Source organism: Lygodium microphyllum, chromosome 24 (genome assembly GCF_053477565.2).
Source record: "Lygodium microphyllum isolate KBCC chromosome 24, Lygodium_microphyllum_v1.1.10, whole genome shotgun sequence".
Taxonomy (NCBI): domain Eukaryota; kingdom Viridiplantae; phylum Streptophyta; class Polypodiopsida; order Schizaeales; family Lygodiaceae; genus Lygodium; species Lygodium microphyllum.
Genome location: NC_141158.1, coordinates 117,982,494 through 118,054,582, shown reverse-complemented (window position 1 = coordinate 118,054,582; position 72,089 = coordinate 117,982,494). Strand labels below are relative to the sequence as shown.

Sequence of the window (72,089 nt, the reverse complement as noted above, 5' to 3'; positions counted from 1 at the left end):
CTCCTAGTCCAAACTTCATCTCTCCTTTGCACTATCTTTGTCTCTTCTATAGTCTTCTCTCTCGTCTCCATCCCCTTCATTACAAGTAGAGTTGCCTCAATCTAAAAGCACATACAAAATGGAAAGTGCTAATGTACATAGAAATTCAATGCCTATGGATAATTTGTGGAGGAGGGACATATAAGAGCTTAGATTTGATCTTGATGATTTAATCAATGTTGTAATGAATATGCTAGCCTATGCTTATGTAGCCTCTTTTGACAAAACTTTGGCTACTGCTACTAAAGGAAAATACCTCACTAGTGATGACAAAAGGGAAATGCATGCTTAAGGATTATCTTCTAAATGTGCCAAACCAATGTCCTCCAATCACAAACACAAATGAAAGGAAAAGAATGCAAAAATATTATTGATAATAGAATATTTTGATGAAGAGGATGAATAAGACCGTGCTTGAAAAAATTTTGATGCGGATCAAGAGGAGGATTAAGGGTCTAAAGTAGCAGGCTATGAAGATTTGGAAGATCATGTCAAGGAGTTCCTTGAAGACTAGCATGAGGAAGATCATGAAGATCCTAACCAACATGAGGAGGAGCATGAGCTTTTATTTGATTCAATTGTTTATGATTTTGTGGATCTACGAGTATATGTATATGACACTTATGGCTTGGTGGACAATGCTTCAATGCATAGACAGGACGACAACTTTTCTTTTGATCTAGGAGGATGAGGATTGCCTTTAACCTCTCCTTAGGCCAACACTAATCATGGAATGATGTCTCTAACTTCCAGTACTTTGTGACAAAGAGTATCCCAACTGGTGGGCTATGTTTCACTATTGGATAGATCTCTAAATTAGAATAGATTCAATTATGGTTTCATTATAGAGATCCAAGAAAAATATGACCTAAAAGTGCTCAAAGAGAGCTTTGTATGGAGCTAAAGGATGTCTAATTTGGATTAGCCAATCAAATGTTATTGTAGATTTAGTGCCACAGGATTTGTAGTGTACATCATTATGTCTGCAGCAAGAGCCACCAAGAGGAGCTCTAAAGTACATAAATTTGACCCAAGTTTGTATTTTTATGATTAGAATGGATATATATACCTTCTTGTAGTTGGTTTCTAGCCCTATAGTTGTAATTCTTTTCGCAAATTCTTGAAGATTAATCCAATTTTTATTAGGTCTATCCAATGTAATTCACCCCCTTTCCTCCAATTTGAAAAACATTGTAATAATCACATCTTTGTTTCTTAAGACGAAGACATCAAAGTGGGGATGGAATATTAAAAAAATAAGTTAGGGGCATATGCTTAGTGCAACATTGACCTAAGTATAAAAGGTGTAAAAGACAATTGTACATGCACCATTTTGAATAGTATAACTATATCCTTTCACCTTCTCAAGCTTCTCTCCTACCCTTTCATGGTTACCAGCCATTTATCTCTTCTTCCTATCTTTCTCTCTCCATTTCTAGTGTCTCTCTCCTCATCAAGCCTTTGCACTCTCTTTTACAATTTTCTCTCTCCTCTTTATCTCTCCTTTGTCCCCTTCATTACAACGAAAGTTCTACATAAAGTGTTAATGTTAGGTATATAGATCTTTGGCATGCCCAAACTTATCCTTTTAACCACCCACAATTCATGCTTTTTTACTTCTTAGATAAATGATTTTTATTATAATGGGTTGTGTGGATATACAAATTGTATTTTACTATATTTTGGCCCTCAACGCATCAGCTTCTCCAATGATGTAGTGATAGTTGATCTTTTGCAATGTATGATTGGGATGCTAGTTATTGCATATAGCTTAATCACACGTGAATTGTAGTGAAGCAATTAAATGTGTTGCTGTCAAATGGATATTAGAGCTCATCCCAAACATTGAAGTCGCAACTACCCGTCAACTAGCAAATTTGTGTTCGGGATTGCAACCCCATTGTTCACATGCATCACATCCAAGCTACCAATGTCTCCTCCCCCATACATTTTGTGAAGCATGATGGAGATACAAATGATAACATATGCTAAAATCACACATAAATTGTGATGATGCAACTAATCTTGAAGTTGCAAAATGGCTATTTGCAATGTAACTCAAATGTTGCATATGTAGCTTGTGTCCAGGGTTTAATGTTTACGAAAAATGTTTTTTAAAGACAATACAAAAACCTTTAGAAGTGTTAGCATAATTTTTTTCAATATTTAAAGTTCAAAAATTTATTGAGTGAAATTTGAAGGTATCTTATGTCCAAGTTTATAATTTAATTATCATAATCCTTGCATCAACTAATCTTTCATTTGGTACTTAAAGGTAGCCAACAATAGTGGGGGCCAAATGGGCACCTAAGATGAGAAAAAGAGAGAGCATATGTGTTGTATAATGTAGCTCTATTCATATTACAAAACTAGAGGCAAGTGCCTTGAAGCTATACCAAGAAGCTTAACTATTGTCTTGACATTGGATGAGATACACAATCCCCATGGAAATTCTCTCATACAAAGTAGAACATGCAAGTGTTCCCAATTTTCCGCTTTAGGAGCCATCTTCGTGTTAGAAAAACTTCACATGCATATCAAAGAGAGAGGTTATGTTACCTTCAAAACAACTCTCTTTAAATATCTCAAACATGGATACAAAGATAGTGTTAAAACTCAACATCTTTGGAGAAGCCAATTGGTAAACAAATCCACACCTACAGAGCACGTATTACAAGAGCCCAAATAAGAAATAGTTGTATAAGTTAACTTTAAGATAACATGAAATTAAATCTAAGCAAAAGATAAAGCATAACAAATTTACAAATTAAAGTTGGATTGCACCACAGGTATGACTTGATGTTTTGCAATTTTTCCATGCTTCAATTGCTTTAGTAAAGTCCAATTGTTGTAGACTGCCTCCCTCAATAGAAATTATCATCAAGGCTTCCATATGTGTTGTATTAACTGAGTTCTATTGCATGTTTCATTAGATTTTGAATGGAAAAGCTTCTTTGACAAAGAGCATTGCTAGAGCATTGTAGCAATGCAATTTAACTAAGCTTTAGCAAGTTTTGATACTTCTTGCATATCATTGGATTGAAGCTTATTCAATTTCAAGTGTCATTTAAAGCCAAGTTCTTTCGATCCAAAGAACCTCGCACTTGAAAAATCTAAAATTCTCTCCTCAAGCCCATACCACGAACCATACCTTCATATACATGGCTATCAATTATTTTAGAAGATGCATAGAGTTCAATCAAGGCATTGGCCTCTTTAATACCATACATCTAAAAAATTTGTTCAATAGGGAAGGAAGAGGGACATTATATGTTTAAGTTCTTCAAGATAGAATTGTCCTCAAACCTCTCTCTCAAAGCACCTAACAATAAATAATAATATTTCTTTTGAAAAGTAAGTGCAATATGCAAATATGTTCCTCTTGCATGTATCTACAACTTCACCACCCCACAAAAATAGTCGCCTTTTATAGATGACCTCAAGGATGCTAAATGACTAATTTTAGAGCCATAATCAAGAATAATATGATATCCTTTGCATTCATGATTCCATGCATGAACATCCACAATCGAATCAATAATATACTCCAACTCAATGGCCCCAATAGTGACATTAACAATACTAGGATTTGTGCCATCACAAAATTACTCTAAAATGTATATCTCAAATGTAATACATGCTCCAATAAATCTGCAAGAAAATGCACACTATAAACAAAATCAAAGCATGATACCTATTCATGAAGTGATGGATTTTCAACCCACAAAAATTCCCAAAGTGGCTCAAAAACCTCACAAATAGTTTGAAGAACTTTACGCCAACTTAGCCATCTAATCTTTTGAATATTCTTCACATGAAGTGTAGATCAATCAAACTCCTATTCTAGTTGTTTCAAAATTTTAAGGATTGTATCTACCTTGCATGCATAATCACTTCCTTCATTGCATCACCTCCACATAGATGCACTCGATGTGCAACGCAATGGATTGCCATAAAAAATGGACTACCTTTGTTTAGCATAGTAGCAAGGCCATTTTCTTTCCCCGCAATTACTAATGCACCATTGACACAAAACTGACATTCTTGGATACATCCACCACATGTTTTGTAAAAAATTCCGAGAGCAATGCATATAGTCCTTTTGATGACTTGTCATTTACCTCCAACAAACCAAGAAAGGAAACATGTGGCTCATGTGACGACACTCCCCTGGTGCCATCCTAGGGTAGGCAACGCCCACCCTATGGAGCCTGCCTCATGAGGGATCACCCTCTAATCGGTAGCCCCACAATAGTGCGGAAGCGTTTTTGGAGGTAACACGGAACGCAACACGGAACGCGTCACAGAAAGCCGAAGGTAACACGTAACGGGCAAGGTAACACGACACGGAAATGAGATAACTCGATATGTATATTATGAAGTGCAACGGAGGCACGAAAATAATTACAAGAAGCCAAAAAGGCTTGAGGGACGAGAAATCACAGATAGAGGGTGGACGCTATCAACTTGCATACCACGACGCCATCATGTGCGTGAGGGAGGAGTACTACCCTCATACACACCTCTCCTTGAAAACATTCGACGTCCTCGTCGAAGTGTGCAAATGATGAGTTTTGCACACAGAGCGGTGTGCTGAGACTCAAAACTTCGGGGGTCTAAACATGTCTCATTATCAAGACAGCCAGTGTCTGCCCGCTAGACCTAACCTATGACCACAAACTTGGGGGTCTTTGTCAACTTTATATCAAGCCGACCAAGGTCTTCCCACTAGCTGCCATGCCCACTGACTCAATTACAGATGTGGAAACATGGTCTTGTTGACTCAAAGATGATCATCCACTGACTCAATTTACACTTGTGGAATGATCCCATTCTGACTGACTAGGAAGAGAAATAATATTGGAAACACTTCAATTCAACCATCTGCTGACTAGATTTACAATCACAGAATGGAGAATAACCAAGTTAAGACAAGTTATGTTCACTTGAAATAACTGAAGGTCCTGACAGTATGAGTGTGCAGAAACTGTCAGTGGACTAAAGAAGCGAGGCGCGTAACTCAGCTGGGAGTGTGCCACGCCATGAATGCGAGGGCCATGAAGAGGCGCCCTTAGTTTGATGGCCCCAAGTGGCCCAATCTGTCAATCCAGTATGAATGTGGTTGCGCGAGGTGCACTGTGATGGCGCACCTCCCCTTAAAAGAATTTGGGCCAGGTAAGCCCAAACTTTCTGATTATGGCCCCAATTGGCCTGATCTGTCAATGCTTGGATCATCTGGAAAAGAAGGCCCCAATTGGCCTAATCTGTCAATCCTTTCTTAAGATAGTAGGTGCGTTGTGATGACGCACCTCCCCTTAAAAATAATTGGGCCAGGTAAGCCCAATATATTCGGTATGCCGCCGTCTTGCGAAGGTAGCATTTTTGGTGGCGCATAAAGCACCCAATAAAGGGGGGATAGCCGTTCCTTTATACTCGTGGCGACGCGAGTATCCAGCACTCGTCCTAGCAGCTACAGCGCCAAGTAAACGAGAAGTAGTCGTTCTTTTATACTCGTGGCGACGCGAGTTTGCAGCTCTTGTGATGACGCCTCCAGCGCCAAGTGAAATAGGACTAGCCGTTCGTTTATACTCGTGGCGACGCGAGTTTCCAATCCTTATAATGACGCATAAAGCACCAAGTGAAGAGGAACTAGCCGTTCGTTTATACTCGTGGCACCGCGAGTGTTGGACTGCTCTCCTGGGAGCTTGTAAATAAGCCATTCTTTTATACTCCTGGCGACGGGAGATCTTTATCCTTCGAAGTTGTACTCTATTCAAGTACCAAATAGTAACTGGATAAACGGCCTTTCGTTTAGGCTCCTGGCGCAGGCAGCTTGGTATCTCTTCAGGATAAACCTGAGTGGTGCCCGTTTCTTTATTCTCCCGCGGCAAGGAGTCTTCAAGAGAACAAGTGCCCGTTTCTTTATTCTCCCGCGGCAAGGAGTCTTCAAGATAACAAGTGCCCGTTTCTTTATTCTCCCGCGGCAAGGAGTCTTCAATGTAAAGTGTACAAAGGTTGTCCATTCGTTTATCCTCCTGGAACAGGGAGTCTTCAACATAATGTGAAGAAAGGTTGTCCGTTTCTTTATCCTCCTAGCACAGGAAGTCTTCATCCATCATACTATTCTTTCTGGCCATTCCTTTATTCTCCTGGCTCAAGGAGTGTTTGAAAAGATCATCAATAAGCATAGCCATTCGTTTACCCTCCTGGCTCAAGGAGCCTTCGAAAAGATAATCAATATGCATAGCCATTTCTTTATCCTCCTGGCAAAAGGAGTCTTCATTTTGACGTGTGGCCATTCGTTTACCCTCCTGGCGCAAGGAGCGTTCGAAAATATCATCAATCTGCATAGCCATTTCTTTATCCTCCTAGCGCAAGGAGTCTTCAACAAACTCTTTGGCCATTCGTTTATCCTCCCGGCAAAAGGAGTCTTCGACACAAACTGTTACCGTTCGTTTATCCTCCCGGTATAAGGAGTCTTCCACATAACCTATGGCCGTTCGTTTATCCTCCCGGCTGAAGGAGTCTTGCACATAAACTCTGGCCATTCGTTTATCCTCGCGGCATAAGGAGTCTTCGACATGCAGTATGGCCGTTTCTTTATTCTCCCGGCTAAAGGAGTCTTCACAATAAGATGTCGCCGTTTGTTTATTCTCCCGGCCAAAGGAGTCTTTAAATTTCTGCTCATGTTGAATGGCCCTATCTTTATCCTCCTGGGTCAAGGAGTCAAGGAATGTGTTCACAATCTCTTGTATGGCCCTTTCTTTATCCTCCTGGGTCAGGGAGTCTTCAATTCTGCCATTATCTGAATATAACATTTCGGTTTTTGGCTAATACTCTTGACACACGACCATGACCTCCAGCAGCCCGACGATACCATAGGGAGGGTCACCAATCCGCGAACTCGCATCCGGCTCCATTTGGTCCCTTTTTCCCTTGAGGGCTTCACCCCATCGCGGCATAAACTGGTCCATGTCGGTCTTCTTCGACTGTAGTTTTTCAGTATCCCATAAATGATCTTGAAAATTGTCATAATCTGAACTTGGGAGCTCGGTTTCTGCCTTCACCTCTTCAAACCTGACTCTGGCCTCTGGCAGCTTTACGGGATGGTCAGCAACCCGCGAGTTCGAACTCGACTCCGTCTAAGCGCTTGTTCCCTTCAGGGTGTCAGCCCCTTTGAGCATAACCTTTGCCATGGCATTCTGTTGTGAGGAGATACAGACCGCTCTCCCTTTGTTGAACATTGTCTTCATGATCTACTTCTGAGTTGACTTCGTCTGCTGTAAGATTTGCATTCTGCTCTGCTTCGTCTTCTTCTTCAATTTCTGCTTCTTCTTGTTCTTCTACGTTTTCTTCTTCTTCTTCTTCTACTTGTGGTGTTTCTTGTGACAAACTGAACTCCGAAGAGTCATCTTCAAGATTGGACATACAAGAATCATATGTGTACTCACTAGAAACATCATCGCTTGAGCTCGAACTCGGCTCCTCGCGATATGGCTTAAGTTCATCCTGACTTCTGGCCGTTCGTTTATTCTCCCGGCTCAAGGAGTCTTCAAAGATGTTAGCGTGGAATATGGCCATTCGTTTATCCTCCCGGCTCCAGGAGTCTTCACCTTGTGATCTGGCCATTCGTTTATCCTCCCGGCTCAAGGAGTCTTCATAGCTCAATGGATCATGCGAGTTCAAACTCGACTCCATGCCATAGGGGGGGAAAACTGCTTGGGAATGGGCTAAAATTGCGTCATCCACAATATTGCATTGTTCCAGTATCAATCCATCTGATAATAGATGCGACTCTGAGGTCGTCTTTTCTTTAGCGCATTCTTCTATCAAGACGTCATGAAACAAATAACTAGGCCCAAAGGCCACTGGTAAGCATACTGGAGCTTGACTAGCCACGGTTTCCTTTATACCCACCGGTGCCACCACGAGTTCTCCACGTTGTTCTTATGTATCTGATTCTGATCCAGAGGTCGCTTGCCATTCTTCATATTCTTCAATAAGCACTCCATCTACCATGTAACTGGGCATACTGGTCCTTTGTATGTATACTGGAGGCTTCTGGGCCACGGTTTCGTTTATACTCGCCCGTGCCGTTACGAGTTCTTCATACTAATCATTCATATAGGACTCACTGCCCACTGGTGATTCATCTGGACCCAATGGTTGCTCATACTGTGGCTGCATACTTACTTCTGCTGTATGGCTATCCTGTGTGTTTTGATCATAAATTGAGTCATCACGCCAGCTTTCTGCTCTCCAATAATACTGCTCATAGTCTGCTTCTTCTTGACTAACCCTTTGCTCATCTTGAGCATCGGACTCTGTATAGACTGAATGCATACTACCACATTGTAATTGGACAGTATCCTGAGTTTGTTGATTGTGTGCTGCCAGCGCTTGCTTCATCCTTTCTACCATCTGAGGTAGCATTATCTGTTGTTCAGGAGTTAATTGGCCCTGTGATATCATTTGTTCGGCCATGGCTATGCGAGATTCTGTTGCAGACAAAAATTCCTGATCATTCAATAGATCATCTGCACCGGTATCACTTTCTGATTCCAAATCTGTATGTGAATTATGCATAGCAGCACACTGCCCTTCTGACTGACTTTCTGACTCGTATTCACTATCAGAGGGGTAGCCTTGAACACCTGTTGTAACTTGGCATACTGGGGTTGTGTCACTTTGCCGCTTCTCATCTGGCATACCCCCTTGAGCAATGATGTCACCATACTCTTCTGTCATGAACATTTGCAATTTACGCTCCACCATCACGAGGTCGAAGGCAAGCTTCTTCTTGTGCTCTTCAGACCACTCGACTATGTTATCATTGACTTCTTCAAGGTTGATTTTGAGGTATATCTGCTGTTGCTTAACAAGCTTCAACCGAGTGTGTAGATCTACTTCTTCATGCTCCGAAAAAGGATAGCCACCTTGTAGCCACTTTACTTTTGTGGCCCAGAGAACTCTTCTTTCATCTTCAAAATCAAACCATTGAGCCAAAATTTTATATTTTTCGGCATAAAAATCTTCAATTCGCCGTTTTTCGGCCTCAAAATCAGTTTTTTCTGCTTCTTTCTACTCATTTTCCATTTTTTTCGCATAAAAATCCTTAATTTGCCGTTTTTCGGCCTCATTTTTGGACCAATGAGTCAAAATCTTGTGTTTTTCAGCATAAATCTGCTCATTTTGCTGTTTTTCGGCCTCTTTTTGGGGCCTATCCACACTTTTGTGCTCATTTTTCACCTTTTCAGCACCTTTCTTCTTTTTACCCATCCTACTTTGCCCAGGCTCACTCACACGGGGGTCATTACGCACCAGCCGAGGAGTTTGCTCTGATACCAAGTGTGACGACACTCCCCTGGTGCCGTCCTAGGGTAGGCAACGCCCACCCTATGGAGCCTGCCTCATGAGGGATCACCCTCTAATCGGTAGCCCCACAACAGTGCGGAAGCGTTTTTGGAGGTAACACGGAACGCGACACGGAACGCGTCACGGAAAGCCGAAGGTAACACGTAACGGGCAAGGTAACACGACACAGAAATGAGGTAACTCGATATGTATATTATGAAGTGCAACGGAGGCACGAGAATAATTACAAGAAGCCAAAAAGGCTTGAGGGACGAGAAATCACAGATAGAGGGTGGACGCTATCAACTTGCATACCACGACGCCATCATGTGGGTGAGGGAGGAGTACTACCCTCATAGCTCATGTCTCCACATGCGAGGTAACATACACAATCATATGTGGAGTGACAAAGTGACTCGTCTATATACAACCCAAAGAAGGAAGACTGTGTTACCTTGTTGATAATGTCACCTTTCATAGAGTCAATAATGAAGGACACAAACATGGCTATAGCCTTATCATTATTATATGTGTACTCTGAAACATTTTCAATGGTACAACAATGCAATAGTTCTAATTATAGAGCAAATTTTTAAAAAGACATGTTTTGCAATGAACGAAGCTACTTTAAATAGACATCACATACTATCATCTACATTATTTTGCTATCTTTGTAGTCCATTTTCTAGTGTCTTTTGATTACATCATTGCACATATCCTACAAATTTGTGACCTTTTGAATTTGCATACTACTCTATCGCACTAAGTTGCACATTAACACATCCAGTTGTGCCATACTCACTTTTGCACTTTTTATCATTTCTGTAAATATTTCAAAACACCTTTCCTTGTAATCTATCAAAATAAGCACACTTAGAAAGAATTGCCTAAGATTCGTTCCATATTCGCCTTGCTTCTTAAGTACGACTTAGCTCTTTCTCACCCAAATGTTGTGTAATGATGCATCTAGCTTCGAGGTACTACTATTGGCCTCAACAGCCAAAACGTTTAGGGTTTGCTTCTCTTGTTAATGAAAATCCTGGTAAAGTTAGGAGCGATTTTTTTCTTGCCTTGTCTTTTTGTTGAGTATATTTCATTTTCTACATATAAATTACAAAAAGTATACAATTAACAAGCTACTTTTTTTAAAAAAAATTTACCCATAAGTGTTAAGCCTCCTCATCACAAGGTCATTGGAGACTATTGAGAAAGAAATGAGAGACGTTATAAAAGGTTACACATCTACATAAATCAAATAGTATTACAAAATTTATCATGCCTCTCCTTAAGAGTTTAAAACCTTTTTTCAGTCTTATATTTTAATATGAAATATACATTTTGTTACCTTTATTCTACTTAAATTTATTTGAGATTGACAATAAGTTATATTATACAAAATACCATTTTTTGAATTTATACTACTGCAAGTTTCTACCCTAACAACAATTCTAAATTTTCTTGAATTTGGAATCAACTTTAAAAGAGAAAGTGTGTAACATGTATGCGCCCTACAATGCAAGAGATAACGAAACAACACTAAAGAAAGAGAGCTACAGCAGTGAGAAAGAAAGAGAGACGTCCTAGAAATATCGATTCTTTAGAAGTATAGCATGATATGAGAGATAAGGCACGTCAACTTCACATGGAAAAAACTGCCATATTATATCTTTGAAAATATACTAAGATGATAGATTGGTTTAAATATACCTTCATTATATGTAGAAAATAAAGAATCAAATATACAAACAAAGAGTACTACTTCATTGTCGTATAGGAGACATCAAAGTCCATATCCTGCTTAGTACCTTTGCACAAGACCTTTTGTTTACATACAACTCCTTCACACAGCACATTGCACCAACAAGCACAGCACCAATGTAAATCCCCTCTTTCACCACTAGATGTAGATCAAAAAGGTCCTGGAGTTTGACCTCTAAATAATGGCGTGTGTTCAAGAGGATAACAGTGAGTGTGAGTTTCCAATGCAATATACTCACTCAACCAATAGCTCTTCTGCTTTCACACTTATTCTCAAGTAACTACTCTTAACTTTCGAAGCAAATTGCAATCAAAACTATTGTTTTCGAAGGAGCAAAAACCGATCTTATTCAAGACTTAGAACATGACAACTAGCAACCAGCTAGTGACCTGAGCCACCTGTTATAATGATTAATTGGCAGCAGCTGGTAGTATCCCTCTTCTTTCATTAGGTGAGATTTTGGGGTGTTTGGACCATTTTGGGTCAAAGGAATCATACTTTTTTGGGGGGTTAGATGTTTGAGGGATATGCATATTTTCAACTTTTGTTGCAATAATCTTTATATGATATGATGATAGCAGCCTTGCTGATGATTAAGGTGCTTTTCACATAGTGATGCGAAAATATAATAATATTTCTGATTATTTTTATTAAACAAATTCACATATTGAATAGTGGTTGCACAAAAATGTGTGTGAATGCATGTATATAGTTACGATGCTATGTCTCACCGTCGAGAGGATCCGCGTGGGGGACCGAGCCGGGGAGCTTCGCCCTCTTCCTGGCAGTCCTACCCGCATCTACGATGCCAGCAATGAACGGACCTGCTGCCTCTTCAAACCCAATTGGAGGTCATCAAGAACGCAGGAGTGCAACGCAGCCAGCAGCAACAGTGTCGGAGCCACCACCACCACCACCACCACCAGGATCGCAACAGTAGCAGCGTCACAGCCAACAGAAATGAAGCAATAGTCAGCGTGCAAGTAGAGCATCGTACGATCTTGCTGCAGAGGAAGATGACATCGAAGAGAGAGAGAGAGAGAGCTGCTCTCTCTCTCTCAAAGGCAGTAGATTGTGGCCATCAGCGATTGACTATAAAGTTTAAATGTCTGGCACCAAATATTGTTTAGCCCGAATTTGGATGTTTAAAAGCTACCGCCCAAGTTGGTTGATGGAAGTGTTAATAGACCCTCTTTCAACTTCTTCATCAAGGGATGGATCCAACCCATTGCTTGCAATAGCACAATCACAAGCTCCGACTCCACACCTTACTCCTTGCCTTGCTCCCTTTCCAACCCTCGGCCCACTTCCATGCCTTGGCCCTGCTTGTGCAACCTTAATTATTAAAGTTTCTTCCCTAAGAGGATTCCACGAAGCATTAACATAGGCATTAATTCCCTTGCTGGGGCATTGAGCGCAAAAGTGACCTGGTCTGTCACATTTAAAGCAGCACAACTCATTATTCCACTTCTTGTTATTAATATTTAATACTTTTTTGTAAGTATAAATTTGTATATTATACCATTAGAATATTATAATTTAATTGTATTTATGTTATATATCATTCAAATTTATATACATATATTATCAATTTTAAAATTTTATATCCAATCTATATTATCATCCATTTATTAAAATATTCTTGCATGCAAATAATTTCTTCCTTTTAAAGGAATTCAATAAACCTACCCATATTTTTTAAGGTAGTTTTCTAAAATTCGCAATTCATTTTACATTCAACCTTGGTTTTTCAAGAACATTGCCAAGGTAGCTGCCCATAGGTCCATGAGAAGCTAATTATTGCATATGCTTTACTCAGGTCCAAGAGGGTGACGATGCAACTGATCTTGCACACCACGAAATGATTCGATGACAATTGCAGCTCAGCCCAACTGTTGCAGATGCAGTAATATCCACAATGGTAAATTCCTATTCAGGGTTACTGCACCATTATCATTTTAAATCCATATTCATGATGATGCCAATTTCTCAAGCACAACTTGCACACACCACAAATTACCGTCATGTCTTATGCTGTTAATTGTAATGAGCAGTTTCTCATACAAGGCAGAAGACTTCGAGCATCAAGAGGACAGTCGTGTACTGCCAGCCAAGAGAGCACACACCCTGTCTCCTCGATGGGCAAAAAATCAATATGATGGAGAATTTGACATATAACTGATAGAAAGCTAGTCCAGTCACATTAAAATTGGTATCTTTGTTATTAGGCTCAACATTGTTACAATGAGAGATCAGGACAGTATGGCAAGGAGAGATTTTGTCCATCCGTTTGTTGAATGGGACATTAATTTCTTGGACGTGGATGGGCCGTGTACTAGGCCAAAAAAATATAAGCTCAGCAGCTTGTATCATGTCCTACAAACAATGGAGGAGAGCTCACAGAAGGTGGCAAGGATTGAGCAAAGTCCATGGAAACTGCATTGTGCCTTCACAAGGCCTTCTTCACATTCAGAAGACCAGGACTTTCTTTGTTTGCAGTTGCAATATCATCTTCAGATGCAACTACCACAACAACACTCTTGGATTTAGCAGCCTCAAGGACATCAGCAAATTCTTTGAAATCACTTAATCTGCACACAAACAACAGATCAACCAGTGAAAATGTTAGTACTGAAATAACAGGCCTTGCATTGTTCTGAGAATTAAATACAGCAGGCTGAAGAGCAGTACATTATAGCTTTTAATTTGGATTATGCTGCCACTGTACTACTAGCATGAGACAATCCAGTGATCAAGCCGTACAGCATGTAAGAATCTAAAATTGACTAGGAACTTTCACAAAGCTGTTTTACATCAGCTAGGCACTTTCTTCAAAATGTACATGCTACTAAGTGGGAACAAATAAACTACTTACTACTAGAGAAAAAGAACAGCAACTCACTTGGTAGACATGATTTCTTCTCTCCTCTGTTTTCTCTCCTCTTCTGTTATTCCAAGCAGGTATCTAAGCATGCTGAAAGGAAAACAATGCACTGTGTTATACATATTCTTCTTACTCTAACAATGTGACATGAAAAGCAGCTGCCATTACTTCTACACTAGGTGAAATGCAAAGGTCGGAACCAAAAGCAAAAAATGTTTATTCGCTAAAACGTAGTGAGCCAATAGACATGAGAAGGGCTGACAGAATTGGTGTTTAAAAATCAATCGTCAACTCAAGACTTGTAGAACGTCGTCGTTATTTTCACAATTTTGCAACACCTAATTTTGCATGTCACAACCTTTTTCAGTATGCTAGATTGAATAAGAAGATCCATTCATACCACAGATCTTAAAACCAAAATCAGAACCACCCCAGAATTTCATTGAGAGGGATGTTCCATATCGTACACTTAATCCTGGAAACTATTCACCAACCCAAAAATATTAATGAGGTAAGTTTCTCGTTACAACGAAACCAGGATTTCCTGCACTTCTATCCACTTCAAGAAACAAACAGAAATAGCATAACGAGAGATTGCGACTAAGCTGTGACTGGCAAAAAAACTTATTATCACCATGGACAGTCCACAGCTCACCTTGAGTAACCTTTGGCATCAGGTAGCTGATATGCATCAACATCGCCTATGGTTCCAATTATAGCTTTTGTCAAAGAATCACTATCTAGCTCCAGTTCCCTCAAATAACCAACAGTATTATCATAAATATCTATAGTCTTCAGCAGATTTGGATCCCTGTATGATAGGAATGAGAAAACACCTGAACATGTGCACCACACAGAACATGGAGATCAAAATCACATCATCCATCCCTTGGTTAACGTTATAAGACATTGCAGAAAAATCAATGACCTGAATGAGAATCAAAATCACAGAACCCTCCATAGGCACCTCCGCTTACACGGACACGGTCCCAAAGCCATGTGGTCCCAATGTGCTTTGAAATGACATAAGCACTACCATCTAGATTATAGCCAGTGTCATAGATGTTCCCAGCTTTGCCAACGTAATTCACCTACTCAAAACAATGTGTTATTTTCAAGCGATTTCACTGTAATGGCCCAAGATACAACGAATTCAAAAGTAACCATGGCGAGACTTGAGATTTCAACAGGTACTTTCTAGCAGTAACTTTTCAAATAGAAACTTCTGACAATTACCCTTCACAAATTGAACAAAAATCATGAGGCTTAATTGCGAACACAACCACGTAAACCTGATATAGGAACGCTTAATACCTGAGTGGGAACAACAAGCCCTTCATTTGTAAACTCAAAGCAACTGCTCCAACTTGATGTGCTAGACATACCATCACTCGGCAATGCCTGCAGCAGTCTGGATGCATGGGACTCTGAAGCTGATATCAGCTTCTCATCACCAGTTAGGTTGAGCAATACACCTTTTCTTGACAGAAAACTTCTTCTGATATTTTCCAGTGACTCTTCTACAGTCCCCCAGTCACTATCAACTTGCTTTTCCAATGCCTGCAGGTATTCGTAATAACTGCATGGGCAAGTTCAACTTTCAGTAGAATGCAGACCCAAGAGATCCTTGGTCTTTGCCGGGCATTTAACTCTTACGAGTTCTACATGATATAACAAAATACAAATATGGTTATATCAACAATCTTCATAATACATAGTACAAAGTTGGACAGTAAAAGAGGATAGCATAGACCAAAAACCAGACATGTGAGAGCCTTGCACATAGAAGGAAAACAGACCCATTGTTACTCCAGACAAAACTAGCAAGCTCATCAAATATGGGTGTACAATTTCACACCACTCTGCATTGGTGAAGTTATATCTAGACTTCTAGGAAAACTCAGAAGTTCTCCAATTGGGCACAAGTTCACACAGACTTTTGTGTACCCATGCACATACAAAGGGTCCGTGTAGTTATAAGAAAGTTTACCAAAGACGTGTTCGTCTAACATCAAAATAACATAACCAAAAGAACCCAAAAGAAAAAAGCCAGCATGCATGCTATCAGGAAGGTTTACAGCTTGTTGACAAGCTTGACCAGTCACTCAACTAAGGTTGACTATCCAGCAATGTTAAATACATCAGCAAACAGTTGCCAAGATGGTTGGCCTGTCCACCACTAGCAGACGGTGCCAGATTCAATGGACTGGCACTAAATGGTCTATTCAGCAGAACGTGTTTTTGTGAGGACTTTTGGACTGGAGAAGACTCAAGCCCAGGTATAGCAGCAGAAGACAATGTAGACTATCCAGCAGAATGTGGTTTTACAAGGACTTCACAAGTGGAGATAATTAGGGCTTTGAAAAACCCCTTTGATGATTAGCTTTGACAGCAGTGCATAGGAAATGTAACTTGAAATATGTAGAAGTATTTAGCAGGCCACCTTGATTTCAGGAAACAAACAAACAGCATACACACCTCAAGCCTCCCATTTGTTCAGATACCCCACCCGCAATGTTCAGTTTAGCATCCATTCTCAGAGCTGCAATACTATGCCCACTTCCCCTCAGACGGCTCTGAAATAAGTGCCGTTTTAAGTCAATGTGAGAAAGGGATAACTTAAGTGGTCTTTTCATCCAGATGAGCTGTTACATACCTCCATTCTGGCTTTGCTCTGTGATACGAACTGCTTGAATCGTTGTTGATCTGTAAACTGAACATCCTGGAGCAAAGTTCTTATCTGTAAGCAAAAATGGAAAAGTGAGATGACAGGAAACAAAGCGAACTTTCCGGTAGAACCTGGAGCTAAAAAGACTGTTCTACATACTACAGCTTCTTGCCTCATATGCTATAATAATCTATGAATAAAGTGCATCATACCAGATAATAAGGCACATCCCCACAGTGCATTCTTATAGAGCACATGTGAAGCCTGTACAAAGACTCATAAAGATATCTTTTCCAGAGGCAAATAAGATCCTTGTGCATTAATTCATAAGTATACATGTGAAAGACCCCTTCCTTCATAATCAAGTCATCCTGCCCAAACTCTGGCCTTAATTTAAGAGTTTCATTTAATCTTAGACAATGAAATTTTCAATGTGCGTTTTCAGGTCTCACATTTGATCTGTGCATTGAACTTAGGAAATAAACCACTATCTTTGTTCTCTAATGGCCTAGCTCACATCTGACACTGCCCATGCATGATCCTAAGTGCCCTGATCTCTAGGAGTAATTTCACATGGTTGTGACAGCTGTATCACTGCCCCTATAATTGTAAGAGTTATGAACTGAAGAAATAGAGGCATGCAAATGTCAAAGGATTGTCTGACACCATCCTTGGATCTGGCTTGATCTTGTCATCGTGCTTTCATAAACAAAACCTAAAGGTGTGACTAGTCTGGACTAATGCAAGACTTCCAAATCACTTAGTTTGTATAGTCCATACAGCAAAAACCAATCCTAAACCCTCTCAAGATAGCAGTGTAGTTTAGTTCAGCTTATTTACATTGCCTACCAGTAAAGCAGCAATTCAAGGTTGTGCCACCAAGCTGAGTTAAGATATGCCCTGTGACATGCTTCAATGCATCAGGAAGATAAAGACTCCTGTTCTTACAATGGATACTTGACAAAGCTTACTTCAACTTCTCATACTCTTTGTGGCACTTGTCAGGGTAATCGGCCCACAAATTTGCATTGTTACTTACATGCGAGAATCCAGGATCGTGCATACAACTGATTCATAACAAAGTATACTTTGTAGAGTTCATGAAGAAAGAAACTAGTCCAGCTAACATTGCAAAGTTTATGTTTTTTAACAAGGATCACACATGAGAAAGCAATTAGGTTGAGGGACAGATTACCAAATCAAATAAGTCCCCAACTTGGGATGACATCGCCTTTCCACGAACAATAATATGACTACTTGGTTCCTTTTGCCCCCTTTTTGATGAAATGCTGGGAAAAATCGAGATGCCCCCAACTTTTCTGCCTATCAACTGATTCAACTGAACAAAGTCCATATCTTTCGTTCCCATTTCCATAACAGATTGACTGCACATGCAAACACAGAAGACGCAACACAGCAATGTATCACAGCATAGTAGGAATGAAGCAATACAAGAGAATAACAAAATACTTCTTACCAAAACAGTGGAACAAGTGAGAGTAGTTTGGAGTCTACTGTGCTCATGTCAAATGCCAGATCTGCATAAAGTACATCATTTGTGAACAGATCATGCCGGAGAACAGTTGTACCTTGAATTTCACCAATCTGCAGCCAAATTTACCATACAACAAGAAGATACAGAAAATCAGCATTTGATTGACCGCTTCTGTGCTGCTAAGGATTAATCAAGAACATTAACAAACATGATTACCAGCCCTGGAAAAGAAATCAATTGGGAAAAACAAAAAGCCATTACAACCCGCCTGGTATCAACCAAAATGGTCCATAATATCATACACACTATAGCACCTACGTAATGCTTATTGTTTCCACCCATCTGTTCAGAAGATGGTAGTTCAACCCTCCAGAAAGAGCACAGGTGTTCAAACATGTCTACATCATAAGCAAGTCATTGCTACAGTATTACATTTGATAACATGTGAAGATAGGCAAACACCCAACAAGAATGACCAGCAAGCCAAGGTTCCTTGCATATAGTGTTCATTTGCCTTTTTCCACATTCGATAGCATGTGAAAATAGATAAACACCTGACAAGAATGACCGGCAAGCCAAGGTGCCATGCATATAGCGTTCATTTGCCTATTTTCGCATTTGAATGCATGTGAAAATAGACAAACACCCAACAAGAATGACCAGCAAGCCAAGGTGCCATGCCTATAGTGTTCATTTGCCTCTTGCATGCTTTCCTGGTCTAGGATGAAAATGGTAGTAGATCGTGAGTTTCTATCTGTGAGCCTTGCATCATCCATAATACAGCAGCACCAGTACAGATAAGGAACATTTGGCCAAGGAGGAGTGACAAAATGCAAAAACATATCTAAGCTAATACTTGCCTCCAATGGAACGTGGATAGGCTCTTTTGGAATGTCTGCCAGGGAAAGGCTCGGGACTGAGGCAAGAGCTTCCGGCGGGTCAGGAGTCTCCTGTTTAAGACGCAACTGCTCGGTTGCACGAGCCAACTCTGCAAGATCCTCCTTTGTCATACTTTCCTTCAGCTTTTTAAGCAACTCTCTCTCTTTCATTTCATCCTTGGCACCCTTTTCTGGATCAGGCTGATTGCAAAAAACCATGCAAGTGAAACCTTGAAAAATGGCAACTGATGACATGTAAAAAGTATTGTCTTCGCATGATGTTTAGAGAAATGCTAACCTGTAGCAATACAGTTACTTTGTGAGAGTTCTCCAAGAGGAACTTGTGAATCAAAGGAGAGAAGATAGCTTTAGCCCCTTCAGCAGCTAACTTTGCTTTCAAAGTTTCCAGAGGTTTTGCAAATCTAAGAGGCTCAAATGGATCCCCCCCATAAAGCCATTTACCCTGCCAATAGCATACAAAACAAATAAATAGAAAGAAAAAACCACACCATGTCTTCCATATCACTGAAGCAGCTTCGCATTGCATGGACTCAAAGCAGCTTGAAGTATTATATTCACCACAGTTTATTAAAGGCTTTGTCAAACTTTATATCTTTGCTTATCAACATCTTTGCATTATCAACTGCATAGTCTCCCTTCCAAGGTCTATGATTATATCAGCAATACAATCTTGCACTTATGAAATTAATGGTATACAAGCAGTGGAGGAGTGCCTACCATGGAGCGCAGCATGAGAGAAAGTCCACGAGGATATGAACCTGTATTATTCTCCCTCAATGAGAATTCAATGGTATTCATAGAAGCTTCAAGAGCTTCAGTTGTAAAACCTTCATCTGCAAGCTCTTTCAACTTTAAAATGATCAATTCTTCTACACGAGGAATGTCATCTTCAGCTACATTTTTCAATCCAATACTGAACTGTGGCTGAAGAAGTTCATCCTCGATACCACCTCCAACAAGAGCCTCACCCAAACCACTTTCTAAGAGAGCTTTTCGCAATGGAGCTGCGGGTGTTCCCAGCATCAAATGATCCATAAAAGCAAGAGCTAGCTCTGTTTCGGGGTCCAATGGTTTTTCTGAAAGCAGCCAGTTAATACAAACAATATGCTTCTTCTTTAAGTCATCAAGATCACCAGCAGCATACTTTTCAACACACTTTTTGGGTTCTGAAAACAGTTTTTGAGCTTTCACTTCTGATTCCCTTCCTGCTTCACTTTGTTCAAACTGGTCCAGGTAAGCTGAAAAATCAAGGTTTAGCTTAGCTTAGTGAGCAGCAAATATGTAGTGTATAGAAACATCAAACCAAATAGTGAGCTAAAAGAAATTTCCCCAATGGCACAGTTCAGAAAAAGGAATTTCATTGTTAGTAGAGCCTTTAAAGCCTAGCTTTAAGTATGTTACAAACACAAGCAATGATCAAAAAAGAAAAGACAGATTATTAAATTGCGACAAAGTGAGTGCATGCCTACTAAAAACAGAAACCGCTATGAACTGCCATTTTTTAAATTTGTGCAGATGCTCACCACCTATCAGCCGCAGACGTTCATTAGGATCATCATCTCCATAGAACCAAATACGTGCATTACTAGGATGATAGAATTTTCTGTGGAATTCCTGACAAGTGACAATAGAAATATGAGAGTCCATTACCCACAATGACCTTTTACACCTAACACAAGTCCAAAGACTCTAATGCAAATCCTGACCTAATCTGAAATCCAACAATGCAAAATAAAGGCAACTTAGCAACCAGAGTAAAGTCGGCATTGTCTAACCTGAAATTCCTCAAAAGTAAGCTTGGGTATGATAGCTGGATCCCCCCCACTATCAACACCGTACGTATTATCAGGAAATAATGCCTGTAAATTGCAACGATTCTCAGATCATCACAAAGTAGCTGCTCTAATGTGACTAACTTTTGGAATATAGCTCTTATGCACCTTTGTCTAAGACAACTCATTATTGAAAACATAATTTTATTGACAAATTACTTTATAATACTTCGGGTAAGAATTAGTAATTTCTTACTAGGCACAAATTATTCTGAAAAGGTATACTGTATGTCAGCAATCACAGCATACATCAAAAGTATATAGTATGCTTTGAAGCTTGAAAAAGAAGTCCCAACTTTGGCTTTACAGTGTCTTCATGCTACATGCTTTAACATGCCTATTGATAATCAACCAGGTGCTCATATCTACATCTATTGGTATGATACACAGGCAGAAGCTAAGTTTACATCTACTAGGACAATATTAGCTCCAAAAACTTAAGCAAGTTTAGAAGATAAGCAAATAGCCAAAAGTCACATGGCTACAAGCCTTTTTTGTAAAGGGAGCTTTCAGGGGCACAAATAAAGCATCAAGAATAGAAATCACACAGGAACAGCAAGTGGAGTGGACCGGATAATCTCTATCCCAGGAGATCAGCCACCACACAAAGCCACCTGCAAATACTGTTACCTGTGTTGAATCCAGTAATCCCTATTTGACCATGAACACCAAAAGATGCAACAAATACAAATGCACCTAGTCATCCAAGTATGCCAAAGAATGGTCCATTACACTGAATGAAACAAACCAGGATGTTCCAACTGCAAGCTGGTGCTTGATGACATTTTCCTCATAACTAGAGCAGAAATTGACCTGTCACAGAGGTCCATACATGCAAGATAAATACCCCGCTTTTGAAAAAATGAAAATATCAGGAGGAGCCTAAACACATGGTACCCAAAACACATGTGCCATGGCATTGCAGCGTGTTACAAGTAGGGAGATCAAGTGGATCACCTGTTAAAACCCTCACCATTCTCTGTGACCCATCAATCTCTTATCTTCCACCATTCTATGATACAATTCCTTAACAATAAGTTTCAAACATCCTTTGTATTGAGCAAGCCTAACCTGGCAATCCTCGTATTCGAGCCACTTAAGTACACTCCCACATTTTATCCTCCAAATCAGTGTAAAACCTAGATAACCAAACATGCTAGCATTTGGGGGGAAGGAGAAAACAAATGTTGTGCATTGAACCTAATCGTGCAATTCTGTGGTACTAAAGACTAAGATCCAATCATGTGAGGGTGCAACAAGGAATTAGGGAAATTTAATCCAACAAGAAATCCAACCCAACAAACTCCTAAAGACCACATCCACCTCAACTGAATTAATAGACCATCTTCAGCCCTCAACTTGTCCCCATTTAATTTTTGTCCATGTCTATGATTTTCTAAGTGAATAATTGCCATATTCAATTCTGTGGTACTAAAGACTAAGATCCAATCATGTGAGGGTGCAACAAGGAATTAGGGAAATTTAATCCAACAAGAAATCCAACCCAACAAACTCCTAAAGACCACATCCACCTCAACTGAATTAATAGACCATCTTCAGCCCTCAACTTGTCCCCATTTAATTTTTGTCCATGTCTATGATTTTCTAAGTGAATAATTGCCATATTCAGTTCCAAATATCATTCTTTCCATTTCATTGAGATGTTAAGTCTCGGAACTAAGCAAATATTGCAATTGTTAACCATACTATGATGCACAGGGCATCTACATTGTGTGTTTGTCCTACACACTATGCTCTCCAATGCAAACCCTATCATTACTTTGCAGTCTGCTTTTGTGGGCATTTTGTTTTGCTTGTGTAGCATTTGATTTGATCTAGCAACACATTTCCAACGTTCATGCCCTGCTCGTGTTTTGCAAATTTGACTCCTGTGTTGTGTGACAAATTTTCCTAGCATTGACTGCTAGCATTTTAACATTTTTTCACCACTCGTGCCATCATTTCTCACCCACTCATATCATCATTTTTTTGTTTATTCCCTATACCTTTGTGTTAGTGATCATAGCCTGTTTGGTGGGCAGGCAGGCCTGCACAGTCGGACCAGCAGGCTGCTGCACAGTCGGACTGTGCAGTCGGACTGCCACGTGGCAGTCCGACTGCCTGCAGCCGACTTACTCCAGGCTGCGCCCTATTTCTGGCGCCCCATTTCAGGCAGTTTTTCGGCTATATATTGCCGACGTTTCCAGCAGTCTGTCTACTCTTCTCTGTCGCAGATTACAGACCGGTGCTGTGCAGTTTTCTGTCTCTGTTCACAGATTTCAGACAGCAGACAGTGCAGACTGCAGCAGACTTCGAGGTGGACAGCAGGTCGCATCGTCGAGGTGGAGACACGCAGTCCAGCGCACTGCGCCCGTGTATATCTTTGTATTCAGCATTCTTTATACAGCAGATCTTCATTGTACACTGTCTCTTTCTCTCCCTTCTCTCTCTGCGTTCTCTCTCTCTCAGTCCTACGCTTCCGCACCGCTGCACTCTGACATGGTATCAGAGCAGTGTTTGAGGGCTGACTGAGCGCAAAATCAACCTGAAGAGGAGTTTCCATCGCGACATAAATTTGCGTTTTTTGCATTTAAGGGCAGACAGGAGGGCTGCGCCTTGGAACAAGGCTGAAACGAGTGTGGGCGCACAGGAAAGGAGTACAGGTGGTGGATTTGCTGCTGTTTACTGCTGTTTGACGCGGAGAAAGTTTGAGTTTTCAACCTAAAAGTGCAGGTTTTGCTTTTTCATCGCCTCCGGCGGGTGAAGAAGCTTCGGGACGCAGAAGAGCCTTAGCAGGCTGAGTTTACTCAGTCAGAGGGGGCTGCTTTTGCGTTTGAGAAGGCATTGCAGGTGAAGATGTCCACAGAGATGGACTTGGAGTTCCAGGCGATTATGGACCGGAAGGTGCCTGTCTTACCGGCTCTTCCTACAGATCAAAAGCTCGACGGCGACAACTACCGCATTTGGCGCGTTATGATGTTGGCCATTCTTGAGTCCTATAATTGGCGGAGTTGGTACAGGAAGATATTGACCGGCCGTCGGTAAGAGATGAGTCCAAACTCTCTTCTGATGCTCGTGCGGAGTTGGCCAGGGCCCAGTCTCATTGGGACAAACTGAATGCCAGGATTCGATCCTTTCTCTTTCTATCATGCACTACAGCCGTGATCGCTCACATCGAGCACTTGACGGTAGCTCGTGAGATATGGCTGGAGCTTGATCAAATGTACAATCGGATGACCCTGATGAAGAGGGGTTCTTTGGAGGTACAGATGCGGACCTTGTCCATCAATAAGTCTTCTTCGCTAAGGGAACACATTAACAAGCTAAGGCAGCTACAGATGCAGGTTCAGAATGCGGGGAAGCCAATTTCCTCCGAAGACATGGCAATCACACTCTTGTCCCAGTTGCCGCCACGATTCGGTACATTTTACTCTGCCCTTATTGCTTCGGGGCGAGAGTCTACTCTTCGGTGGGAAGAGTTGGTTCCTATGGTCTTGGACCAAGAGGAACAGTTAAAGGGACAAAATGCTTCCAAGACGGAGGCGTTGACAGGTCAAGCCTCTCAGAAGAAGGGGAAGGACCAAAAGAAGAAGAAGGGGGATAACAAGTCCAAGAAGGACAAGGACAAGGACAAGGACAAAGACTCCACATGCCATATTTGTGGAAAGACTGGCCATTGGAAGAAGGATAGCCCTGACAAAGACTCGAAGGACACCAAGAAGAAGGAAACCAAGGATTCTGGAGCGGTGGCTGCACCCTCATCAGCTGCATTTCTACATTTAGTTGTCATTGAGGACGCTTCACCGAATGCTTCTGATGCTGCGATGGCGGCTCCCCAATCTCGAGAGTGGATTATTGATAGTGGTGCCTCACGGCACATGACTCCTTCATCAAATGGTGTTGCCCAGCTGCGACCTTCGCGTGGGCAGGTTCTCATTGGAGACAGCTCTTCAGTTTCTATTGCAGGTCGGGGTAAGATGCAGCTTATTCCGGATGGACGAGGTGGTACCCATACCTCAGAGGTTTTGCATGTACCAAGATTAGGATACCATCTCCTTTCAGTTCATAAGATTTGCTCCCTTGGTCTTTTGGTGGAATTTGACAGTTCTACTGTGCGAGTCCTTGATCGTGAATCGAGGAAGGTTCTATCATCTGGATCTAAGGAGAACGGCATTTACAAACTGAAGTCTTCCACTGCCCTCTCTTCTCTTCTTCTTACCTCACAGTCACAGTCTGAGTTATGGCATGCTCGGTTTGGTCACCTGAACTATGACTATCTTCGGAAGGTGTCACGTGGACAGCTTGTTCGAGGGTTGCCGGATATAGTGGTGAGCCAGCAGCCATGTGTCTCCTGCATACGGGGGAAGCAGCATAGAGATGCCATTCCCCACACCACTTCGTGGCGGTCTACTTCACCGATGGAGTTAGTATCTACGGATCTATGTGGCCCTATGCGGAATGAGTCCCTGCGTGGGAGCTCGTACTTCATGCTGATCGTGGATGATTATAGCAGGATCACATGGGCCTACTTTTTGGCACTAAAGTCAGAAGCTTTCTCGCACTTCAAGAATTGGCTTCTCTTTGAGGAGAACCGATCAGGCCGGAAGTTGAAGACCTTGCGATCCGACAAGGGAGGTGAATTTGTGTCTAATGAATTTGCTCGGTTTTGTGCAGATAGAGGAATTCACCAGGAGTTTGCCAATACCAATACTCCTCAAGAAAATGGTATTCTAGAACGGAAGAACCGTAGTGTGATCGAGATGGCGCGCACCATGATGGAGCACCGACAGACCCCACAGGTTCTGTGGGCCGAGGCTGTGGCTACTGCAGTCCACATCCTTAATCGATCCCCTACTTCGGCCGTAGAAGGGATGACTCCATTTGAGGCTTATTTTGGGACGAAGCCAGATGTTTCTTACTTTCGAGTTTTTGGGTGTGATGCCTATGTTCACATTCCCAAGACTCACCGTGACAAATTTGAAGCGGCTTCCTGAAAACAAGTATTTGTTGGCTACAGCTCCCAGTCCCAAGACTACCGACTGTATGATCCCGTCAAGCGGGATGTATATACTAGCCGTGATGTGCGGTTTATGGAGGTTCCGGCTTCTTCAACGGGTGATGAGCATCCCGTTCTTGGAGATCCAGGGGAGAGTTTGGCTCCTTCTACAGTTCCACTGGAGCCTGTGCCTTTTGAGTATGATTCTGTTTCTGACACAGAGTCTATTGTTCCACCGGACCCTTCTGAGAAGTTACCACCAGTGGATATTCCAGAGTCTTCTACTGATGGGGAACGACGAGGGGAGGTTCGGCCTCCTCCTCGCTGGGCCCGTGACACACTCCGTGATTCAGGGATCGAGGGGGTTCCTTAGGAGTGGGGACCGCAGGATGGTCCGTGGCGGTCACGGAGGCACCAGGCGCATTCTTCGGAGCTTGTTTGCTCCAATTATTGTTTGATGTCCCGTGTTATGCAGAATCGAGAGCCCACCTCCGTGAAGGAGGCTTTACAGTCCGCCCCATGGAAGAAAGCTATGGAAGCTGAGTTGGAGGCTATTGAGAGGAATGGCACTTGGTCACTTGTACCACGCCCCCCGAAGAAGAAGGTGATTGGAGTCAAGTGGGTCTTCAAGACCAAATATCTCAGTGATGGTACTTTGGATAAGCACAAGGCTCGCCTTGCTGCTAAGGGTTTTGCCCAACGCCCAGGGATTGACTGTCATGACACCTTTGCCCCTACAGCTCGTATGGCAACCATTAGAGCTGTTCTTGCTTTGGCTGGCCATAGGAGATGGCCTATTTATCAGCTGGATGTGAAGTCGACCTTCCTGAATGGTGATCTGAAGAAGGAGATCTACGTTGAGCAGCCTCCTGGCTTTGGTTCTTCAGATGGGCAAGTCTACAGGTTAAAGAAGGCCCTGTATGGTCTCAAGCAGGCCCCACGAGCTTGGAACGAGAAGATTGATTCGTTCCTCCAGACTCAGTTGGGATATCGGCGGTCCAAGGCCGATCCGCAGCTGTATGTTCACACTTCCGAGGATGGTTGTGTGCTGTTTGTATTATATGTTGATGATTTGATTGTCACAGGTGATGATGCACAGCAGGTCCAGGAGACAAAGTCAGCTTTACATCGGACGTTCGAGATGACGGATTTGGGGCTACTCCATTTCTTTTTAGGACATGAGATTTATCAGTCTCAGAGGGGGATTTTTATCTCCCAACAGAGACATGTACAGGAGCTCTTGGTGTCTTTTGAGATGGAAGATTGTCGGGCCCTCACTACTCCTATGGATCCGAACTGGAAGGCCACTTCCCACTCAGCTTCTCCTTTGGCGGATGCTTCCCGCTATCGACAATTGATAGGGTCTTTGATTTGGCTTCTCAACACCAGGGTTGATCTATGTTTTGTTGTTGGGCTCTTGGCAGGGTTCATGAGTGAACCTAAGACGGTGCATTGGCAGGCTGCTCAGAGGATACTTCGGTATCTGAGGGGGACGTCTGATCTGGGGATTCATTACCCCGCAGGGACAGATGGGTCAGATCTTGTACTTGCAGGTTGGAGCGACTCGGATTGGGCCGGTGACGTGGACCACAGGAGGTCTACAACAGGTTACTGCTTTACTTTGGGTGCAGGTGTTATTTCATGGAGTAGCAAGAAGCAGCCCACGGTAGCCCTTTCGTCTACTGAGGCGGAGTATCGGGCCGCGTCTTCCACCACATGCGAGGTTATGTGGCTTCGGAGATTGTTGGAGGAGCTTGGGTGCCCCCAGACTCGTCCTACATTGCTGCGATGTGACAATGAGAGTTGCATTGCCTTGGCGAGGAACCCTGTTTTTCATGCCCGGACGAAGCACATTGAGATTCAGTACCATTTCATCCGAGAAAAGCTTCTGGATGAGACCATCACTGTGGAGTATTGCAAGACGGAGGATAATCTTGCGGATTTGTTTACAAAGGCGCTTCCTCAGGCTCTCCTTCGGCAACATTCCAAATCCCTCAGGCTTCTGCCCTGCCCAAGCTTTGAGAGGGGGTGTTAGTGATCATAGCCTGTTTGGTGGGCAGGCAGGCCTGCACAGTCGGACCAGCATACTGCTGCACAGTCGGACTGTGCAGTCGGACTGCCACGTGGCAGTCCGACTGCCTGCAGCCGACTTACTCCAGGCTGCGCCCTATTTCTGGCGCCCCATTTCAGGCAGTTTTTCGGCTATATATTGCCGACGTTTCCAGCAGTCTGTCTACTCTTCTCTGTCGCAGATTACAGACCGGTGCTGTGCAGTTTTCTGTCTCTGTTCACAGATTTCAGACAGCAGACAGTGCAGACTGCAGCAGACTTCGAGGTGGACAGCAAGTCGCATCGTCGAGGTGGAGACACGCAGTCCAGCGCACTGCGCCCGTGTATATCTTTGTATTCAGCATTCTTTATACAGCAGATCTTCATTGTACACTGTCTCTTTCTCTCCCTTCTCTCTCTGCGTTCTCTCTCTCTCAGTCCTACGCTTCCGCACCACTGCACTCTGACACTTTGACCTTTCAATAGTGCATTTAACTACATTTTACTAATTTGCAACTCTTTCACTTGATCAAAGGCATGCTCACATGCATTTTTAACCTATATGACTATTTCATGCTCCTAATGCTTGTTCATGTGCATTGGAAGTTAGTGATGAAGCTTTAGTTCATTATTGTGGACTTGTGGAAAGCTGTCAATAGCCAAGAGAATGCCTTCTCTTTCCATCACCAATCTTCAGCCCTCAACTTGTCTCCATGTCTTTTCTACATTCATGCCTACAATTTGCTAAAAAATTGTCGCATTCAGCTCCAAATATCTATTCTTTCTATTTTCTTTAAATATTATGTCTTCAAAATAAGGGAATGTTGTAACGGTCGAGCATACTACATTGCAAGGGGCATTTACATAATGTTTGTCGTACACAACATAGTCTCCAATGCAAACACTGCCACTTCTTTACAATATACTTGCTTATGTGGCATTTAATTCGACCTACTTAAAAGTCTCCCACATTGATCTCTTGGTTCCATTTTGCCATTTTGACTCCTATGTTGTCACATGTGTTCCTAGCATTTTTCCATTTCTAACTCACTCATGCCAATCATTTCTCATTCATTTGTGTCACTATTTTTTTGTTTTGCCTATACCTTTGACTTTTCTATAGTGTTTCTCTACATTTTATGTTTTAACAACTATTTCACTTCATATGAAGCATGCTCACATGCATTTTTAACTTTTACAACTATTTCATGTCCCTAATGCTTATTCACATGCATTTTTGTACCTTTTAAGCAACTTCACTTTTGTGAAGCCCTCTCTCCAATCTCAGGTAGTAAATTTTGTTCGGAGTGACAACATTCCTTTTCTGTTCCACTTCTCTTTTCTAGTTACTTGCCATGGCTCCTTCATATTTCATCCAGATTTTCACCTCGAGAGGAATAATTATGCTCGTCGGAAGTTAGTTATGATGTTTTGGTTCATTACCACACACTTGTGGAAAACAGTCAATGGTTGAGAATGAATGCCTTCCCTTTGCGCAAACTTCAAAGACGTGAAGTTAACATGGTGCAAGCCAATCTTTACATGGATTTCATTTTGAATTGGAAGCAACAAAATACAAGGCCTTTTCAGCCTTCTCCAATCATCTCTACATGTGAGACAATTGAGGCAATTTGGGACAAGCTAAAAGAGATGTACAAGCGGCAAACTTCTAAGAGAGTTGTTTATCTTCAAGGTCAAGCTTGACTCCCTCTATACATCTAATAACCATGCAGTCCTTGCTCATGTGCATGATTTAGTACACCCTCTCATAAAGCTTTGAGTTCCCGTTAGCATTCAATTTGTGGGTGTTAGCAGGAGCTCCAAGGAGACTCTCGGTATCATTAGGAACTCTAGCAGACGTTACTTCAATCTATTGGATTGTTAACCCTTAGTGGTGCTACAACCCCTCTGCCTCAGCTTCTTTCCCCCATGCTCCCCAGCCACATTGACAGGCCTTTACAGATTTTATGCGGACATTCTCTGGTTCAGCTATATTTGACTTTGAATGATATGATCAGTTGCACTTGTCTTCGCCCAAAACAAGAAACTCGGCTCTATGCTCTATATTATTGACCTGAATCACAAAGTTTTTGCTGCATTGAGGATATTCTTGCTTACACCAGTCAGTGCCCATTGGAATTACTGGTAATTCTCACTTGGAATTTTTTTCCACTGCTGATAATTACTTTGGAAAGAGGTCCTCCTTCAAACTGCCGTAATAACTTCAAAATAATTTTGCATTGGCAAATTGTGTGGCATGGAAAACAACAAGTCAGATTGCTATAAAAGGATGCCTAATCCAAATAAAAACAACCTTTAAAACCATCAAGAGAGTCACTTCGACTTAAAATCCCACAGAAGTAGTTGCATTAAAGATTTGAATATAGGCACAGAATAAAGCATTTACCTGCTGAGAAGCACGAGCAAGAATACTATCAGGCTGTGAATAAACACCCTTCATCTCATTGAACACAACACCTAGCCACACATGAATGAAAAACTCAGGACGTCAAGATTTATCAACAGCATGCATATAAGTACATGATGTATCTCCACTCATATATGATCAGTCAAGATAAACAATAACAAGCATAGTGCTTTCAGAGACAAAAAGAAAATAACAAAACTAGCCAAAAGCTAGCAGGACTTCATTACCACTTGATGCTGCAGGCAGATAATATCAGAATATCATAGGTAAAAAAGAGTTGACCCCAGGTTGTACCTTTCAATGTCACATCCTCCGAGGGGTCATTGAGTTCATAATGCCAACCCTCTTGCTGAAAAGTTTGCACATCAGTCACGCACTTCGGGAAAAACACGGCATCCAAGTACACATCCACCAGATTGTAGAAGTCCTGCCCCAACAAAGGAAGGACTTGTCAACTGAACTGAACAAGGTGTTTACCAACACTTCCACTGCCATATATCAAGCAAACCTTGGTATTTGTTGATGCCACTGGATAGCATGTCCTATCAGGGTAAGTAAAAGCATTGAGAAACGTGTGGAGACTGCCTTTAAGTAACTCCACAAATGGCTCCTTCAGAGGATATTTCCTTGAACCACAAAGGACACTATGCTCTAGGATGTGAGGAATTCCAGTTGAATCCTTCCTGCAACAAAAAATATGGATCTGCTAAGCATATCAAATGCCAGTGTCTCAGTACTCCTACAATCAGCTTAAACACACGAAGACACACAGTGGCCAACAAGAACAGCCAGCCATAAGTTCCAATACTCTAACAAGAGAATGCCACCATTACCATCCAAGAAAAGAAAAATTACCATGGCATGAAACTACACCTCAGAGGCATCAATTCAATCTCCCAACAATAGAAAGACCTTACTCTTCTTTGGGAAAAAGACACTACAGGCAAAAGCAAGAAAACTTCTAGAGGACTTACGGTGGAGTCCGGAAAACGATACCAAAGACTTTGTTCTCATCCTCATTTGAAACTGACATAACCTCTGCACCAGTTTTGATGTGTCTGTACAAATTTGCAGTTGATTTATACTCATCGAGAAATTGCTCCTGGATTTTCTCAAAGCCAAGTTGCTTGACAAGATCTGGGCTGGCTTCTGCAAAGAACCACTAAATCAACGATAATCACAAAAGATCACCAATGAAAACAATTATCTGAATCCAAGCTCAAGCATAACCTACTAAATTGGTTATAAAGAAAACAGTTTGTCACAACAAAAAGTGAATGTTGCCTCTTTACTTAATTTGCATAATCAATTATCTATTGAATTTGTTTGCTTCGTAATTAATACCTTAGAGAGCACTAAAGCTAGCCACTCATGAGTGACCATGCAGTGGATTTGAAGAAAGATAGTACACACGTCCACCTACTGTTAGAGGTCCTGCTCTTGGTCAAGCAGACATGATGGGCAGACTGTCACAAGACTGTGACAACTAGTACCTTTTTGTTGATTTCTTTATTACATATTTTATTTGGTTTTTCTTTTTGGAAGGATCCCTCTTGAAATCTAAACGCCTAAGTTGCATGGCCAGTATGTGAAACAGACAGGAATGTCTAGTGAGTCAAGACTGGAGAGTTAAGGTCCAGTACAAGTCTAGAAGAGACTGATGGCACTGTAGATTGACAAGCCTGGAAGAGACTTGTGAAAGTGTACATGGACAAGTGTGTTGAAGAACTAGCCTGGAAGAGACTAGTTCAAAGTGAAGATGGACAAATCTTCAAGAGATTAGTCCATGTGGGGTCATCAGTGGAAATTCACTTTTAGTTGAGCTACATTTACAAATTTGGATGTAGCTATAGTCTGCAAAGATGGTCAGAAGACTAGTGGGATGCAATGGAAGCAACTCCTAAAATTTAGGGAGTTACTATTTTTGGACCCTAGAATCTGTTCGCGTCATTATCTTCGTTTTTGTACGAGGATCAATCCTCTGGTCTGTGCCGAGGTCAAATTCTGCACCGAGAATGGAGAATTTTAGACCGGAAGGCTAGAAACGGAAATATCTTCCAGTGCTGCCATTTGGCACAAATTGGTGCACTTACCTCTTTAAAGAGGGCTGGCGTGCAGTTTTTGGGAAAAAAAAGGGGCTTGTTTGTGAAGGAGAGGATGGACAGTTGCTGATGGAGAGCTCTTGAGAGCTGGTCTACCTTGTCTATGATGCACAGAGGGTTGAGCTTGCTCCCTACTCTCTCTCTCTCTCCCTGACAGTATGGTTATGCTTCAGAATCAAGGGCTTTTTGCTAATTTATGTACAGTTGCGTGGGAATATGCTGTTTTTGCATGAGGCAAGAGCCTCCTTTCCCAGCAGGAACAGGTGCAGTTGTTTGCTGCCCTCAGCAGGAACAGGTGAGGGTGGTAACCTCACCAAGCAAGTGTCTGATACAGCACTAAATCAGTACTGAATCTGGACTGTTCAGAGGTTATTTCAGAGCCCAATTGATGTCAGAATCAAGGGGCACTTGGCACAGATGATGCTGAACAGTGCAGGGAACAATATGAGCTGAAAACATGGCACAGATGATGCTGAACAGTGCAGGGAACAATATGAGCTGAAAACAGGTTTCAGAACAGGTTTGAACCAGTAATTACAGTGGGCTGAACAGTATAGGGAACAGTATGAGTTGAAAATAGGTTTCAGAACAGGTCTGAACCAGTAGCTACAGCAAGCTGAAATGGTCAATTCTGCACTCCAACCAGAAGTTTCAAACTTGGGCAGAGTTTCCCCTCCTGGTCAGCTTGTTTTGGGTCAGTAATTGTATTGTTATGCTGCCAAATTTCACCTAGAATAGGTGAAAGACAGCCTATTGTACTTTCTCTCTTTTTTTTTAAATAAAGAAATACCGCAAGGGGCGCCTAACTTAGGGGCCAACAGGGTGTCTGTGTGGCAACAGGAGCATTCTAGCTTCCTGTATTTCTTCCTGATTATGTGTCTTTAAGTTTAGGTAAAGTGGGCGACTGTGAATTGGGTGAAAGCATTTATATATTTTGGTTGTGCACTACCGCCCTTCCCAGTGAACAGGCCGGTTACATGGTTCCATTGCCGGGATCGAATCACTTTTTCCCTAAAGAGTGAGCCAGGGTTTGTTTGGGTGTAGACACAGAATTGTGCATTATGGCTAATAGAGAGGAAGACACCAGAGAGGAAGCGTCTGCATCACAGGAGATCCATGTTGTTCATGAGGTGGGAGAGTCTTCTAGACCTTCACAGTTTGCTACTCCTCCTGTTATGGTTGAGCCACAAGTTCTTACGGATTCTTCTATGGATGAAGACATTTTCAAGACTCAGTTAGTTGCTGCTGTGAGTATGTTGTTACTCAAGTGATGCAGAATCCAAGGTTTTTGGCATTTTTGCAGCCCTCCCTTCCTTTACAGCAAGTTGGGCAATCTGCAAAGATTTCGGATCTAGTAGAGGTCCAGGATAAGGGTAAGCATGCTGCAGATTCAGTGGAAACACCAAGGCAGCTTGCGGAGTCCATGGAGACTCCAAGATTGGTTCCAACTATCCAGGAACAGGTGGCAGAAACGCTAGTTACACAGGCATTGCCAGTTCAGCTCGCCACTTTACAGCAGCCAAATGTTGGTTTAAATGGACAGGGAAACAGTTTTGAGGCTTTACCACAGGTTTTCCCACCGATCTCTGTACATCCTGGGTACTTTGGAGGTGGATCTGTATTTTAGAGTATGGCTGGTTATGTGCCTGGAAACCAGATTTATGTACCAAGAACAGTGTTTGGGGGTACACAGGGTTTTATGCCAAACCCCATGTATGGCAATATAGGCATGCAGCTTGGATTTCAGGGAGTTCAGGGCAGTTTTGGCATGCCACAGGGCACTTTTGGTATGGCTGGTTATCAAAATCAGCAAGCAAGTATTGTGTCTACAAGCCCTGTAGTCAGTGGTCCGACAACTCCTATGCTACCTGTTAGTGTTCCTATATTACAGGCATATCCTACGGACCCTTTGATGGCTCATGAGAAGCCAAAGCCATACAAGGAAGGTGGTGCAGCTGTACAGTTTGACATCTTTTGAGGATTTGAAGATAGGACTAAGGCTCTTTCTTTCTTACAGCAGTTTGATGCCGCATTTGCAGGAGGGAACTTTACAGAGCCTTCTAAGGTCCGGAAAGCTGCCACTTTTCTTAAGGACAATGCTAGTCAGTGGTGGAGTACACTGTTGATGCAAGGACAGGCTCCTGCCACTTGGACTTACTTTAAGCAAGTATTTGCTTCTGCTTGGTTGACCAATGAATTTGAGATTGATGTGATGTCAGCTTGGCATAATTTGGATGCATCTGAATGCAAGGATCTGGAAGACTATAACAAGAAGTTTTGGGAGGCTTTACTCCAAGTCACTTCTTATAGGGTTGTGCCATTGACTGGACAGATAAAGAAATATTGCTGTGGGCTGCCCAAGGAACTTCGGAATTATTGTACAAAGACAAAGGTCACCACTTTGACTCAGTTAATTGAGAATGCCACTACAGGAAATGCATTATTGTTGGGACAGTCAAGTGGTTTTGGGGGCAGCATTAAACAGGACAAACCTGAGAAATTTTCAACAAAGAAGCCACTCGGTAAACAGGTTTATCAGATTTCTCAAAGCACAGGTAAATCTTGGCAGTTCAAGAAGAAGCCAGTCAAGTTCTTTGGACAGCAGTCAAAGGACCAGAAGAAACCTTTTGTGCGCAAGTCTCTTGAAGAGAGAAAGGCTTTAATGGCTGAGAGGAAGTGCTTTATCTGTGAGCAAACTGGTCATATTGCGTCTAACTGTCCGGACAAGAATAAGAGACCAGCTGATGATGATAAAGAGGACAGAAAAGGAAAGAAGCCCAAACCTTCAGCAGGTTTAGTGCCAGATATGCTGGGAGACAAGCCACACTCGAATGCTAATGAGCTTTGCAGAGCTTGGGGTAAAGTTAGGGATCAACATGTACTCATTTTCTTTGATCTTGGAGCTAAGGCAAACTTTATCTCACCAGAGTCGGCTTCTGCTTTGGGCATCAGAGCAGATGAGATGGGCTACACAGCAGAGGCAGGGTTGGCATGTCCTGGCCACTCAGAGTCTGTGACACCCATTCTTGGAAAGCTACGTCTTCATGTACAGTTTTATGTTGATGCAGAAGAATTTTATATCATGCCACTTGAAGGCTGTGATGTCTTGTTGGGAATGCCATGGATGTTCAGAAAGCATGGTGTGTTGAATGCCTTTAACAAGACATTGACTTTGGAACATAGGGGAAAGACTCATGTGCTTGATGTGAAGCTTAAAGGAGAGTCTGTACCTGTTGTATCGGCTTCTACCATTACATCCGTAATAAAGAATCATCTTTCTGCGTACTTGATTTTTACACGTGATGTCAAGGATAATGATGAGTCAAATTTTTCTATGTTAGATAGAGACAGGTCTGCTTTCTTGTCTCAGTTCAGTGATTGTTTTTCCGACTCATTACCATCACAATTGCCACCAGAGAGGTCTGAGGATCATGCGATAGATTTAGTGTCAGGCAATAGCCCACCAAATAGACCTCCGTATAGGGTTAGTGCAGCCCAACAGAAAGAGATATTGAGCCAGGTGAATGAGCTGTTGGAAAAAGGGCTAATTCAGCCAAGTTCATCTTCCTTTTGCTCACCAGTGCTCTTAGTGCAGAAGAAGGATGGCTCTTGGCACATGTGCATAGATTATCGAGCGTTGAACAAGAGTACCATCAAGAACAGGTTCCCCATTCCAAGAATTGACGACATCCTTGACCGTTTGGAAGGAGCGTCAATTTTCAACAAGATAGATTTGAAGAGTGGATACCATCAAATCAGGATTAAGCAAGAGGATGTGCATAAGACTGCATTTAGGACCACGTTTGGTCTCTATGAGTTCTTGGTAATGCCATTTGGACTTACTAATGCTCCTGCTACATTTAATCGAATGATGGACAGGATTTTTCGCCCATACAGGCAGTTTGTTGGTACATTCTTTGATGACATGATTGTCTTTTCAAAGAATGAACAGGAGCATAGAGAACACTTGAAAGCAGTCTTTGATGAGCTTTGCAGTAATAGGTTGCTTATCAATGGAAAGAAGAGTGAGTTCTTCTTGGAAGAAATCCAGTTCCTAGGGCACATAGTGTCAAAGGATGGTGTCCGAATGGATCCTGCTAAGGTTGAAGCAATTAGAACATGGCCAAATTTGAAGACTGTCTATCATGTTAGAAGCTTCTTGGGTTTGTGTTCTTACTACAAGAGGTTCATTCGCAATTTTGCAAAGATTGCTTCACCTTTACATGCTTTACAGAAGAAAGGAATCTCTTTCCAGTGGACACATAAAGAGATTTCAGCGTTTAATCTTCTTAAAGAAAAGATGACTTCTAGTCCAGTGATCATTCTGCCAGATCTTAGGAAGTCATTTGTTGTCCAGTGTGATGCCTGTGGCAATAGCATTGGTGCAGTGTTAATGCAAGATGGCCGGGTAGTGGCTTATGAAAGCAGAATCTTGCGAGGGCCAGAAAAGACTATCCAGGTCTATGAGAAAGAATTGTTGGCTGTGATTCATGCGCTTTCTTGTTGGAAACACTACCTACTTGGGGCAGATTTTGTTGTCCAGACAGATCATCAGACATTGCGTTATTTCTTAACTCAGACTAAGCTGTCAGAAAAGCATATGCATTGGGCAAACTTTTTGTCAATGTTCCATTTCCAAATTATGCATGTGAAAGGCAAAAAGAATGGTGTGGCTGATGCTTTGTCAAGGAAGCCACAAATTTCAGCTGTGTCAATTCCTTATCATCATGAACTTGATGATATGAAGGAACAGTATAGTGATGATGAAGATTTTGCAAGGATCTTTGATCAGCTTGTCAATGGACAACATCATGAGCATTATCTTCTCAAGGATGGTTTCATGTTGATGCATGGTAGACTATGTGTGACTATGCCATTGAGAAGGAAAGTTATGACAAAGTCATTCTCCACCGTATGCAGGGCATCGTGGTATTGATGCAACAGTCAAAGCAGTAGAGACATTCTTTTATTGGCCTACTTTGAGAAGAGACGTGGATGCTTTTGTGTGGCAGTGTTTGATTTGTCAAAAGGTCAAGTTTGACAGGCAAAAAGCACCAGGGCTTTTATAGCCATTGCCTATTCCAGATAAACCATGGAAAACCATAGCTATGGATTTTATATTTGATCTTCCAAGGACACAGGCAGGAAATGATGGGATATGGACTATTATTTGCAAGTTTAGCAAACAGGCTCATTTCATTCCTGTCAGGAAGAAGATAAAACCAAATCAGATGGCACGTTTGTTTATGTGCAATGTTTTCAAGTATCATGGAATGCCACAATCTATTGTCAGTGACCGTGATCCACGGATGACAAGTCTATTCTGGAGAGGCATATTTGAGAACATGGGCACAACGCTTAAGTTCTCATCGTCATTTCATCCACAGACTGATGGACAATCAGAAAAAGTAAATTCTACTGTCTTGGATCTGCTTAAGTGCTATGCGTCAGAGCACAAGTCAAAACAAAGTAGGAGCAGTATTTGCCTTTGGTCGAGTATGCATACAATAATATTGTGCATTCGTCAACAGGCAAAGCCCCTTTCAAAATTGTTGAAGGTGGTAAAAAGGTTCCTCCCATTTTGCATACAAGGATAAGATCTTTCTGGCAAATCAATATGTGCAAAGTATGGGTGAAATGTATCAGAAAGTTAAGCATGCCCTTGAAAGGACTCAGGCAAAGCAAAAGAAAGCTGTTGATCATCACCGTCGTGAATTGATATTTTCACTTGGTGATTGGGTACTGTTGCGGTTTCAAAAGGCACGCTTAAAGAAGCGGAAAGGCAAGGAAAGTCTTTTCACTAAGCTTAGTATGCGATACTATGGGCCTTTTCAAGTAACAGAGAAGATTAGTGATGTCAGCTATAGGCTGAAATTGCCTGACAATTGGAAGATTCATAATGCTTTCCATGTAAGTCTTCTTAGACCTTATGTGGGTGATGTGCCAGAAGATATGCCAGCTAAGGAACAGCCCGAAGTTGAGGAACTTGATGAAATTCTTATTCCAGAACAGGTATTGGCACACAAGGAAAGGAAAGTGAAAGGCAAAGTTGCTAGAAGGTATTTGGTTAAGTTCAAGAACTATCCAGCTATAGATGCTAAGTGGACGGACGAAGGTGAACTTGCAGAGTCACCTAATGTGTTGGAACTTTATCTTGAAGCATTTCACTTGCAACCTACCTTGACCCCTTCTATCTCTAAGCTGAAATAGATTGTCAAAGTGACAATTGCTCAAGAATGAAATTATATACAGAAACAGATTTTGCGCAGATTAACACTTATTGTGTCCGTATGGTTTTCTCAGTGCTAAAGAAGTAAGTATTGCTTGCAAGAATACAATTTTTACTTCTATTGAATTGAATACATGTTGTAACAATGGTTACTCGATCGGGCATGTATTCTGTGAATTGACTCAGTGGGGATATCATTTTGATGTACCAACCACTAGATCTCTAGTCAGGCTGATGTGGAGTCATCAAATAAGAATCTGCCACTATGGGGATATCATTGTAGTGTACCGGCCACTATATCTAGAAAAGTCACATGATGATAGTCTGCCATGTTTCACAGTTAGAACATACATATGTTAACAGTGTGTTTAGTACACAATGTTGACTAATAGCATGGATGTGTTGTACATGTGCTGCCAAGTGTAAGTTCACTAGGTTAGCTGGAAGTATGTATGACATTCATGCAAAACGAGGACGTTTGCGATTTCGAGAGGGAGGTATGTCACAAGACTGTGACAACTAGTACCTTTTTGTTGATTTCTTTATTACATATTTTATTTGGTTTTTCTTTTTGCAAGGATCCCTCTTGAAATCTAAACGCCTGAGTTGCGTTGCCAGTATGTGAAATAGACAGGAATGTCTAGTGAGTCAAGACTGGACAGTTAAGGTCCAGTACAAGTCTGGAAGAGACTGATGGCACTGTAGATTGACAAGCTTGGAAGAGACTTGTGAAAGTGTATATGGACAAGTGTGTCGAAGAACTAGCCTGGAAGAGACTAGTTCAAAGTGAAGATGGACAAATCTTCAAGAGATTAGTCCATGTGGAGTCATCAGTGGAAATTCACTTTCAGTTGAGCTACATTACAAATTTGGATGTAGCTATAGTCTGCAAAGATGGTCAGAAGACTAGTGGAATGCAATGGAAGCAACTCCTAAAATTTAGGGAGTTACTATTTTTGGACCCTAGAAGCTATTCGCATCATTATCTTCGTTTTTGTACGAGGATCAATCCTCTGGTTTGTGCCAAGGTCAAATTCTGCACCGAGCATGGAGAATTTTAGACCAGAAGGCTCCATGGAACCGGAAATATCTTCCAGTGCTGCCATTTGGGACAAATTGGTGCACTTGCCTCTTTAAAGAGGGCTGGCGTGCAGTTTTTGGGAAAAAAAAAGGGACTCGTTTGTGAAGGAAAGGATGGGCAGTTGCTGATGGAGAGCTCTTGAGAGCTGGTCTACCTTGTCTATGATGCACAGAGGGTTGAGCTTGCTCCCTACTCTCTCTCTCTCTCCCTGACAGTATGGTTATGCTTCACAATCAAGGGCTTTCTACGGATTTATGTACAGTTGTGTGGGAATATGCTGTTTTTGCATGAGGCAAGAGCCTCCTTTCCCAGCAGGAACAGGTGCAGTTGTTTGCTGCCCTCCGCAGGAACAGGTGAGGGTGGTAACCTCACCAAGCAAGTGTCTGAAACAGCACTAAATCAATACTGATTCTGGATTGTTCAGAGGTTATTTCAAAGCCCAATTGATGTCAAAATCAAGGGGCACTTGGCATAGATGATGCTGAACAGTGCAGGGAACAATATGAGCTGAAAACAGGTTTCAGAACAGGTCTGAACCAGTAATTACAGTGGGCTGAACAGTACAGGGAACAGTATGAGTTGAAAATAGGTTTCAAAACAGGTCTGAACCAGTAGCTACAGCAAGCTGAAATGGTCAATTCTGCACTCCAACCAGAAGTTTCAGACTTGGGCAAAGTCTCCCCTCCTGGTCAACTTGTTTTGGGTCACTAATTGTACTGTTATGCTGCCAAATTTCACCCAGAATAGGTGAAAGACAGCCCATTGTACTTTCTCTCTTTTTTTTTAAATAAAGAAATACCGCAAGGGGCGCCTAACTTAGGGGCCAACAGGGTGTCTGTGTGGCAACAGTAGCATTCTAGCTTCCTGTATTTCTTCCTACTTCTGTGTCTTTAAGTTCAGGTAAAGTGGGCGATTGTGAATTGGGTGAAAGCATTTATATATTTTGGTTGTGCATTACCGCCCTTCCCAGTGAACAGGCCAGTTACACAGACAGACAGTCACCAGCAGACGGTCAGCCAGTCACAGGCAGTTTTCAGCAGCACAGGCAAGTGAGCAGCAGGCGGGTGGCCTGAGGCAGTTTAGGCGCTGTCCCACTTGTGGTCCTCATCGTTACTGTACTTAAGTTTGAGATCTCAGGCTGAGTGCATACACACACAGCCCCTTGTACCCTTCCCGCCCCAACTTGTTTAGTGTTCAGACCTCTTCCCTTTTCCATTCACACACTCTCTCTCTCTCTCTCTCTCTCTCTCTCTCTCTCTCTCTCCACATCCAATTATCACAATCAATACATGCATCTATCCACATCCATAACACTGCACTCTGACAGGATATCAAAGCAGTGAAGGGCTGAATCTGAAGTGGACAGACCTAAAGAGGAATGGAGACTTGTTTGCCGTTTTATTGGAATAGCTGGAGAAGTGCTGAAAAGGCTGCATTTTAGCCTTCTAGAGAAGATTTCGAATTTTTATCACCTATGACAGCAACTTTTCCTCAAGGTTGCGGCAAATGAAATCCTAGCCGGCTGCATTTTCAGAGCCAAAGGGGGACTACCCAGCACATGCAAAGACTATTTAAGGCAAGAATAGGATCCTCGAATAGGGTGGTAAATAACCCAATTTAGCACTAATTACAGCAAGTAGGCAAGCGCAATCTAAGAAGACTCAAGCACATTGGGACAAGCTAAACACTCTCATTCACCTATTCATCTACCTCTCTTATATTCCGCAAATAATTGCTCATGTGAAAAACATGACAATTGCCAAACAGGATATGGCTGCACTTGGGGCAGCTATATGCAAATGACACCTACAAAGGTGGTATCTCTAAGATGCAAATGCGGATCTTGAACCCTGACAAGTTTGCATTGAAAAGGATCACATAAACAAACTCTAGAAACTACATATAGAGATTCTCAACAATATAAAGGTGATCTCCTCAAAGGACATGATTGTCACCCTTCTGGCATAGCTATCACCCCAGTACAATGGTTTGTATTGTTCATTAATCATTTCGGGGCAAGTTGACACCACTGATCTCAAGAGGCTATTAGAGATCAAAACACAAAAGACAACAAGAAGGGTACGGACAAAAAGGACAACATATCCAAGAAGGAGAAGGACACCAACTATCACAAATATGGCAAGACAAGTCATTTGAAGGAGGGTTACCTAGAAAACGGCATTAAGGAAGACAAGAATGAGAAGTCCAAGGAGGACTCTGAGCCATTTGGAGTAGCTGCTGCTCCAACATCTTTGGCATTTCTCCATCTAGAGGTGTTAAAGACACCATCATCCGACGTTATGCTAATGGCTCCTCACACTTGTGAATGGATCCTAGATAATAACACTCTCCGCCACATGACATCCTCCATAGAAAGAATTTACCATTTCATTCAATGCAAGGTCAAGTGGCAAGGTATCAAATGTCCATGTTCCGTCCTAAAGTGTTGTTTTTTGCTATTTTAAGTCTATAAACTATTGTTGTTGATCTTTCCTACCTGCTACTACTCAAGCAACTTGATTCTAGAGCAAATTAGACTATTTTCGATCATCTACATCTTGTATTTTGTGAACAGCAGCCCACATTTTACATTTTTGTGGCACTCATGTTTGTCATGTCTTGTCATCTCCTGCCTATGAGCCTCAGTCTGAGTCAAACAAGGACTTTAGGAGCTCTGACCTGTCTGTCCCTTGTTTTGACTAAGAAGATAGTTCATTCTAGAACACTCAATTTATTGCCTTTTTAATGCATTTTCTCCTCCAATCGAGATTTTGTATGCATTTCCCAGGCAGTTTATGCATACAATAGTTTGCCTTGCTTGCCGGACGTTGTCCACTATTTTTGGGATTTTTTTGATCATTTTTGGTATTTTTACGGGCATTAAATGCTGGTTGGCTATATTTTTAGCCCCAGATTATAGGTTGGCCAGATTTGGGGGTATTTGGCTATTTAAAGCCTTCCCCCACTCAATTCGAAAATCATTCATTCATCTTCCTTCTTTCCTAGCAAGTGCACACTCCGACACCGTCATCTTCCTCAGCCGCCGATGCTGCAGACATCATCAACCTGATCAAGTATCCTCACTAACGCTATGGGTTGCGTGCAAGGACTAGTCAATCTCCATCCACTTTTCAAATTCCCGTTTGTATCAGCATTCTTTCTTGTTTAATGCAGATTTCATTCTTCTTTTCTTGCAATCTCTCTTTATCGCCTTGTCTCTCTGTCTCCATTCCTTTTCGTTGCACTCTCACCCGGTATCAAAGCATGGTATCATTGCCTAAGAGAGACACAAAGCTGAATTCGCGCGGAGTCGTCCACCTTAGACTATCAAGCAACCTTGCCACATCTACGTTTTGCTGAAAACACAGCTTTCTTCTTAAAGGTGACAACTTCTTTATGCGAACACCAGCATTTCTCCCCCAAGCGAACCCTCTGATCAACTTCTCTGTGATCTCATAGCCATTTCCTCCTGTTTCAAGGCTGTCTACTATCAAAACACTAATTTCTTATGGGTGTCTTGTAAGGATTTTGAAGATGTCTTACCACCAATTTTGTAGCATTGATGATATAGATAAGGACTTTTCTCAACTGTCATGAGGACATGTTTTTTTGAAACCTCACTTAACATGTGGATTAATTTTTAATCACATGATTAAGTAAATGTTACACATGTGAGGTGCAACAGGGGCTAAAGTAAATTTATAAGCCCTAGACTTGAAGAAATCACGAGATATCAAAGGCAAAAGTTACTATAAGTTATACCACACAGATACTTCATGGTATCTCGTGCCACTTGTTGGCCTAGGTCATTCATTTGGCCATAAGTGTCAGTTAGTGTCACTAGAGAAGTGGCATTTAATGGTACCTAACACCAATCTGATGGTCAAAGATAGCGCAAAGACACTGAGGAATGAAAGTTGCCTAGCCAATTTAATTATTGGCCAATCAAATTATTTTTCAGGACACCAAAATAATTATTAGATCAATTTTCAATATTTAAAGATTAAAATTTAATATTTAATTATGAAAAATGCTGAAAAAACCATTTTGAAAGGTTGCCACTTATTAAAAATGCCCATGCGAGACTGAAAAACGTCTTTAGAAGCTAGAGAGAGAGAGAGATTTTTATAAATTTAACCTGCAACAGAGAGGGAGGGGAGGCTGCTGGTCTAATTTGCAACCATTGAGAACCTTCTGAGGCTACCAAGGGCAGGAGAAGACCAATCAACAGCAAGAGAAAGCATCTACAAGCTGTTGAGACAGGGCAGCAGAAATAAATGACTGATTTTCTTTAGTTCTTTGCATCTACAAGTTGTTGTGGCAGGGCAACAGCTGCATTTGACTGATTTTCAGTCATTCTTCGTGACATAACTCTGAATTTCCTCTCTCTACAGCTTTCCTTCTCATCTCCCAGTCATTTCACAACCTCACTCCGAAGATCTCAATATTTGGACCCTTGGAGGCTGAGAAATTTCAGATTTCTTTGTTGTAAACCCTAATCTGCAACAGAAATTAGAGTTTAGCAACAGCCTCGAGAAGCATGCCAAAAATTGGAAGCCCCAAGACTTGGATTCAACAGGGTTGAAGTTGTTTTTAGCCTATTCAAGTGGAGGGACAAGCAAATAATTGAATTTGGGGCATTTTTCCATCTCCATCAAAGCGCGTAAAGGCCAATTATTTGCCCGAAATCAAGGGGCAAATCAGATTAAAGACTTGCTGGTGATTTTGAACAGCAAGGGAAGTTGGAATACCGAAAGGGATTGGCAGAATCCCATTGTAAATCAACTTCTTTTTCAATAAAGCTAAAGAAATACCGAAAGGGGCACCAATTTTGGGGCCAATAGGGTGTGCATTGTCCAAGATCAATAGGTAAATTTGTATTTTCAGATTTGCATTAACTGTTTGCTGTTGTAATTAAGTTGTAATCAGGGATTTACGACCCATCCACGGAAGGAAGGCTGGTTTCATAAGCCCTCCTCCAAACTACGGCAAGATTATCAAGCGAATCATGAAGAACAAAGGTCATCTAGCCATTTGTTCGAGAATAGCCTCCTTCCCATTCTCTCCGTGTCTCACAGAAAGCTCGTTCCACCGGCCTCCATATGCTATCCATGGCAACCTCTATTCAAATGCCTATACTCCTTTCTTTACCCAAAGAGGACCGGCTTGATGGTTCAAGCCACTCGCTTTGGTCGCATAAGGTGGAGTATATCCTTGATACCTTCAATCTTTGCGAGTTTGTTACAAACCCTATTCCCTGTCTAATGGAGGATCCCACCATTGGATCATCGACGGATTAAGTGGCCTTATGGGATCACCTCAATTCTAAAGTCTGATCTTTTCTCTTTATGAGCTTACAAGATTTTGTCCTAGTGCATGTGCATAGGTTGTGGAAAGCAGTGGAAGTGTAGACCAAGCTTGCTTCTTTGTACCATCACGAGACATTTGCCCACCACATTACTCTCAAGAAGAAATTACAGATGCTCGATGTTGATGATTCTCCTTCCATGAAGGATCATATTCACAAGTTGGAGGATACGAAGAATGAGCTTGTATTTCTTGGCAAGATAATCTCTTCATAGGATATGGCTATGATTCTTTTGACTCACATGCCATCTCCCCAGTTTGATGTCTTTTACACCGACCTTCTTACATCAATGATTGTGAGAAGCTTCTATTAACTTTGCCTAGCTTGTTTAAGAGCATGACTAGCACACCAAAGAGTTTGCCAATGGATCCACCTCCACCAAAGATTTGTTGCAAGTTCAAGAAGGGGGAAGAAGATGAAAGGGAGATGAGGCTAAACAACAAGAAAGTTCTTCAAGCTCTAACTCCGACTCGAAGAAGCCTCAATGCCCATATTACGAGAAGGGGACACATCCAAAGGACAAATGTTGAAAGAAGTATCCTCGCCTTCGCTCGGGAGCGACAGATGGACCTAAAACATCCGAGCCTTCTACCTCTACTCCGGTGGTTACCCATGAGTCCGTGTTCCTTCATATTGTTCAATTGGAGGAGCCTTTTTTAGTGGTTTCCTTGTCTTTTAAGAGACCCTGGCTGGTTGATAGTGGAGCTTCTAGCCATATGACTCCACAAGGTGATTTGTTGCAGAATCTGTGCCCTTTTGAGGGTTCAATCATTGTTGGTAACATTGTATCGTGCCTATTTGTGGTGTTGGCGCTTTGCCTTTGTTTCCTGACTGCACTTCGAACTTCCTTTCATAGGCTCTCGATGTTTTGTGCTTGGGCTTTCCACTCCTCTCAGTTTATGGCCTTATGAGGCTTGGTACTCAGGTTATCTTCACCAAGCAAGCCATTTGTATTGAGGATTCTTCTACATGGGTTGTTATCATGACAAGTTGGCAAGAAAGCAAGCTTTACAAGTACAAGCTCCATTTCCCTTCTCTTATGTAGGGTCCTCTGAGGCAATTACCTATTGCTCCACCCGTTCTTGCTTGTGCACCACCTATTCCACAAGCTTTTTCCCATTCCCCACCCCCTCCTCCAATGTCCCTCGTAGCCCCCATCCTTTTTAGGGGGGCACTCGATGCGGCTGGGGATTTCTTGGCTCCTGCTGTTTAAAGAGGGGTTTCCCATGATCGCGAGGAGCTTCTTCATCGACAGTCTACCTCAACAGACTTCATTGACATTGGCATTCCTTTTGCTACCCCAGGATTTGTTTCTTCTTTGGCCTTTCTCCACGTCCAGAATTTGAGAGGGGGTGTTAACAATCATGTTTACCATGCCTTGTCATCTACAACCTGTGAGCCTCATTCTATGTTAGACGACAACTTTAGGAGCTTTGACCTGTCTGTCACTAGTTTTGACTAAGGAGGCAGCTCATTCTAGAGCACTCACTTATTGCCTTTTCACTGTATTTCCTCCTCCGATCAAGATTTTATATGCAATTTTTGCATACAACCACCTGCATGACATTATCCACTATTTTTAAGATTTTTATGAGCATTTCACATTTTTACCAACATTAAATGCTGGTTGACTATATTTTTAGTCCCAAATTTTAGATCGGCCAAATTTGGGGATAACTGGCTATTTACAGCCTCCCCCACTCAATTGGCAGATCATTCATTCATCTTTCTCCTTCCCCAGCAAGTGCATACTCAAACTCTATCATCTTCCTCCATCTTCAATACTACCATCATCATTAGCCTAATCTAGTGCCCTCATAGACGCTGTGGGTTGAGTGCAGGGATTGATCAATCTCTTGCTACTTTCTTGTTTCTATCAATATTCTTTCTTGTTTAATGCAAATTTCATATTTCTGTTCTTGCAATCTCTCTCTATCCCCTTGTCTCTATATTTCCATTCCTTTCCATTGCGCACTCTCACAATTTCACGTTATTTAAATCTCCAACAACTACGTTTAATGCCATTACTACCTACAGTTTTTCATTACAAATACGTGTATTTTCTTGTTTCTAATCTTGGGCACGTTCGACGATAGTATTTTCGAGAATTTCTTAGTATCAACTAATTGAAACCTTCGCACTTGCTTAGATTCTAGCTATATTTGATAATATCTTCCATATTTCAGTAGTTGTTTTTGTGATCAGCTATCTTTACACTACATGTAAACTCCTAATAGTATGGTCTCTACTATATTCTAGCTATATTTGCTATCTCTCCTCTCTCTTTGCTTTATCTTCTCATCTTATGCTCTCTAAATGGCACCTCCTTGTGAAACCAGCCTTTCTTCTTGGAATGGGTGGTGATAACCAGATTTAAGAGTTAATTACAGCAATAATTAAATGCACATAAAATGAAATACACACTTTACCATAACATTCTTGGACAGTAGACACCCTGTTGGCCCCAAAATTAGCGCCCCTTGCGGTATTTCTTTAGCTTTCATTCAATTGGAAGGAGTACAACCCGAGATTCTTCAATCTCCTGCTAACCAATTGCTCTTGATGTCATAAATGTCCAGCAAGCCTTTTGGGTCATTTGCCCCTTGCTTTACCCAGGACTTCTTCTCCAATTTGACCCTTGGCTGGCCAAATGCTGCCCCAAATCAATTCGGGATGGGCTGGCTCCTAAAATCCCTTGATAATCTTCAATTATCAACTGCTGATTTCAATCCCTTGAGCCTTCAATCTCTGGCACGGATCCCAAGGTAGCTGCTAAACCCTAATTTCTGCTATGAGTTAGGGTTTACTGCAGAAATTGCAAATCAGCCCACCAAAAATGACTAAGATCTCCTCTGAATGGCTGAGAATTCCTGAGAATGGCTGAGCATAGGCTGAAGGAGATGAGAGAATGCTGTAGAGAGAGAAAATTTTGAGATTTGTCGCGAAGAACTGATCAAAATCAGTTGCTGCCCTACTATACCAGCCCCAAACGAATGCACCAACAATAGGAGCATCAGAGACTGTGATCATTAGGAGATAGTGCATCAGCAGCAATTGTCAACTTCCCAAGGTCAAGAATATGCAATCTCCATCACCAAAATGGTCTCCAATGGCTGGGAATTGGCCCCAAAAGCTGTCAGCAACAGTCCAACACCTCTTTCCAACAGCTCCAAAATGCAAAAACGAGATTTCCCTCTCCCTTCAGCCCTATTTAGCCTTTCCCCCACTTGCATGGGAAAGTTTTGCCAAGTGGCAGCTTTCTTAATCAATTTTCAGCAATTTCCAGCCATTTAATTAATTTTCGGAATTAATTAATTCTGAAAATTAATTCAAACCTTAATCCATGCCCAGAAAATTGACCTTGCCCATCCAAAAATTAATTGGCTAGGCCATTTGCAACCCAAAGGGATCCCATGCATTAATTGACGCTTGGACAAGCATTAATCCATTGATTAATGCCTAGTCCCTAGTGTCACCACTGACACTTAATGGCCAATTAATGGTCCTAGGGGCAAACTGACACCAAAATTCACCTAGAATCTAACAAGTGTAACTTGTTACAACTTTTGCCTTTGACACCCATCTTTTTCACAGGGTCCTTCGGTCTTCAACTGTGAGAAAGTAGCTTGCATCTCACATGTGCAACACGTGCATCTTTTAATTGCACATTTGATTAATCCTTTAATCAAATGTCAATTAAACATAAGCAAAGCATCAAATTTTCACGTCCTCGTGACACCTTGCTACTCCACTGATGATGAACTTCATGGACCTAATTAACTGACCTCAAGCGCTATTATGAAAGCTTGGTTTGTGCAAAAGCAATCACAATGCATGATTTCAAGAGCTATTATCTAGCTCTGGATTCCCACTCCTCTTCCAGATGATTGGGATTGCAACAACTAGAAGGAAGTTGCACTTGCATGGGATATAAATGATGCTTGAGCATATTTTGCTCTTTTTTGATGCATAGCAAGGGCTACAAGGAGTTAGCCAACATCATGGAAGAAAAAGAAAAAACAGAAGAAGCAAGATACAACCTTACCCAATGAGTCATCAGTCCCCTCAAACTCCAACTACAATTCAAATCCCTCAACCATGACCCGAAAGAAGTCATCTTCTACCGAGAAAAGTATGGTTACCTCTCTTGGTGATGCAGGCATCCCTCGCAACTCTCCAATGCCACAGAGAGAGAGTGAGAAGGTGGTAAGGTGGGGCAATTGAGCTTCGTCTATACAAGTATATAACTGCACAGAGTCTAAAGAGAACTATTCCCTAATGCATTGACCAAAGTCTAGCAAGCTTTGAAATCTCGAAGCTCGGATTGGCATACAAGTTCATGATGGGTTGTTCTTTGATAAAGAGCAAAACTAACTCCTAGTTCGAGCTCACATGGGGGGATACTTTTGGCGATCAAGCCAAAGGTAGGGAATCCATGGTCATGTTGCTTAGAGGCATTGCTAACAAGATGGTCACATATGCTATTGGAAATGCATTGTTTGATAAGTATAGAGAGTTGCTATGATTCTTCTCTATTTTCAAGAGCTCGTATGATCAACATTGACATCAAGTTCTCTCTCAAGCACCTTGGTGGTGGCTTGATTATCATCCCCTACTTGGGTACCAATGGTCCATTCTTATGGTCATTGTTGTATGTACTTCGAATCATTATCATTGTATCATTGTATTGTACCACATCACCCATAAGCTAAGAGGGTGGTAGCAAATTAGTCAACTCATTTGCGAGTCTGTGCATGTGCTATTAAGCTAAGCACTATATTTCTGACGGTGTCTTGTGTCGTGTAGGCTATTACAACAGTTTCACATGCTTCCACCACTACAACCAATTCTAACACAAACATCTCATCAAAGTCCATCCATCCTAATGGGCATACCCTTTGGCAACAAGATGTGCCATGTAATAAGGCTAGAGTGGAAGACAGTTAGGTCAAAAGAGTCATGGCCATATTCTTCGAATGGATGATCCTACTGAGGGAAAAAAGCTCATCCCTCATATCCTCTAACCTATTGATGTGATCCTTCATGAAAGAAGAGACATCAATAGCGAGCCTTCGTAATTTCTTCTCGAGAAATCCAATGGGCAAATGGCTCTCCAAGTCCTCACTTTAGCAATGATAATATGTACACAACAGAGGAGGAAACACGAACAAGGAGAGAGAAGGGAAGAGAGACTACATGAAGAGAAGAGAATCTACACTAAACACTGGAAGAAAGCTGAATACAAGAAGAGGACTATTTGGTCCCTACACGCAACCCAAGGCATCACTGAGGACACAGAATCAAGGTGAAGATGAAAGCAGCACTAGAGATGGAGGAGAATCACGAAATAGGAGTGTGCACCTACCAAGGAAGAGAAAAGAATGATCTACCAACTAGTGGTTTTGGGGGGTTGGGAGGAAGGGCCAAGAATCTGGCCAATTGTACCAAAAAAAATGTGGAAAATACAAATGAAGGTATCATAAATGCCAAAAGGACAAACAGGACCAATCCCAATCTAGGAACGTTGGTCACAGTCTATAGGGGCTGCACAAGCCAAGAAATGCTGAAACTAGCCTTTCTTCTTGGAATGGATGGTGATAACCTGATTTAAGAGTTAATTACAGCAATAATTAAATGCACATAAAATCAAATACACACTTTACCATAACATTCTTGGACAGTAGACACCCTGTTGGCCCCAAAATTAGCGCCCCTTGTGGTATTTCTTTAGCTTTCATTCAATTGGAAGGAGTACAACTCGAGATTCTTCAATCTCCTCCTGCTAACCAATTGCTCTTGCTGTCATAAATGTCCAGCAAGCCTTTTGGGTCATTTGCCCCTTGCTTTACCCAGGACTTCTTCTCCAATTTGACCCTTGGCTGGCCAAATGCTGCCCCAAATCAATTCGGGATGGGCTGGCTCCTAAAATCCCTTGATAATCTTCAATTATCAACTGCTGATTTCAATCCCTTGAGCCTTCAATCTCTGGCATGGATCCCAAGGTAGCTGCTAAACCCTAATTTCTGCTATGAGTTAGGGTTTACTGCAGAAATTACAAATCAGCCCACCAAAAATGGCTAAGATCTCCACCGAATGGTTGAGAATTGCTAAGAATGGCTGAGCATAGGCTGAAGGAGATGAGAGAATGCTGTAGAGAGAGAAAATTCTGAGATTTGTCGCAAACTGATCAAAATCGGCTGTTGCCCTGCTGTACCAGCCCCAAACGGATGCTCCAACAACAATAGGAGCATCAGAAACTGTGATCTTCAGGAGAAAGTGCATCAGCAGCAATTGCCAGCTTCCCAAGGTCAAGAATATGCAATCTCCATCACCAAAATGGTCTCCAATGGCTGGGAAAATGGCCCCAAAAGCTGTCAGCAACAGTCCAACACCTCTTCCCAACAGCTCCAAAATGCAAAAACGAGATTTCCCTCTCCCTTCGGCCCTATTTAGGCCTTTCCACACTTGCATGGGAAAGTTTTTCCAAGTGGCAAATTTCTTAATCAATTTTCAGCAATTTCCAGTCATTTAATTAATTTTCAGAATTAATTAATTCTGAAAATTAATTCAACCCTTAATCCATGCCCAGAAAATTGACCTTGCCCATCCAAAAATTAATTGGCTAGGCCATTTGCAACCCAAAGGGGTCCCATGCATTAATTGACGCTTGGACAAGCATTAATCCATTAATTAATGCCTAGTCCCTGGTGTCACCACTGACACTTAATGGCCAATTAATGGTCCTAGGGGCAAACTGACACCAAAATTCACCTAGAATCTAACAAGTGTAACTTGTTACAACTTTAGCCTTTGACACCCATCTTTTTCATAGGGTCCTTCGGCCTTCAACTGTGAAAAAGTAGCTTACACCTCACATGTGCAACACATGTGCATCTTTTAATTGCACATTTGATTAATCCTTTAATCAAATGTCAATTAAACATAAGCAAAGCATCAAATTTTCACGTCCTCATGACAAATGCACACCAAAAACCTAGCTAAAGAAAAAAATGCATGCTCAAATAGAGTTGCCTTCTCCATCAAAGCACATGACAACCATGTCAAAGCTTCTAATGTCCTCGTCTAACTCAGACTAAGGCTCACAAGTAGGAGATGAGAGTGCATGACAAGCATGACTACTAACAAAGTAAATAAAGCTCCTAAAATCCCCCATCAACTCAATGATTAAGTCTCACAAACAAAAGGCAACCACACAATCTACTTGTTGACACTCCATGCCTAAATCTTGAGCGAGGCTAGAAAAGACATCTCCATCCAAAGGCAAGGTACTCAGCACCATAGAAGTCTTGAAGGCCTCCTTTATAGGAGCCTAAGACTTATGTAAAGGTTCCAAGACACAACACTTACTTCTTAAGTAATTGCACCAAAACCTAGAATCCCCAGAAATGTCCTCTGATTATTAAATATTTAAAAAACTCAACATTCAATGCAGCCAATCCAACAACTAGTAATGGCTACAGAGTAGACTTCGTAAAAGGGAGAGATGGAAGGCTCTCCTCTCAACACTCCAAACCATGAAGATTGATCAAAGTCCCAAAACTGTTCAACAAACCTAGCCAATGAAAGGCCAAGGTCCAAGTTGGAAAGATAATGAAATCACTGCACATGCTGATGAGGAATCTCGTTAATGACAAAGGCATGGAAACCAGTAAAAGCAACAAACAAGTATCTCATTAATTCTCACATTGGCAAATAGGATTGGACCTTGGCAGAATCGGCAATGACAGTATCACTGGGGAGAAGCATTGGCACTCTAGTTATAGTCATGGCTCAAAAAATTTAATCAATCATGAGCTAACCTCTTCCCATGGAAAGATTCCAAGCCTCCACATAAATCATAAGTGTGATCCACTAGACAACCATATGTCATCGAAAATGGCTGAGCTGAAGCAAAGTAAACACTCCTCTTCGATGTGATACTCTCAAAGAAACACATCCTTGACAAACCTCCCTTCCCTCCAGCCCCAAAAAAACCTCTTAGTAAATGATGCCTAAAAGTATCCGAGGCACCACTGCTGTCACCAAGTGCCATCACATGTAACCTTCACACAAAAGAGCCCAGTGAAACACGTCGAACTCAGAATATTCACTTCCGTATCAGTAATTTGATTCAATTAGTTAATGCTTTGAGCGGATCCCGTTGGGAAAAACTCCTAAACTCTATTATACAGTCGCATGTGAAGGCAATAGTATATATGAACCACCATACATGCTCATCAAATACCTGAAAACTTAGTGGCTCAAAGCCAAGAAAGATAGCTGCTTAAAGACCAACAGCCCCATGAAACTGCCCAATCTTGATATAACCCCAACAACCATTGGCTGTCCTGTGCATCAAAATGGAAGCCATACAAAAAACACTGGATAGAATGGTGCTATTCATTCTAGTCCCTTGTCGTTTCATATGAAAGAAAGTCGCCTCCAGTTCATGCTCATCAAACACCTGAAAACTTAGTGGCTCAAGGACAAAAAAGATAGCTGCTTAAGGACCAACAGCCCCATGAAACTGCCCAATCTTGATATAACCCCAACAACCATTGGCTGTCCTGTGCATTAAAATGGAAGTCATACAAAAAACACTGGATAGAATGGTGCTGTTCATTCTAGTCCCTTGTCATTTCATATGAAAGAAAGTCGCCTCCAGTTATGTCCATAATGCAATAGACGAGTGGCTTTATTCCACCACAAATTTGAAATAGTATAATCAGTATCGGATTAACTGCCATGAGTGTGGAAAAACAGCAAACTTGATCACAGTGATTGAAATTTTAAACACCGATAGCAGCAAGCTTGGACAGCGTGCTGCTGCGACATGAGTTGCCTAGTGTCAAATCAGAAAGTTGGTGTGGTTGGTGTCAACTTAATTCATCACCCCGACAGATATAAAATATGTATTGCAATACTCAATCCGTCATGATAAAAGATGCAACATGGTAATTAGAAATGAACGACCAGGCTTATTCATCACAGCCAAGAGACACGACATATCTGTAATATGGCAGGTATTACCATTTCCGGTTCGAGGAGGGGGTGTAGCTACAACCGCTTGCGGAACAGCGGAGAGTTTTCTGTGATGCAAGGTCTGGTATAGGGAAGAAAGCCTGCCAGTGGCTATAGGTGCCACCCCAATCCAGCGCATGCTCGTGGGAAGGGCCGGGGGACGGCGCCAGGAGAAGGGATGCAGGGTGCGGCCGAAGCTGGCCTTCTGGAGGGTAGCCATGGTACCAAGGTATCGGAGGGCGGGACTCTTGCCGAGGCAGACCATCTTCTCGGCAGCCGCCATCAGAGGGAATCAACAGGACTCTCTCTCTCTCTCTCTCTCTCTCTCTCTCTCTCTCTCTCTCTCTCTGTGCTGGTCGAGCAAAGGCACCAAATGCTTGTTTTCAGTGGAACCTTTCTTCCAGATGGTGTGGCAGCAGGAAAAATGACTGTTTTGCAGCTGCAGAAGCTTCTGGAAAAGATAAATGAGCTTCGGTGCAGTAGCTTCGAACCCTAGCCACAAGCGCTCTGATTTTTTTCCTGATCGTCCCTTCCCTTTTATTGCTCGCTCTCCCTCTCTCTCAGTCTCTCGTCTCTTCTCTATTATGATCTTTTGACGAGCCAGTATGTATGCTCAACGTCACTCGATCATGGCTGGCTAATCAAGCCCTAAGGTATAGATTTGTATCCACTGGACGTGTGGCAGCGGCCTCTCCCTCATATGCCACAAAACTCGCTTTGTCGTACCTAATACGTTGTGGGGCTGGCACCATCCTTGTCCAAAGACTTTCAGCCTTGCCACACCTAAGCATATAGACTTGTCTGGTGTGAGGACTTCACACTTGCAGGACTTGTGTGGTGTGAGGACTTCAAATTTGCAGTCACGCACAATTCCAGTCGTAGAGAGAGAATGCAAAAAGAAAGGGAGAGAAAACAAAAAGCAGGAGAGAGAGTAATATGGACTAATCTCCAATTGACAACTCCACCAAATCCATGGAGTACCCATTCACTCTTTAACTACTAATGGCCAAGTTTCACAAGTTAGAGCCAAGTCACACAAACTAATTTAAGTGAACGGAGTCAAGAAAGTAATGTTTGAGCATGTGTGGCCACCTGTCTTGGACTGCTAGCAGATGATTTCGAGATTGGGCAAAGTGCATTGAAGTGCCACTGAAAAAAGAGGGACTAGAATTAACTAGGAGAACTTGACCACTCCATTTCGATCTGTGCTAGTCCTGCTCTTCGGCGCTAGTGACAACCCACACAAGGAAAGAGACAAACAAAGAGCGCAATTCTGCTAAAGCCCTTGGGAGAGAGCGCTCCTCTAGCCCATGGCATGCAAATAGTAACGCAGAGGAAGCTCCAACAACCGCGGCGGTTGCCATGTAGATTACATACCATCTTCAATGGTTCATCCAAGTAAACAAAAAATTTGTATTCATCTAAATCCTTCATGAGATGTAGTGCTATACTCTCTCTCTCTCTCTCTCTCTCTCTCTCTCTCTCTCTCTCTCTCTCTCTCTCTCTCTCTCTCTCTCTCTCTCTCTCTCTCTCTCTCTCTCTCTCTCTCTCTCTCTCTCTCTCTCTCTCTCTCTCTCTCTCTCTCTCTCTCTCTCTCTGTGAGTATGTGTTAATTTCCTCATATTTATGCATACTATCTTAGCAAGATGGCATGTCTCAAATTCTAGATTCGTGCATAACACGATGCAACGTCCACATAACAACATCATGATTTGTTGATGCAAAGTTTCTTATAGAGAATCCTATGCATGGCATATTTCTTCAATCTATGAATTTTGTGCGCAAGTTTGAATGGATGATTTTGCAATTGAAGAACATGCACCTCACAATTCTTCAGCTCCATACATGCGTCTAGCGCACATGGGTGTATGTGTGTATGTGAAGAATGTACATATTTCATCAAAGCAACTGCTTGATACAATGCACTATGTAACCTTGGGTATCACCTATATTATTCAATCTATGCATGCAAGTTTAGGGTTCTATGCATGGTGGATGCTTTTGCAACAACAACAATTTGAAATAGTTAAATCTATTTGTGTGTATTCATTTGTTGTTAGTAATTTGTGTATCTCAACTTGTATTCTTCTCCCATCAGCTTCTTTTCAAATGTGATGTTTACTCAATGTGATAAAATAATGGGGATCAAAACAAGCATTAGTAAAATTGTTATTCGGATGTTTATAACAAGAAAATAAATCTTCTATGCCCAATCACAAGATCTGAAATTCTAAAGGCACTTCTGCATGTCAAATACTCTACACATCATGTGCTTAGTCCAAATTTTTCTCCATTTGCATGCCCCAAGTTGAAGGAGATAAAATCATTGCATTTGCATGCATCATGTTTTCCTTTCTTCTTCAAGATCATCTCACTTCCTCTTGTCCTAGTTTGTCTTTATCTTTGAATTCGTCTTGCATGTGTCTTTTTAAACTTAGTCGTCTACGCTTTCCTTGATTATACTATGTATTCATGTAATCTTTGATCTTATCTACAATGTTTAGCGTTTCTCCATCTCTCATAGAAGGGCAAGTCTAATACACAATTTTTATAAAACAATAGTTTAGATTTTTACATTAGAAGATGTATATTGATGGTGTTATCTTATTAATAAAATTAGGATTTATTTGGATATCAAGGTGCATTCACTACAAGATATAGGCCTTATACCGACGTTAAAAGCGACGAAAAATGTAAATAAAGAAATTTGCCCCCGTCGTCGCAAAAAGCGCCGTTATTGGCGATGCCATAGAACAGTCAGTAGTAGCGTCGTTATCAGCGTCGCTATTTGCGTCGGTATTAGCGTCGCATTTGCGACGTTGTTACTGACACTGATATGCGACTAGCTAAAGAAAGAGAGAGAGAGAGAGAGAGAGAGAGAGAGAGAGAGAGAGAGAGAGAGAGAGAGAGAGAGAGAGAGAGAGACACACACACACACACACAAGATGTGGAAACTCCAATGATCACAATGTGTGATCAGCCTTTCCTTTATTCAAATGCCACTAAAAGAATAAAGAATGAAGTGACAATGATGGGCGACTGCCACTTGTAGTGTACAAGTGTACGGGTAATGAATACATGATGTAGGTACTATTAGCGTAGCTAATACATGGGTGGTTATGCATAGGTGCCTTTACCGCCAACATGACCAAAATCACAACCCACCCTTGACCCATCAAATTCGAGTATTATGATTCCTCAAAATGCAAATGTTACAGACACGAAGCATGCAGCCAAAAAGAAACAGAGGAAGCCCGAGTCAAAAAGTAAATGGAGAAGCTCATTCTGCACAGACGAGAAAAGTGGAGGAGAAGGCGAGCTCAGAAAAAATGTAGAAGAGCACTGAATATTCTAACAAGGTGCTTAGAATGGACAAAGGAGAGCACTGAATATTCTAGCAAGGTGCTCTGGAAGAACGAAGGAGAGCATCAAATATTCTAGCAAGGTGCTCTGAACGTCCTAGAGCAAGGAAAGCGTAGGGAGTAATGTAATTCATTTTATAAGAGTGCCACGCTCCCTCTTGTGCAAATTGTAAAGTCTAAACAAACATAGGTGAAGGGATAAGGCAACTAGAAGGGAATAGGGAAAGAGGACCTTGGCAAGGTGCTCGGTCATGTAAAAAAGAGAATGGGTGCATGAGGGATTTAGGGTTTGTATTTTTAAAAAAAAGTTGAATGAGAAACTCGTTCTTTGGTGTGTGGCAAAAGTGGCCTCTTCTTCTTCTCTTCTTCTATATCTTCTTGCTTGCTTGTGTGTGTTTGAGAGAGGGAGTGTGAGAGTGTGAGGGAGTGAGTATGTGAGGGCAAGGGATCTTGGAGAAGAAGCTCTCCACATCTCCTCTTTTCTTCTTCTTCGTCTTCTTCTCTTGTCTCACGCATAGCTATGGAGGATGGAGCTTGGAGGTGGAGGCTTAAGGTTGCTTGATCGTGCATCATGAATCGTGGAGCTATTGGTTTGCTTATGGGAGGAGGCTACTCATTCGAGCATCAAGGTAAGCTCACTACACCCCTATAGGATCAAAGGTGCGTCGGCTAGGTAAGAGATAGCCATTTGTGCTCGCCTGAAATGTTTGAAGCAATAAGCAGTCCATGGGTCTTGGTGGATGAGTGTGAGCTTCCATTACATTTTGGTTATGTTGTTGGGACCACGGATTCAAGCTTGAGCACTTGCGTGCCTCAAATCAAGCGTCAAAGTAGGGTTTCATCCCTGAATCGGTGGTTGATGTAGGTAGGAGACTTGGGAATTTTAATATTTAAAATAAGTAAGTATTTTGGGTTTTTTATGAGTAGGCAAGTAGGATAAATCATTTCAATATTTGGGTTTTGATTTTTGTTGCATTTAGAGTAGGATAGGATCAAGAAATCAAAGTGAATCACTTTGGGGTTGCTACTCTAAAACAGGCCCAAAAAGGGCACAAACAAAGGAAAAAATGAGAAAAAAGAGTGCTTGAATGTTACTACCACAAGGGGAGTGATCGGAGAGGTTAAGGCTAAGCGGAACAAGGATTTAAGGCCCTAGAGGGCAAGGGGGAAGTTCATTTTCACCTTTAGCACGAGAGAGAGAGAGAGAGAGAGAGAGAGAGAGAGAGAGAGAGAGAGAGAGAGAGAGAGAGAGAGAGAGAGAGAGAGAGCTTGAATTTCGAGCGAATAGATCGGATTCACAAGAGTTTTTTGCTCATACCGGGTATATAGAAACCTTCATGTGTATCCATTCTTGTATTTTGGAGCTCATTGCATGTTGGTGTGACCAAAATCATTACCACGAGTTGATTTTTCATCTTCACAATTTGCATGTGCCGCAATTGGACACGGCTTGCAGGGTCCGACTCCGAAAATCAAACAATTGATCGCTCAGACTTCCTCAAGCTATTCGATTGGATGCTAGACATTCGATCTTGAAAATCGGACTACCCCTTACTCGTCCAATCGGTTGTTCACCTTGTTCGATTCGGACGATCAGACACATCACAATCGAACACCTCCAAAATCGGACTCGGATGCTCAGCCACCATCGATCACTCGGATACACTATATAATCAGATCAGTCTAAATCAAACACAAAACAATCGAATGCTAGAATTGGACTAGTTTGAATTAGATGCACGGAAATTGGACAGTTGAAAATCAGCAATCTCCTAGTTTGCTGTTGTTGGATGTATGTTGCTATGCTTTGCAAAGCTTTCTGCGCCAACTTTCTTTCCTCCTCAACATCTGCAATGATGTCTTTTGATGGTCTGTGCCTCATAGATCTTGCTTAGCACTCACAAGCTTTTGGCCTATGCTTGGGCGATAAGGATAGGATGTGGTACACAAGCTTAGACATTGTGGAGCACACTAATTTCAATGACCTCAAGAGTCTCTTCATAAAGAAAAATCCCCACTTAATGAATGACCCACTAAGAGAGTGGTGTCTGCCATATTCATCAATGGAATACATAGTGAGGAACTCTACAAGGCCTTGGCAGGAAACTCAAGCTTGTAGAGAGATGCACTAGCTAGGGTCTTTGAAGAGGCCATACAAGTGGATGACTATCTAAAGGAGAGAAGCTCTAGGAGCTCGAATTGAGAGACAAAGCTGACTTTAGAATTCCAAAAAGGGCAACAATATCTAGCGAACGGTCAACCCCAAGTAACCAAGATAAAGGGAATGGCGCTAACCCAAGCTCGGAAATAGTAGAGTTTAAAATGGAGCTAGCCAAACTACGTCTCGCTAGGAGCCAAAATACAAGGGCAAGTGAGTGAGCCTATAGAAGGATCCACCAAAGTTAAGGAGGTTAATCTAGCTGAGGAAGGGAAGACGTCTCGACTTGTTTTTATGGCTGACGACTTGACCGAGGAAGAGGAGGCAACTCTTATTGCTCTCTTGTGAGAGTACATAGGCGTACTCTCTTGGTCCTTCAATGAGCTAAAAGGGGTAGATCTGAGTGTAATGACTCATAACTTCCTGATGACAACCGATGCAATGCCGGTCAAGGCATCCAATGAATCCAAAACATGCTCATGCTATCAAAGAGAAAATTGATAAGTTGCTAAGAGCAAGATTCATTTATGAAATCAAGCACACGAACTGGGCATTACCCATAGTGATTATGATGAAGAAGAATGGAAAAATCAGAGTGTGCGTTAATTACAAGAAAGTCAATGCTACCACGAAGAGAGACAATTATCCACTCCCGTACACTGAGCATATACTCAAGAGGGTGGTGACACCTACAATTTCTTGGATGCCTTATCCAGATACAATCAAGTGCAAGTGCATCCGAATATCGACACAAGACCGCATTCACTACCAAGTGGGACATCTTTGCCTACGTAGTCATGCCCTTTGAGTTGACGAATGCACTAGCCACATTTCAATGGCTCATGTGTGCCATTTTCAAATACATTCTTAGCTGAGAGAAAGAGGTATTTGTTGACAATTTATGTGTCCACTCTAATTGGAAGGAATACCTCAACAAGCTCTAAGCAGTCTTTGGAAGATGTAGATTGTATTGTCTCTAGTTGAACCCCTTGAAGTGCCAATTCTTTTGGGTAAAGCATGGATGCATCCTAGGACATGCGGTGTCAAAAAATGCATCGCCACCAACTTCTTGAAAGTTAGGGTTATCGTTGACCTTCCACTATTAAACCGACTATAAGGGAGTTCAGTGCTTCCTCGGTCATACAAGGTACTATCACGATTTGTGTTAAACTATGCATTAATTGCTAGGCCTTTGTAAAAATTATTGGTTATGTTTGAATGGATTGAGGAATGCCAACACGTATATGAAGAGTTGAAGAAGGCTTTACCCATAGTACCAATTCTAAGAGCCCAAACTAGACCATAACCATCCACATTCATATTGACGGCTCGAAGTTTGCCGTAAGAGCTGTGTTGTGCCAACTTGGTGAACACAATTTAGACTATCATGTGAGCTTTGCTAGCAGGCAACTCACGAATACTGAAATGAAATACTCCGCCTATGGAGAGGGAACGGTTTGCCATGGTGTTTGCTGTAAGGAAATTTTGACATTACCTATTGGCCACACATTTTTTCTTCTTTGTTGACCATCAAGCCTTGCTTTACCTTGTTAACAAATGCTATTCTATGGGATGCATTGCTCGATGGCTAATTTTGGTTCTCGAGTTCGACTTCTATGTGATTGTATGCAAAGGGAAGCAGATTACATGACCGACCACATGTCTTGCATATCCACAGGAGAAGCTGTTGGACAAGGCATCACAGATGACTTGCCTGACGCACATATGTTTCACTTGTCTAGTGAAAGGGACTTGTTTAGAGCTAACTTGATGCTATATTGGGCAAACGATATAGTGAGCATCGACTACCTGAAAGACCCAACTTAGGTGACTCATCCTTAAAATACAACCCTATTAGTTGATATCAGGACAACTCTATAGGTTAGGGCATGATGGCTTGCTGTGTATGCGAATATGAGATGCATGATGCACTTGTAGAAGCACACGGTGGAATTGCAGGAGGACACTTCAGCGGAGACATGACGGCTTGTAAGGTGCTATAGTCTCAACTGTGGTGGCCTACTCTTTTTCAAGATGTAGTATGATTTGTAAAGCACTACGACAAGTGCCAATGAACCAAGGTGCCTGTTCATAAGGACAAAATGGAGCTAAGTCCAATCATTGCAAGTCAACCATTCGAGAAATGGAAAATTGACTTCATTGGGCTGATTAGTCCTGTGACATAGTACTCACAAGCCAAGTACATTATCATTGCTACAGAGTATCTCACAAAGTGGGAAGAAGCATGAGTCACGAGGAAAAATGATGCTAGAACCACTTCTAAGTTCCTTTGGGAGCAAGTAATCTCACGATTTGGCTACCCCATTAAACTAGTTAGTGATAAAGACACACACTTTATTAATGAAGTAATCGCTCACCTCTTGTTGACCTTTTTAATCATCCATCGAAAATCCTCACCCTAGTACCCTAAAGTGAATGGCCATGCTGAGTCTACTAATAAGATCTTAGTGAATGTCCTGACCAAAGTAGTCTCTACCTCGCATAGTAATTGGGACAACAAACTGATGGTAGCCTTATAGGCCTATCGAACAGCCTATAAAACAATGATAAGACAGACTCCCTTCAAGTTAATCTAAGGTACGAAAGCCATTCTACCTGTAGAGTTCTTTGTCTTGAGCCTAAGAGTAGCCATCCAAGAGAGGTGGGATGAAAAGGAGACAGGGACGAAGTGCCTAATCGAGCTAGAATGCTTATCAGAGACTCGACTTCTAGCCACCCATGCACTAATTTGCAAAAAGGCATGCCACAAGAGTTGGTTTGACAAGCATGTTAAGCAACGAGAATTCAAACATGGCGACTTAGTGTTGTTGTACTTAATAAAAGGCCATAAGTAGAAGATGTTGGGGGTAAAGGCGCCTTTGCCTAGCCGCCCGTGTATTACTACACTAACAGTCACCGCCACTGCACACTGCAGGTGGCGGGCGCTCGTTCACCGTCACTTTATTCTTTATTCTTTTAGTGGCAATTTGAATAAAGGAAGGCCCAGTCACACATTGTGACTATTGGAGTTCCCATTTCTTGTCTCTCTCTTTCTTACTCTTGCTCTCCCGCCACAGCTCTTGCATGCAAGCTTCGATCCTTCTCACCTTTCAACTTGTATCAGAGCTTGGCTTCTCGACTCTTGAGCTTGGCTCGTGGCATTCTCAGCTTCCCATCGACTCCCCACTCGCATTGGGTCTCCTTCCCGGTAGCCATAGCTCATTCTCTTGAGCTCCTGTCACCCCCCGGCTTCTCGAGCTTCTTTCCGGCCTATTGAGGCACCATCAGGGCATTGACGTTGAGGTATTGCTTTATTATTTCAGAGATTTATTTCAATCCACATGTCTAGGTAAATAGGGCAGCCACCATTGAAGCTTCCAATCTTCATATCTCTTTGCCACTGGTTGTGGGCTGCTAGAGGCTTGTTCCAAGGCCTCTTTGGCTCATGTTTGAGCCCTCCAATCTCTCCAGACCTGCCACGTGGACCAACAAGAGCAGCAGCATCATCACGTTGATCTGCACCTGATTTTGGACAGATTTCATTCAGCCACCATTAGTTACTTCAGCTCCAGGTCCAACTTGGCATTAAGCACTTGTTCAAGCTCCATTTCAGCCTTTTTGCACATGTATTGATACTTGGCATTGATCTTTTGAGATTAGGCATTGGTTTGGTGGCTGAAAACAGTGTTTCAGGACTATTATAAATAGTCTACTGACATTTGATACTAGTGTTATATTCACAATTTATGCGTATGCTTGTTTGGGCATGACTACATAACCGATTTGATGTCTATTGCATCCCGATTGATTGGGGGATTGAAGCTACATGTCATACTATGATTTTGGCCTGATTGTGGGACTGGAAATACACAGTTTATAACAATAAATGCATGTTGAGTACTCTTGGGTTGAAGCTATCTTTCATGCTTTGACATATGTCTATTGGTTCCGGGTGTATGTCTTGGGTTATGCTATGATGTATTGATCATTGAGGGACGACTTCGAGCTTGTCCTTGGATCCGGATGCTTTTGGAAGCTTGAGCATATTTCAGCCTGCACTTATTGACATCGGTCTATGCTTGACAGTGGTGGTCAATGCTTTGACAGTTATATGCTCTTTGGGTACATGCTTAGCCGACACCTACGGCTTGATGCATTTGTCTTGGCACAGTGTACCATGTAATTGTTGAGCTTTAGTGCTCTCTGAAGACTTGGCTTGGATTCTCATTTGCTATTCTAGAATTTTGTGTTGGATATCATTTTGGTTGTTAGAGATCTTTATTGGGATATATGTCTTACTCATGGATGCTATCTACAGTTGCTTTGTAGCCGTCATGCTCTTGGGCTGCTATTAAGGCATTGTCTTGGTTACCTGTCTTTGGTGCTTTGACTTGGTTTGATTGAGCTGTTGAGCTCATTTATCCACCTTTTGTGCTAGTGGGAGCATCTTGTATGCTTGACTGACATTGAGCAAGAGGTTTATGCTATTTGAGCATTTTGCAGATACTTGAGACTTTGGGATCTCTTACACTTAAATGTTGCATGGTTCATGCATTGATATCTTGGAGTTGCTTTTGACCTGAGCTTGGGCTTTGCACTCTTGTGAGCATACACCTACTGGTATCAGGTCTTATCAGTGTTATGTATACTTTACCCTACTGTCTAGGGGGTATGCCTACTCACTGACGGATGCTTTGGTGACATGTTTGGGTGTTTGCTCCGGGTCTTGATGACTGTTTGGTGCTGATTTATGCCCATTTATGGTTGGTCATGTCTTGGCTGTCAATTATTGACTTGGTGCAGTGATTTGGTCAGCCATTGACTCTCACAGTACCCTGCTATCATTTATTACAACAAGCATATAACTCCGGACTGACATGGACTTTTCATGTTGAAATATTCTGAAATAATGTACTTTCACTAGTACTTGGTGTGCAACAGCTTTGGTTACACTTTTCTCGCCATTTTTTCTCGATTTTGGTGATTTTTTGGTCATTTTCTGTAGTAAACAACAAGCAGTTTTGAACTGTCTGCAGTCTTCCAGCCTGCATTATGGCGAGTTTGTCCACTGATCATGCTATTTTCAACATCACTAAGCTTGATGGTACGAATTACTCTTATTGGAAGAGCCAAATTTGACAGGTGTTGGTGCAGAAATCACAGAACAAACCATTGAGGTTGAGGGGGCATCTGCCTGCAACTATGCCAGACGAGGAATGGCTTGAGCTTGATGAGTTATGCAAGTCCACTATTATATTATCTCTCATAGAACAGATTCATTACAATGTATTTGAGGAAGAACAGAGTGCATGGAAGTTGTGGGATAAAATCAAGAATCTCTATGACAAGAAAAGTCCAGCGAGTCTGATGTATTGGCTGAAGCAGCTTATGGATCTGCTCATGAAGGAGAATGTGACTATGTCTGCTCACTTGAGCCAGTTCCATGCTATACTCAAGAACTTGACTTCTCAAGACATCACTTTTGCATAGGATATCACTCCTCTTTTCTTGCTTGGTACTCTTAATGAGTCATGGGATGTATTCTCCACTGCATTATGTGCCTCTACTGCTACCTTGAAATTATCTGATGTTGAGAGTGCTCTTCTGCAGAGGAAGAGGTTAACCGTAAGAATTTGGATGCCTCTCTTGTGTCGCATTCTATGATAGTTAGTGGCAAGAATGATGGATATGGAAAGCATGGCAGTGGCAGTGGCCGTGGACGGGATTCTCAGAAATCTCGGTCCAAGTCTCGTGGGAAGTCACGTATCAAATCCCATGGTAGGAATGCAGATGTTACTTGTCATCACCATTGTGGGAAAAAGGGCCATATTAGGCCACAATGCCATGAACTGTGCAATGAAAGGCACAAAGATAAGGGGAAAGATAAAGTGCAGGATAAGTCTTCTGATCACAGCATAGTGCCTGCAAAGTCCAGTGTTAAAATTGAAGAGATCAATGTTATGCAGCCTGAGGATGTTGATGATGATTATATCCTTGTAGCTTCTTCTAGTGCTTCGCAGATGACAGAGATACACTCTATGTATGCACAGTGTTGGATCTTGGACTCTGGTGCGTCCATTCATGTGACACCATGCCGAGAGTGGTTTCATTCATACCGTATTGTTTCGGGTTCTGTGCACTTGGGTGCTAATAGGTCTCTTGATATTGTGGGCATTGGTGATGTTAGGATGCAGTTTCCTTCTAGTAGCAGTTTTGTTATGCAGGATGTACGTCATGTACCTGCTTTGACACGCAGTCTCATGTCAGCTGGATAGCTTGATGACGCATGTTATCATGTATCTTTTGGAGACTCTGCATGGAAGATCACTCGTGGCAGACTTGTGATTGCGAGAGGTGCCAAGGCTGGCAGCCTCTATCCCTTGATTGTATCTGCTTCTTTCCTTGATCATGTTTTGTCTGTGGGTTCTATCCCACATGTATCTCTTTGGCATGCCCATTTGGGCCATATGTCTTTGAAGGGAATGGAAATGCTTTCTGGTTTGCAGTACTTACCGCCCCTTGATTATGCATGTTTTGATTCATGTGAGCATTGTCTTTATGGCAGGCAGACTAGATCTACGCATAAGAAGTCTGGTAGGCCACGCATGAGTGAGCCCTTGGCATTGGTACATTTGGATGTCTGTAGGCCCATGCCTTGTCAGTCTATGGGTGGTGCCAAGTATTTTGTTACTTTCATAGATGATTTTTCATGAAAAGGTTGGGCTTATCCCATTAAGCTGAAATCCGATGTCTTGGCTGTGTTTTAGAGATGGCTTGCATTTGTTGAGAACCAGTCTGGGTATAGGCTAAAATGCCTAAGGACAGATAATGGGGGTGAGTATGTCTCACGTGCCTTTGAGCAGTTATGTGATGAGAGGGGTATTAAGCGTCAGGTGACCGCCCCCTACACCCCCCCAGAATGGTTTGGCTGAGCAGATGAATAGAACCATCTAGGAGCATAGCGTACGCAGTATGCTTAGCCATGCAGGCCTGCCACAGAGCTTTTGGGATGAGGTAGTTAGTACAGCTGTGCATATCATAAACAGATCACCTTCTAGTAGTTTGGGTTTCTAGGTTGCAGAGGAGGTATGGATTGGAAAACCTCCCTCTTATGCGCATCTCTGTGTCTTTGGATGTGAGGCATTTTGCCATGTGCCCAGGGACAAGAGAAGTAAGGTGGATCCTCAAAGTATCAAATTCATTTTCCTTGGTTATGGGGATGCAGGCGAGATGGGTTACTGTCTCTGGGATCCGCAGGCGCGAAAAGTCATCCGCAGTCATGATGTAGTCTTCCATGAAGACAAGATGCATAGGAAACCTGAGAGAGTTGTTGAGATCCGCAAGGTCATATTTCAGGAGGAGTCGAGAGCTCCCACACAGCCAGTTGGACAGCCTCCAGCCGCCGCTGCAGAGCAAATGCTCATGGTCAGGGTGTTGGACAGGCAGCTGGACAGGTAGCAGAGCCTGCCGTGAGACGGTCTGCTAGAGACAAACGTCCACCTGATAGATTTCAGCCCTTGATGCATTATGTCTTGGTTACAGATGGAGGAGAGCCTTTCACATATAATGAGGCTATGCGCATGGGTGACAATCACTCCTGGGAGAGGGCTATGCAGTCTGAGATAGACTCCTTGCATAAGAATGAGACTTGGGATTCGATTTCCTTGCCTAAGGGCAAGAAGGCTTTGCCGTGCAAGTGGGTGTACAAGCTGAAAAGTACCCCTGGACACCCCAAGCCGGCATACAAGGCTAGATTGGTAACAAAGGGTTTTAAGCAGGAGCATGGTGTGGACTTTGATGAGGTCTTTTCTCCTGTGGTTAAGATGACCACCCTGTGCTTAGTCTTGGCTTTGGTTGCTCAGCTTGACTTGGATTTATACCAGATGGATATCAAGACGGCTTTCTTACATGGGGACTTGAATGATGAGATTTATATGGAGTAGCCTAAGGGCTTTGTAGAACCTGGCAGGGAGCACCTAGTGTGCAAATTGAAGAAAAGTCTTTATGGCTTGAAACAAGCACCTAGGGAGTGGTATCATAAGTTTGATGCCTTTATACAATCACATGGCTACAGCAGGAGTGCTATGGATCCATTTCTTTACACGAAGAAAGCCCGTGATGGTTCTTTATTGATTTTGGTACTCTATGTGGATGATATGTTGATAGTAGGGAACGCTCATGATGAACTAGATGCTCTTAAGGCACAGCTCAAGAAGAGCTTTGAGATGAAAGATCTGGGACAGGCCACTCACATACTTGGTATGCGCATCAGGGACTCCTCTTCTTGTCATAGAGGGAGTACATTCATAAAGTCCTTGAGCCCTTTCGCATGCAGAATGTAAAGCCTATTGGCTATCCATTGCCTTCTTATGTGAAGGTATCACAGGCTAATTTTCCGTAGACATGAGTAGAGGGCCGAGATGGCCAAGATTCCCTATGCATCAACAGTGGGCAGTCTTATGTATGCCATGATAGCCACTCATCCAGATATTGCCTTTGCAGTTGGTGTTGTGGCACGCTATATGGCTACACCTGGCAAGAAGCATTAGGATGCCGTGAAGGGTATCATGAGGTACTTGAAGGGCACTGCAGATATGTGCATATGCTATAGCAGCTAGGATACAGGAGTCGTGGGGTACACTTACTCTGATTATGTAGAACATGCATATAGTAGGAAGTCCACTTCCGGCTATGTATTCACCTATGCTGGAGGTGCTGTTTCTTGGATGTCTAGGGTGCAAAAATGCACGGCCCTTTCTACTACAGAGGCCGAGTATGTTGCAGTCACTGAGGCTTGCAAAGAGGTCATTTGGTTGGGTCGTTTAGTTGCTAACCTTAGTATTGATGCTATTCCTACACTGCATTCGGATTCTATGAGTGCTATTCAGTTAGCCAAGAATCCCGGTCTTCCATGCGAAGACGAAACACATTGAGGTGAGGTATCACTTCATATGTGGGGTCATTGAGGACAAGTCTATTGATCTTGTCAAGATCTCGACTTACCAGAATCATGCAGATCTACTCACGAAAAGCCTCTCTACAGAGCGCTTTGCCTTCCTCAGGAGGTTGATGGGCGTGGGATGAGATGACGTTTTTCCTCATCCTGTTGTACATGTGTACATGTTGTACTGTTTTTTCTTTTTCTTTTTCTTTTCATTCCTCACTGGGGCAGATTCACCTTTAAGTGGGAGGTTGTTGGGGGTAAAGGCGCCTTTGCCTAGCCACCCGTGTATTACTACACTGACAGTCACCGCCACTGCACACTGCAGGTGACGGGCGCTCGTCACCATCACTTTATTCTTTATTCTTTTAGTGAGGTTTGAATAAAGGAAGGCCCAGTCACACATTGTGATTGTTGGAGTTCCCATTTCTAGTCTCTCCCTTTCTTGCTCTTGCTCTCCCGCTATAGCTCTCGAGTCCAACCTTCGATCCGTTGCTCCCTTTCAAGAAAATGAAGCAATAGAAAACAATAGGTGCCCTACAACCAAGGAATGTAATATTCATAGCAAGTCTATCTTTTTACAAGAGATTCATCCCCCAATTGAGAAAACACAATGCCAAGAAACTACAATGGGATCTTGAACCTATTAGGAAAATCGTAGTTGAACCAACAAACATGAAAGAAGTATATTCAAATCAAATTATAAGAAACATCAATTTACACTTAAGAAATCAATATACTAGGGTAAACTTTAGGATTTTATCATTGGGCATCTATGATTGTCTTTTAGGCATGGATTAGCTAGGATCTAATTAGCAATCGTCCATCTGCTTCCCATTGAGCCATATTTTAGTGTTCCAAATAATGTATGCTATCACATTGTCTATAACATATAAAAACAACTTGCTTAATCAATGTTTGCACTTGGTTCCTTGTCACTCCTTAGTTTATGACCACTAAGCAATCCATTTAAAAATAACTATTGTTACTTTTTTAATTCTCATATATATATTATCGCTATAAGAGAAAACCAACCCATAAATTGGGTTACAAACTTACCCTGTTCATCTTGGGCCTTCCACTACTAAACTACATTGGGCTCGTATAGGTTTTCAACCTTATCTAAGGTTCAATATAGAGATTACAATTCAAAACAGAGCCTTGCTAGTTCTCACTCACCATAAGGGTGAATCTTCCTATATGGAATACCAAAATGTACCTAGCAATGGTTAGTCGCATTAGGCAGTGTACATTACTCTCGGTGAAGAGTAACCAAGGTGGTCCTAGGGATGGCAACTGTGGGGGCTTTCGCTCGACCGCCAAGACCCACGGACCGCTTATTGCTTCAAGCGTTTCAAGCAAGCTCTAATGGCTATCTCTCACCTAGCCGAGTCGATCCTACGAGTGTAGTGAGCTTACCTTGATGCCAATGTGAGTAGCCTCCTCTCTTGCACACCTCGGTAGCTCCACGATTCTAGATGCTAGCTCAAGCATCCTCAATCCTCCTCCATCTCCAAGCTCCATCCTCCATAGCCGTGCGCGCAAGAGAAGAGAAGAGAAGAGAAGAGTAGAGGAGATGGTGAAGAGCTTCACCCTCTTGATCCCTCACTCCCACACACTCACTCCCTCACACTCTCACACTCCCTCTCTCAAGAGCACACACAAGCAAGAAGGAGAGAAGAAGAGAAGAAGATGAAGACTCCTTTTGCCACACACCAAAGAATGAACTTCTCATTCACTTTTCAACTTTATATACAAAACCCTAAATCCCTTTTGGGCGGTCATCCCCTTTTCCCCTTTTTTACATGGCCGACCATAGCCTAAGCCTTTTTCTCGTTCCCCACCATTCTAATTCATCCTATTCCCAACTAATGCGTACAATTTGCACAGGAGTGAGCTTGGCGCTCTTTTACAATGATTCGGGAGTGCTTCCACATTTAATGGTGTGCCTTTTACTCTTTTGTTGTCTCGGGGCGACACTAAGACTTTCTGAGGCTCGTGCCCGAACATTTAATTTTTTCAGGGTCTGGTTACTAGTCAAGGTGCCTTTTTCTTCTTTTATCCTGTGCCTTTTTTGCTATTTCCTTTTTTCCATTTTCCTGCTCCTCTGCTCCATTTTCCCGCTCCTCTGTGCTGCGGTAAATACGGTAAACATTATCCCCCTCCTAGCCAAGTGCCAGTCCCATGGCACTGCGGTGGGAAGTAGTGGCTAGTTGAGTCTGCTGCTAGGCGGAACTGGTAGGTGGATGACATTGATTCAAAGGTGATTGTGTGAATGAGAGATGATGGAGTTTAATGATGATGACCAGGAGAGATTCCGGCATGCTTTAGGCTTTATGAAGATGCTTGGCATTTCCCACGTAGTTGTGGCTTCCATTTTGCGACGGCTGATAGGGGTTCCAGTTGGCTGGTGGAAAATATGTAGCCGGTCGTCCCTTGAGCGTCAGAAACACTTGATCAATAAGAAATCCCTTAGGAGGGATTTATCCTAGAGGAACCCTCCCCCCCCGAACTCTGCCTTGACAAAGATATGGTTTGTCTTCGTAGTGGACCTGTGTCTTTGGTTTGAAGATCTTTGTCTTTGATTTCAAGATCTTCAATGCTGCATTGAAGATTTCCACCCTTGCATTGAAAATCCTTTAGCTTGTGGAATCAATAAGCGATCCGTAGATCTTGAGATGTTAGGCATGCATCTTTGGAGGATGAGGTTCCAAGATCTATGCCAATGGGAGATCTATTACTGAATACTCCTTTTGCTTGATTTGGTTCAGTCATGTAGCCATCAGCAGGCAGACGGTTGGCGACATGAAGCATGTTGGTCCGTCCAATCCAATGCAGAAAAGCTCCTGAAATAGCATCAATGTTCATGTCCAGCACATAAAGCATAGTAACACCGATTTTGGATCTAGAAGGCCTAATATTTAAATAGAAAGGTCAAGACCATAGTAATTACTCCTTGTAATAAAGAGATAGCACCACCTTCATTTTTTAGGATGGTCAAACTAATAGCAAAGAGAGACCGATTCCATAGATGATGTCATCAATGAGGGTTTCCAATTTCAATATTCTAACTTATGATGCATGGATGAGATTGGACAACTTGAACTTGTACCAACAAATATGACTATCAATCCATATGGGGAGCTCCATAATCAAGAAGTTTAAGATTCTTGTGTTAAAAGGAATTGAAAACATGCCCATAATGCTTGTGTGCATGCAAACCATGAGGATGTTGGGCAATAAGTCCTACTTGGAAGGACTTTAGTCAATAGCTAAGTGCAATGTTGATTTTGATGTATGACACATACACCTTAGCCTTCTAAATGGCAAGATAATCATAGCTTTTAGAAAAGGTAACTCCTACAAGGCAAGTAAGAGAGTGCTTCAAGAATTAGTCAAGTCTTGGAATGAGAAAAGAAAGCCA

General features: G+C 42.1%; 2 protein-coding genes across 2 annotated transcripts; one reads left to right on the top strand and one right to left on the bottom strand.

Moving 5' to 3' along the window:
• Positions 1-13,352: 13,352 nt before the first annotated feature.
• LOC148015560 (presequence protease 1, chloroplastic/mitochondrial-like) lies at positions 13,353-54,865 on the bottom strand. Its single transcript, XM_087665818.1, has 19 exons — positions 54,214-54,865; positions 31,378-31,552; positions 30,912-31,086; positions 30,698-30,830; positions 30,383-30,453; positions 20,874-20,957; positions 20,622-20,712; positions 19,816-20,336; positions 19,376-19,540; positions 19,060-19,278; positions 18,182-18,309; positions 17,900-18,089; positions 16,693-16,776; positions 16,515-16,612; positions 15,351-15,615; positions 14,965-15,127; positions 14,692-14,872; positions 14,055-14,126; positions 13,353-13,743 (listed from the first exon to the last, which is right to left on the bottom strand). The coding sequence occupies exons 1-19, from the start codon at positions 54,485-54,487 to the stop codon at positions 13,602-13,604; spliced, it is 3,231 nt and encodes a 1,076-aa protein (XP_087521944.1). The 5' UTR covers positions 54,488-54,865; the 3' UTR covers positions 13,353-13,601.
• Positions 38,134-38,715, top strand: LOC148015561 (uncharacterized). The gene has a single exon (XM_087666047.1). It carries the CDS (start codon positions 38,134-38,136, stop codon positions 38,713-38,715), a length of 582 nt encoding a protein of 193 aa, XP_087522173.1.
• Positions 54,866-72,089: the final 17,224 nt, after the last annotated feature.

Excerpts from the sequence above, each read along its gene's own strand:
- LOC148015561 (XM_087666047.1), top strand. The coding sequence starts at position 38,134 with ATGGGTGAAATGTATCAGAAAGTTAAGCATGCCCTTGAAAGGACTCAG.
- LOC148015560 (XM_087665818.1), bottom strand. The coding sequence starts at position 54,487 with ATGGCGGCTGCCGAGAAGATGGTCTGCCTCGGCAAGAGTCCCGCCCTC. Across the intron at positions 20,958-30,382 it reads TTGCTCGTGCTTCTCAGCAG|GCATTATTTCCTGATAATAC; the intron begins GTAAATGCTTTA and ends TGCAATTTACAG. Across the intron at positions 19,541-19,815 it reads CTCTCATGCTGCGCTCCATG|GGTAAATGGCTTTATGGGGG; the intron begins GTAGGCACTCCT and ends TGCTATTGGCAG.